The sequence below is a fragment of the Ylistrum balloti genome, unplaced genomic scaffold (genome assembly GCF_031769215.1).
Source record: "Ylistrum balloti isolate Yb309-2 unplaced genomic scaffold, AGI_CSIRO_Ybal_v1 Utg370372, whole genome shotgun sequence".
Taxonomy (NCBI): Eukaryota; Metazoa; Mollusca; class Bivalvia; order Pectinida; family Pectinidae; genus Ylistrum; species Ylistrum balloti.
Genome location: NW_026782261.1, coordinates 154,077 through 226,165, shown reverse-complemented (window position 1 = coordinate 226,165; position 72,089 = coordinate 154,077). Strand labels below are relative to the sequence as shown.

Here is a 72,089-nt window from a genome sequence, read left to right as displayed (position 1 = left end):
ATGATGATCTACTAGCAGAACTTTACACCTAAATATTATTACATCAGTGTCTACAAGCAGATTTTCACTCCTAAATATCATTACATCAGTGTCTATAGGCAGATTTTCATTTCTAAATATCATATCAGTGTCTACAGGCATATTTTCATTTCTAAATATCATTACATCAGTGTCTATAGACAGATTTTCATTTCTAAATATCATTACATCAGTGTCTTTATACAGATTTTCATTTCTAAATATCATATCAGTGTCTACAGGCAGATTTTCATTTCTGGATATCATTACATCAGTGTCTACCATCAAATTTTCATTTCTAAATATCACATCAGTGTCTAGAAACCGATATTCATTTCTAAATATCATTACATCAGTGACTATCAGCAGATTGTCATTTCTAGATATCATATCAGTGTCTACAGGCAGATTTTAACTTTTTAAATATCATATTACATCAGTGTCTAAAGACATATTTTCATTTCTAAATATCATAACAGCAGTGTCAACAGGCAGATTTTCATTTCTAAATATCATTACATCAGTATCTACAGGCATATTTTCATTTCTAAATATCATATCAGTGTCAACATGCAGATTTTTCTAAATATCATTTCAGTGTCTAAATATCATTTCTAATATCATCAGTGTCTACAGGCAGAATTTCATTCCTAAATATCATTACATTAGTGCCTACAGGCATATTTTCATTTCTAAATATCATTACATCAGTGTCTACAAGCATATTTTCATTTCAAAATATCACATTAGTTTCTACAGGCAGATTTTAATTTCTAGATATCGTTACATCATTTTCTATAGGCAGATTTTCATTTCTAAATATCATTTCAGTGTCTACAGGCAGATTTTCATTTCTAAATATCATATCATTGTCTGCTGGCAGATATTCATTTCTAAATATCAGATCATTGTCTACAGGCAGATTTTCATTTCTAAATATCATTACGTCAGTGTCTACAGGCAGATTTTCATTTCATTTCTAAATATCATTACATATCATTACATCAGTGTCTACAGGCAGATTTTCATTTCTAAATATCATTACATCAGTGTCTACAGGCAGATTTTCATTTCTAAATATCATATCAGTGTCCACATTCAGGTTTTCATTTCTAAATATAACATCTGTGTCTACAGGCAGATTTTCATTTCTAAATATCATTACAGCAGTGTCTACAGGCAGATTTTCAATCTCGATATCATTACATCATTGTCTATATGCAGATTTTAATTTCTTAATATCATTACATCAGTGTCTACAGGCAGATTTTCATTTCTAAATATCGTTACATCATTTTCTATAGGCAGATTTTCATTGATCAATATCATTATATCAGTGTTTATAGGCAGATTTTAATTTCTAAATATCATAACAGCAGTGTCAACAGGCAGATTTTTATTTCTAAATATCAGTACTTCAGTGTCTACAGGCAGATTTTCAATTCTCAATATCACATCAGTGTCTAAAGGCAGATCTTCATTTCAAAATATCATTAAAACAGTGACTATCAGCATATTTTCATTTCTAGATATCAGATCGGTGTCTACAGGCAGATTTTCACTTCTAAATATCATTGAGTCAGTGTCTACAGGCAGTTTTTCATTTCGCAATATCATTACACCAGTATCTATAAGCAGATTTTCAATTCTCAATATCACATCAGTGTCTACAGTCTGATTTTCATTTCTAAATATCATATCAGTGTCTACAGGCAGATTTTCATTTCTAAATATCACATGATGATATACAAGCAAAATTTCACTCCTCAATATTATTATATCAGTGTCTACAAGCAGATTTTTACTCCTAAATATCATTACATCAGTGTCTACAGGCAGATTTTCATTTCTAAATATCATTACATCAGTGTCTATCAGCAGATTTTCATTTCTAGATATCATATCAGTGTCTTCAGACAGATTTTCATTTTTGGATATTATTACATCAGTGTCTATCATCAAATTTCCATTTCTAAATATCATATCAGTGTCTACAGGCAGATTTTCATTTCTAAATATCATTACATCAGTGTCTAGAGGCAGATTTTCATTTCTAGATATTATTACATCAGTGTCTACAGGCATATTTTCATTTCTTAATATCACATCCGTGTCTACAGGCAGTTTTTCATTTCTAAATATAATTAAATCAGTATGTACAGGCAGATGTTCATTTCTAAATATCATTACGTCAGAATCTATCGGCAGATCTTCATTTCTAAATAGCATTACATCAGTGTCTAGAGGAAGATTTTCATTTCTAAATATATCATTGCCTACAGGCAGTTTTTCATTTATAAATATCATTACATTAGTGTCTCCAGGTAGATTTTCATTTCTAAATATCATTACATTAGTGTCTACAGGCAGATTTTCATTTCTAAATATCATTACATTAGTGTCTACAGGCAGATTTTCATTTCTAAATATCATTACATTAGTGTCTACAGGCATTTCTAAATATCATTTCAGTTTTTTTCATTTCTAAATATCATTACATCAGTGACTATCAGCAGATTTTCATTTCTAAATATCATATCAGTGTCTACATTCAGGTTTTCATTTCTAAATTGAACATCAATGTCTACAGGCAGTTTTTCATTTCTAAATATCATTACATCAGTGTCTATAGACAGATTTTCATTTCTAAATATCATATCAGTGTCTACTGGCAGATTTTCATTTCTAAATATCATTGCATCAGTGTCTATAAGGAGATTTTCATTTTTAAATATCATTGCATTAGTGTCAACAGGCATATTTTAAAATTTCAATATCACATCAGTGTTTACAGTCAGATTTTCATTTCTAAATATCATATCAGTGTCTAAAGGCAGATCTTCATTTCTAAATATCATATCATTGTCTATAGGCAGATTTTCATTTCTGGATATTATTACATCAGTGTCTACCGGCATATTTTCATTTCTAAATACCATTACATCAGAGTCTACAGGCAGATTTTGCATTCTCTAAATATTATTACATCAGTGTCTACAGCCAGATTTTCTTTGTTAAATATCATATCAGTGTCTAGAGGCAGATTTTCATTTCTAAATTGAACATCAGTGTCTACAGGCAATTTGTCATTTCTAAATATCATTACATCAGTGTCTAAAAGCAGATTTTCACTCCTAAATATCATTACAACAGTGTCTATATGCAGATTGTAATTTCTAGATATTATTACATCAGTGTCTACCGGCAAATTTTCATTTCTGAATATCACATCAGTGTATAGAAGCATATTTTCATTTCTAAATATCATTACATCAGTGTCTACAGACAGATTTTCATTTCAAAATATCACATGACATCAGTGTCTACAGGCAGGTTTTCATTTCTAAATATAGCATCAGTGTCTACAGTCAGTTTTTCATTTCTGAATATTACTTCAGTGTCTAGAGGCAGATTTTCATTTCTAACTATCATTACATCAGTGACTATCAGCAGATTTTCATTTCTAGATATCATATCAGTGTCTACAGGCAAATTTTCATTTCTCGATAACATTACATCAGTGACTATCAGCAGATTTTCATTTCTCAATATCATTACATCAGTATCTATAAGTGAATTTTCAATTCTCAATATCAATATCATTACATCAGTGCCTATCAGCAGATTTTCATTTCTAAATATCATATCAGTGTCTACAAGGAGATTTTCACTCCTAAATATCATATAAATCAGTGTCTACAGGCAGATTTTCATTTCTAAATATCATATCAGTGTCTACAAGCAGATTTTCACTCCTAAATATTATTACATCAGTGTCTACAAGCAGATTTTCACTCCTAAATATCATTACATCAGTGTCTACAGGCAGATTTTCATTTCTAAATATCATTACATCAGTGTCTACATTCAGCTTTCCATTTCTAAATTGAACATCAATGTCTACAGGCAATTTTTCATTTCTAAATATTACATCAGTGACTACAAGGAGATTTTCACTCCTAATTATTATTACATCAGTGTCTACAAGCAGAATTTCACTCCTAAATATCATTACATCAGTGTCTATATGCAGATTTTCATTTCTAAATATCATATCAGTGTCTACAGGCAGATTTTCATTTCTAAATATCACATGATGATTTACAAGCAGAATTTCACTTCTAAATATCATTACATCAGTGTCTACAGGCAGATTTTCATTTCAAACTATCACATTAGTGCCTACAGGCATATTTTCATTTCTAGATATCATTACATCAGTGACTATCAGCAGATTGTCATTTCTAGATATCATATCAATGTCTACAGGCAGATTTTCATTTCTAAATATCATTACATCAGTGTCTACACACAGATTTTCATTTCTCATTATCATTACATCAGTGTCAACAGGCAGATTTTCATTTCTAGATATCATCACGGATTATAACGAAGGAGTAAATAATAACGATGTTACATGAAATTGAGTGGATAACGGATTATAACCAAGTAATAACGGATTGACATAAAAGGGAGAGAATCACGGATTATAACAAAGAAGAAAATAATGACGTAGTCACATGAAGGAGATGGGATCACAGATTATGACGAAGTAATAACGGAATCACATGAAAGACAATGAATCAGTGATTATTGCGAAGAAGATAGTAATAACGGACCCAAATGAAGGAGAGGAGATCACGGATATTAATGAAGGAGAAAATAATGACGAAGATACATAAAGGAGAGGGAATCATAGTTGATGACGAATTAATAGAGGATTCACATGAAGGAGAGATGATCACGGATTAAAATGGAGTAATAACGGAGTCACATGAAGGAGAGTGGATCACGGTTTATAACAAAGTAATAACGGAGTCACAAGAAGGAGAGAGGATCACGGATTATAGCGATGTAATAACGGAGTCACATGAATGAGAGGGGATCACGGATTATAACAAAGTAATAACGGAGTCACAAGAAGGAGAGAGGATCACGGATTATAGCGATGTAATAACGGAGTCACATGAATGAGATTAAAATGATTACGGAGTCACATGAAGGAGATCACGAATTATAATGGAGTAATAATGGAGTCACATGAAGGGGAGTGGATCACGGATTATAACAAAGTAATAACGGAGTCACAAGAAGGAGAGAGGATCATGGATAATAATGAAGGAGAAAGGATATTGTAGTTATATGAAAGAGAGGAGATCACGGATTATAACGAAATAATAATGGAGTCACACGAAGGAGATTGGTTCACGGATTATAACAAAGAAATAAGGGAGTCAAATGAAGGCGAGGGGATCACCTATTATAATGAAGGAATAAAAGAGTCACATGAAGGAGAGAGGATCACGGATTATAACGAAAGAGAAAATAATGACGGAGTTACAAGTAAGATAGGGAATCACGGATTATAACGAAGAAATAAAGGAGTCACATCAAGGAGAGTGGATCACGGATGATAAAGAAATAATAACGGAGTCACTTGAATTAGAGAGGAACACGGATTATAACGAATGAGAAAATATCGACGGACCCACATGAAGGAGAGGAGATCACGGAATATAACGGATGAATAACGGTGTCACACGAAGGAGAGGAGATCACGAATTATAAGGATGTAATAACGGATGCACATGAAGTAGAGTGGATCACGGATTATAAAGGAGTAATAACGTAGTAAGAAGAAGGAGAGGGGATCACGGATTATAGCGATGTAATAATGGAGTCACATGAAGGAGAGGGGATCACGGATTATAGCGATGTAATAATGGGGTCACATGAAGTAGAGTGGATCACGGATTATAGCGATGTAATAATGGAGTCACATGAAGTAGAGTGGATCACGGATTATAAAGGAGTAATAACGTAGTAAGAAGAAGGAGAGGGGATCACGGATTATAGCGATGTAATAATGGAGTCACATGAAGGAGAGGGGATCACGGATTATAGCGATGTAATAATGGAGTCACATGAAGTAGAGTGGATCACGGATTATAAAGGAGTAATAACGTAGTAAGAAGAAGGAGAGGGGATCACGGATTATAGCGATGTAATAATGGAGTCACATGAAGGAGAGGGGATCACGGATTATAGCGATGTAATAATGGGGTCACATGAAGTAGAGTGGATCACGGATTATAACGAAGGAATAGCGAAGTCAAACGAAGGAGATTGGATCACGGATTATAGCGATGTAATAATGGAGTCACATGAAGTAGAGTGGATCACGGATTATAGCGATGTAATAATGGAGTCACATGAAGTAGAGTGGATCACGGATTATAGCGATGTAATAATGGAGTCACATGAAGTAGAGTGGATCACGGATTATAAAGGAGTAAGAACGGAGTCACATGAATAAGAGAGGATCACGGATTATAACGAAGTAATAACTGAGTAACATGAATGAGAGGGTATCACGGATTATAACGAAGGAATAGCGAAGTCACACGAAGGAGATGGATCACGGATTATAAAGAAGGAATAACGGAGTCCTATGAAGAAGAGAGTATTACGGATTATAACGACGGAGGAAATAACAACGGAGTCACATGGAGGAGAGGGGGTCGAGGATTATAACGAAGTAATAACGGAGCATCATGAAGGAAAGGGGATCACCAATTATAACGAAGGAGAAAATGATTACGGAGTCACATGAAGGAGAGGGAATCACGGATTATAAGGATTTAATAACGGATTCACATGAAGGAGAGTGGATCACGGATTATAACGAAGGAGAAAATAATGACGAAGTCACATGAAGGAGAGGGAATCACGAATTATGACCAATTAATAACGGATTCACATGTAGGAGAGGCGATCACGGATTATAGCGAAGTAATAACTGAGTCACATGAATGAGAGGGTATCACGGATTATAACGAAGGAATAACGAAGTCACACGAAGGAGAGTGGATCACGGATTATAAAGAAGTAATAACTGAGACATATGAAAGAGAGAGTATTACGGATTATAACGACGGAGAAAATAACAACGGAGTCACATGGAGGAGAGGGGATCACGGATTATAACGTAAGAGAAAATGATAACGGAGTCACATGAAGGAGAGGGGATCGAGGATTATAACGAAGTAATAACGAAGCATCATGAAGGAAAGGGGATCACGGATTATAGCGAAGGAGAAAATGATAACGGAGTCACACGAAGGAGAGGGGATCGAGTATTATAACGAAGTAATAACGAAGCATCATGAAGGAAAGGGGATCACCAATTATAACGAAGGAGAAAATGATTACGGAGTCACATGAAGGAGAGGGGATCACGGATTATAGCGAAGTAATAACGGAGTCACATGGAGGAGAGGGGATCAAGGATGATAACAAAGTAATAACGGCGTCACATGAAGGAGAGGAGATCACGGATTATAGCGAAGTAATAACGGAGTCACATGAAGGAAACGGAATCATGGATTATGCAAAGTAATAACGGAGTCAAATAGAGAGAGGCGGTCACGTATTATAGAGAAGTAATAGACGAGTCAAATGAAGGAGAGAGGATCACGGATTATAACGATGAATGAAATTATAACGGCGTCACATGAAGGAGAGGAGATCACGGATGATAACGACGTAATAACGGCGTCACATGAAGGAGAGGGTAACACGGATTATAAGAATGTAATAACGGATTCACATGAAGGAGAGAGGATCACGGATTATAACGACGGAGAAAATAACAACGGAGTCACATGAAGGAGAGAGGATCACGGATTATGACGATGAAAAAAATTAAAACGGGATCACATGAAGGAGAGAGGATCAAGGATGATAACAAAGTAATAACGGCGTCACATGAAGGAGAGGAGATCACGGATTATAACGATGTAATAACGGCGTCACATGAAGGAGAGGAGATCACGGATTATAACGATGTAATAACGGCGTCACATGAAGGAGAGGGGATCACGGATTATAGCGAAGTAATAACGGAGTCACATGAAGGAGAGAGGATCAAGGATGATAACAAAGTAATAACGGCGTCACATGAAGGAGAGGAGATCACGGATTATAACGATGTAATAACGGCGTCACATGAAGGAGAGGGGATCACGGATTATAGCGAAGTAATAACGGAGTCACATGAAGGAAACGGAATCATGGATTATGCAAAGTAATAACGGAGTCAAATAGAGAGAGGCGGTCACGTATTATAGAGAAGTAATAGACGAGTCAAATGAAGGAGAGAGGATCACGGATTATGACGATGAAAAAAATTAAAACGGGATCACATGAAGGAGAGAGGATCAAGGATGATAACAAAGTAATAACGGCGTCACATGAAGGAGAGGAGATCACGGATTATAACGATGTAATAACGGCGTCACATGAAGGAGAGGAGATCACGGATTATAACGATGTAATAACGGCGTCACATGAAGGAGAGGGGATCACGGATTATAGCGAAGTAATAACGGAGTCACATGAAGGAGAGAGGATCAAGGATGATAACAAAGTAATAACGGCGTCACATGAAGGAGAGGAGATCACGGATTATAACGATGTAATAACGGCGTCACATGAAGGAGAGGGGATCACGGATTATAGCGAAGTAATAACGGAGTCACATGAAGGAAACGGAATCATGGATTATGCAAAGTAATAACGGAGTCAAATAGAGAGAGGCGGTCACGTATTATAGAGAAGTAATAGACGAGTCAAATGAAGGAGAGAGGATCACGGATTATAACGATGAATGAAATTATAACGGCGTCACATGAAGGAGAGGAGATCACGGATTATAACGACGGAATAGCGAAGTCACACGAAGGAGATTGGATCACGGATTATAGCGAAGTAATAAACGAATCAAATGAAGGAGAGAGGATCACGGATTATAACGATGAAAAAAATTATAACGGGGTCACATGAAGGAGAGAGGATCAAGGATGATAACAAAGTAATAACAGAGTCAAATGAAGGAGGGCGGATCACGGATTATAACGATATAATAACGGCGTCACATAAGAAGAGGGGATCATGGATTATAACGGATTATAACGATATAAATAATATTGGAGTCACATGAAGGAGGGCGGATCACGGATTATAACGATATAATAACGGCGTCACATAAGAAGAGGGGATCATGGATTATAACGAAGTACAAAATAATGACGGAGTCACATGAAGGAGAGAGGATCACGGATTATAACGATTGCAATAACGGAGTCACATGAAGGAGAGGAGGATCACGGATTATAACGATGTAATAACGGATTCACATGAAGGAGAGGGGATCACGGATTATAACGATGTAATAACGGATTCACATGAAGGAGATGAGATCACGGATTACAACAATGTTATAACGGAGTCACATGAAGGAGAGGGGCTCACGGATTATAGCGAATTAATAACGGAGTGATATATAGGAGAGAGAGAGGATCACGGATTATAACGAAAGAAAATAATACGGAATCACATGACGGTGAGGGGATCACGGATTATAGCGAAGTAATAACGGAGTCACATGGAGGAGAGGGGATCAAGGATGATAACAAAGTAATAACGGCGTCACATGAAGGAGAGGAGATCACGGATTATAACGATGTAATAACGGCGTCACATGAAGGAGAGGGGATCACGGATTATAGCGAAATAATAACGGAGTCACATGAAGGAAACGGAATCTTGGATTATGCAAAGTAATAACGGAGTCAAATAGAGAGAGGCGGTCACGTATTATAGAGAAGTAATAGACGAGTCAAATGAAGGAGAGAGGATCACGGATTATAACGATGAATGAAATTATAACGGCGTCACATGAAGGAGAGGCGATCACGGATTATAGCGATGCAATAATGGAGTCACATGAAGTAGAGTGGATCACGGATTATAGCGATGTAATAATGGAGTCACATGAAGTAGAGTGGATCACGGATTATAACAGAAGGAGAGAGGAGGATCACGGATTATAACGAAGTAATAACTGAGTAACATGAATGAGAGGGTATCACGGATTATAACGAAGGAATAGCGAAGTCACACGAAGGAGATGGATCACGGATTATAAAGAAGGAATAACGGAGTCACATGAAGAAGAGAGGATCACGGATTATAACGACGGAGGAAATAACAACGGAGTCACATGAGGAGAGGGGATCACGGATTATAAAGTAATAACGGAGTCACATGAAGGAGAGGAGATCACGGATTATAACGGAGCAAAGGAGAGTAATCAGGGATTATAACGAAGGAGAAAATAATGTCGGAATCACCAGAAGGAGAGAGGATCATATAGCGAATTAATAACGAGTCACATAAAGTCACATGAAGGAGAGGGTATCACGGATTATAACGAAATAATAGCGGAGAGAAGGAGATTGGATCACGGATTATAACGAAGTAATAACAACGGAGTCACATGAAGGAGAGAGGATCACGGATTATAACGATGAAAAAAAATATAACGGGGTCACATGAAGGAGAGAGGATCAAGGATGATAACAAAGTAATAACAGAGTCAAATGAAGGAGGGCGGATCACGGATTATAACGATATAATAACGGCGTCACATAAGAAGAGGGGATCATGGATTATAACGAAGTAATAACGGAGTCTCATGAAGGAGAGGGGTTGATGGATTACAACGAAAGAGAAAATAATATTGGAGTCACATGAAGGAGGGCGGATCACGGATTATAACGAAGGATTATGAAGGAGAGAATCACGGATTATAACGATAATGACGGATTCACATGAAGGAGAGGGGATCACGGATTATTACGATGTAATAACGGATTCACATGAAGGAGAGGGGATCACGGATTATAACGATGTAATAACGGATTCACATGAAGGAGATGAGATCACGGATTACAACAATGTTATAACGGAGTCACATGGAGGAGAGGGGCTCACGGATTATAGCGAATTAATAACGGAGTGATATATAGGAGAGAGTATCACGGATTATAACGAAGGAGAAAATAATGACGGAATCACATGACGGTGAGGGGATCACGGATTATAGCGAAGTAATAACGGAGTCACATGGAGGAGAGGGGATCAAGGATGATAACAAAGTAATAACGGCGTCACATGAAGGAGAGGAGATCACGGATTATAACGATGTAATAACGGCGTCACATGAAGGAGAGGGGATCACGGATTATAGCGAAGTAATAACGGAGTCACATGAAGGAAACGGAATCATGGATTATGCAAAGTAATAACGGAGTCAAATAGAGAGAGGCGGTCACGTATTATAGAGAAGTAATAGACGAGTCAAATGAAGGAGAGAGGATCACGGATTATAACGATGAATGAAATTATAACGGCGTCACATGAAGGAGAGGAGATCACGGATGATAACGACGTAATAACGGCGTCACATGAAGGAGAGGGGATCACGGATTATAACGAAGGAGAAAATGATTACGGAGTGACATGAAGGAGACGGGATCACGGATTATAACAAAGCAATAACGGAGTCACATGAAGGAGAGGAGATCACGGATTATAGCGAATTAATAACTGAGTCACATGAATGAGAGGGTATCACGGATTATAACGAAGGAATAGCGAAGTCACACGAAGGAGATTGGATCACGGATTATAGCGAAGTAATAAACGAATCAAATGAAGGAGAGAGGATCACGGATTATAACGACGGAGAAAATAACAACGGAGTCACATGAAGGAGAGAGGATCACGGATTATAACGACGGAGAAAATAACAACGGAGTCACATGAAGGAGAGAGGATCACGGATTATAACGAGAGAGGATCAAGGATGATAACAAAGTAATAACGGCGTCACATGAAGGAGAGGAGATCACGGATTATAACGATGTAATAACGGCGTCACATGAAGGAGAGGGGATCACGGATTATAGCGAAGTAATAACGGAGTCACATGAAGGAAACGGAATCATGGATTATGCAAAGTAATAACGGAGTCAAATAGAGAGAGGCGGTCACGTATTATAGAGAAGTATTAGACGAGTCAAATGAAGGAGAGAGGATCACGGATTATAACGATGAATGAAATTATAACGGCGTCACATGAAGGAGAGGAGATAACGGATTATAACGAAGGAATAGCGAAGTCACACGAAGGAGATTGGATCACGGATTATAGCGAAGTAATAAACGAATCAAATGAAGGAGAGAGGATCACAGATTATAACGATGAAAATAATTATAACGGGGTCACATGAAGGAGAGAGGATCAAGGATGATTACAAAGTAATAACAGAGTCAAATGAAGGAGGGCGGATCACGGATTATAACGATATAATAACGGCGTCACATAAGAAGAGGGGATCATGGATTATAACGAAGTAATAACGGAGTCTCATGAAGGAGAGGGGTTGATGGATTACAACGAAAGAGAAAATAATATTGGAGTCACATGAAGGAGAGTGGATTACGGATTATAATGAAGGAGAAAATAATGACGGATTCACATGAAGGAGAGGGGATCACGGATTATAACGATGTAATAACGGATTCACATGAAGGAGAGGGGATCACGGATTATAACGATGTAATAACGGATTCACATGAAGGAGATGAGATCACGGATTACCACAATGTTATAACGGAGTCACATGGAGGAGAGGGGCTCACGGATTATAGCGAATTAATAACGGAGTGATATATAGGAGAGAGTATCACGGATTATAACGAAGGAGAAAATAATGACGGAATCAGATGACGGTGAGGGGATCACGGATTATAGCGAAGTAATAACGGAGTCACATGGAGGTGAGAGGATCACGGATTATAACGAAGGCGAGAGTAATAACGGAGCATCATGAAGGAGAGAATATCACGGATTACAACGAAGGAGAAAATGATAACGGAATCACATGAAGGAGAGGGGATCGAGGATTATAACAAAGTAATAACGGAGTCACATGAAGGAGAGGAGATCACGGATGATAACGAAATAATAATGGAGTCACATGAAGGAGATTGGTTCACGGATTATAACTAAGAAATAACGGAGTGACATGAAGGAGAGGGGATCTCGGATTATAATGAAGGAATAACGGAGTCACATGAAGCAGAGGGGATCGAGGATTATAACGAAGTAATAACGGAGTCCAATGAAGGAGAGGGGATCACGGATTATAACGGAGTAATAACGGAGTCAAATGAAGAAGAGGGGATCTCGGATTATAACGGAGTAATAACGGAGTCCAATGAAGGAGAGAGGATCACTGATTATAACAAATAAATAACGGATTTACATGAAGGAGAGTGGATCTCGGATTATAACGAAGGAGAAAAGAATGAGAGAGTTACATGTAAGATAGGGGATCACGGATTATAACGAAGTAATAACGGATTCACATGAAGGAGAGATGATCACGGATTCTAACGAATGAGAAAGTAATAACAGAGTCACATAAAGGAGAGGGATCTGGGATTATAACGAAGGAGAAAGTAATAACGGAGAACTACAAAAAAGAATGTAATCGGAAGGTCTCACGAAAGATAGGAAATCACGAGGCTTCTGAAGAACGTCATTAGGTTCTCCATTAGGTAAGCATTCCTATGGCTCTTGTGTCACTCGTTGTATTATTCTATTGAATGATATGATGTCTGTACACAACTAACATGTCTCAGAGATGCTATATTTTCTGTGCCTATATTACGGTTAGCATGTTGATTACCATACGTAACATGATATGCCCCTTTATGTTGTATCATGCCCTGCATGGCCCGTAACGATAATTGGTAATTTTTGTGTAAATTTCCTTTTTCAATAGAGTGTTTCTCTGAGATAATAGCAACTTATCTTTTTCAAATTTACAAGATTGTACTAAAGCTAAAACATCGTCAAAGCTCAGATTGTGTACACTTAGAATCTAAAGCTATGTCATAGACCTATTAGTATTGTCATACATGGTTCTATTTAGACGTAGGCACAATAATATCGTCCATTCACATGCTAAACCGTTTCTAAACGAGGAACGTCCCAACAGGCGCTCTGCCCTAACTTGAGCGCGTGGGACCCCTAGAGACACGATTCCGTGTGAGGGTAGCATACATTATATAACGAGACTGAGGGAGAGGACCAACACATGGACCAGCAATACCATCGTGATAATACCAAGCATTGATTCCCCTTTTCGGTATCGTCTTTGACACCAGATGGCGCGATATTAATATTTAAACTTATTACGATCTTGGGCGGTCGTGATTCGATCGCTGTCTGTCCTGTGTTACTCCCCTTCCGTCACAGAGCCTCCTACCAAGTCGATACTAATTAGTAACGGCAGCCAGGCAAAGTTGGGCAGGCGGGTCACAGTGATGGGACGAACACTTCTGCTGGGACGATAGTTTCTCTCATCCACGCGGGGCGAAAGTGAAAGAGTATCTTTATAGTGAAAATCGTTATATGTATTGGCAATACCTTGTCTCAAAAATACAGGAAAAATTGTGAGTTTTTAGTTACTGTTTGACTTCAGTCTCTCATCATCATGATAAGAAGTGTCATGTCCCCATAACTTAGTGGATTGGAAAAAGTGGTTTAACGATTCAACGGAGACAAAAACATCAATAAACAGAACTTAGTGTTACAGGTGCCACATCCAGAATCAGGACCTTGGGTCACAGGTGTCACATCCAGAACCAGGACCACTTACTTGTTCACTTCAGTTAACATCGGCAGCAAAATGCCGCGCTCGTTTATGGTGAAGAGTTCAAAAAGACGCCCGTCCCTTTCAAAGTCCGACCATGTCCTTCCTCAGCGTATATCCGCAGGTAAAATTTAATTATCTCTTTCTATTTTCCCGAATCCTCTTAGATCTCTTAAATATAAACACTTTGGACAACTAGCACCACGAGTCCTAGAAGGACGAAATAGCTGCTGAATGATGCAGTTTAATTCATTATCTGGCTCTAATGTAGCTAACTCTAAATTTGCATAGAAAGTTAATGGTTATTTCCATGTGTTTTATATAATGCATAGGTATATTTCCTTTATATTGAACTTTCTAATAAGCCTTTTCATATGGATACAGTTTGAGTCTTGTAGCCGACACCATTGAAAACTGTTGACACAGAGGTGTCATGTGATGTCTGTCACATACCTTGTGTTTTATTCAACCATAGGACATTAAATACCTGTAGTAATACTGGAGCTATCACATTCCAGATAACTGTGCGATCATTTTGTTTTAATTGTATCCAGGCCACAGAAACGGCAAATTAATTATCAAATTGGGGGATATGTGTGGAGTTAAGCGTTGAACACCAACTCCGTGTAATAATATAATTGACAGTTATATGGGTCGCTATGGACGCCTCAGTGTTTCATGTGAAACATTTTATGCTCAATATACCTCCAGACTCTATGCGTACAATTTGTTTAAGTTCAGATTTCATGAATTGAAATCAATTTGATATCGACTGAACTGAGATTTGAAATGCTGGATGTTAATATAACAGTCCGAAGTGAGGTGACTATTACAGATTGATAACATAAGGATATGATTCATTACGTTGTTAAAAACTCGTAAATAACGAATACCAGGTAGTTATTCTTCCCGCAAAAGTCTATATGGTGAAAAGTTATCTGAAATCTTTATCAATTAAATCAATTAATTGATTAATTTATTCTCCGTATTTTATATTTCTTGGTCTGCTATACAATTTTAAAATCTTTGATGAAATCTGGATTACCATTCTGCATTGAAGGATTGGACCGTTACACTGTTAAGGATTGGACCGTAACACTGTTTCACAACAGTACAAATGCAGTACACTTCAATAGTTATTTCAGGACTTACTATTTTTATCATGACTTTTCTGTTTAATATCATTTTATAATGTTTATTAACTTATTAACTAAGACACAACGGTACACAAATCTATAAGTTCTATCGTTATAACTAGGTAAGGATGTTATAAACAGGTTATCATGATATAAAAAGGTTAAGGTGTTATAAACAGTTTATGGTGTTATAAACAGTTTAGGGTGTTATAAACAGGTTAGGGTGTTATAAACAGATTAGGATGATATAAACATGTTAAGATGTTATAAACAGGTTAAGATTATAACGTGGCTAAGATCTATATAATACAATGTAGCTAACAGAACGTTGTTTCATGTTTAACGATATCTTTATTTAGTCATCAGCTATAAACTAACAGCAGTATTCAGTCACGATTCATTGTTAACATCATTAGTTCTACAAATCATGTTGATAAAGGTTGATGAATGAAGTTGATGAATTAGGTTGATAAATCAAGTCCAGTTAATAAATCAAGTTTTGTTGACGTCGAGGCGCCTTATTTTCAACATGACATCCTTGATTATATAGGTAGGTTGTTTCAATGTTATTACACTAAGACTTGTATGTACATCCAGATAATCTCACTTTCAAACGAAAATTGTCTATAATAAGTAGCTGGGGAGATAAGCGGCTTGGTAATCATTAATTACACGCATCCTTACACATAGTAACGGTGAACACTTGTCAACCATTTATAACAGGATTTGTATTAAAGTGATACCGTTTTATATTCTATTCACAATAAAAAATAGATTATAAAGACTCCGTTTTGGATACCTTAATGTCGATAGATCAATACGACACTGCTTACCATGTACATATATAATATACATTCCGTTCATAAACACACTGATATTTGGCGATAATCATTTAAACAGAAACATTATGGCATCAAAATCGTTCAACACGTCAATCAAACCATATGATACCGTTTTATATTTCACTAATAGATTCATAGATATATCTAATTATTATGGAAATAGATTTTTTAAAAGATGTATAATATATTTGATTCCCGAGGCCTTTTCGGCGAATGGCAGCAGAGCAAATTCTAAATTGTTATACTGTTAAATACACAATGATATTGTAGATAACAAATAGTTTTATTCCATAATATTATTCACAAATACACAGCGATATTGTCGATTACAAATTGTTATATTGTTAAATACACAATGATATTGTCGATTACAAATTGTTATATTGTTAAATACACAATGATATTGTCGATTACAAATTGTTATATTGTTAGATACACAATGATATTGTCGATTACAAATTGTTATACTGTTAAATACACAATGATATTGTAGATAACAAATAATTTTATTCCATAAAATTATTCTCAAATTCACAGCGATATTTTCGATTACAAATTGTTATATTGTTAAATACACAATGATATTGTCGATTACAAATTGTTATAATGTTAAATACACAATGATATTGATTGATACAGATAGTGTCCTTGACAAGTACACATAATATATTCAAATGTTGATACATGTGGACTGTGTTATATATATGAAATACTGTACAAAAGGGGATATCTTACACTTGTCAATTTTTTTACATTGTGAACAATGTTTTGTTTATTCAATGACAATGCTTGAACCTTATCAGAATGTGTTAGTTTTCATCCTTTTGGGATAAATTATTAATCTGGATGTCTAATTAGCGTCATAGATTTATTCGAAAATTGATATTTAGCAAATGATGAAGGTTGTAACACAATGTGATAAAGTTAGTTTAAGGAGTAACGCTCTAAATACAAAACGTAAGATAAAGTCACTGAATTTCGGGGTTAGTCCACCTCCCCATCTAGATTTTGGGTTAGTCCACCTCCCTATCTAGATTTTGGGTTAGTCCACCTCCCCATCTAGATTTTGGGTTAGTCCACCTCCCCATCTGGATTTTGGGTTAGTCCACCTCACCATCTAGATTTTGGGTTAGTCCATTTACCCCATCTAGGATTAGCGTAAATACACCTAACCTCCCGATTAGGGTTTTCATATATGTTTCGGCCAGTATTGGGTTTTTTAGTTGCCCGCTAGGTTTCTTGAATTTGGTCCCTTGATAATTCTAAAACAACGAAACATATGCGTAATGCAGTTTGTGTCCTATTCTTCTGGCATTGAACCTGATAATTACGTATCTGTCTATTGTACATTCTTAAAACAACTGACATTACGGACGCTGTATATTCAATATAAGTTACTTACCTTGTTTTGTCACTCTTAACAGGGTTAAAGGTAATTGACATTATAGGGTACTAATGAGGCAGGTTTACACATCACTGACCCTATTATATACAAGTGATCCACAGGGTCACACATCACTGACCCAATTATATAACAACAAGACACAGGGTCACACATTACTGACTCACATCACTGACAATATTATATACCAGTGACACTGGGTCACACATTACTGACCTTATTATATACAAGTGATACACAGGGTCACACATCACTGACCCTATTATATACCAATAAGACACATGGCCACACATCACTGACGCTATCATATACCAAGGAGACACAGCGTCACACATCACTGACCCTATCATATACAAGTGATACATAGGGTCACACATCACTGATGATATCATATACCAATGAAACACAGCGTCACACAACACTGACCATATTATATACCAGTGTGACTCCGGATTACACATCACTAACCATATTATATAGCAATGAGACACTGGGTCACATATTATTGACATACATCACTGACCCTATTATATACCAATGAGACACATCGTCACACATCACCGACCCTATTACATACCAATGAGACACAGCGTCACACATCACTGACCCTAATATATACCAATGAGACACAGCGTCACACAACACTGACCCAATTAAATACTAATGAGAAACAGGGTCACACATCACTAAACCTATTATATACTCTGGAGACACAGGGTCACACATCACTGACCCTATTATCTACCAATGAGACACATGGTCACACTTCACTGACCATATTATATACCAGTGAGGCAAAGGGTCACACATCACTGACCCTCTTATATACCAATGAGACACAGGGGCACACATCACTGACCCTGTTATATACCAGTGAGACACCGGATTAAACATCACTGGCCATATCATATAACAATGAGACACTGGGTCACATATTTCTGACACACATCACTGACCCTATCATATACCAATGAGACACAGCGTCATACATCACTGAACCTATTATATAGCACTGAGACACTGGTTCACACATCACTGACCCTATTATATATCATGAGACACAGGGGCACACATCACTTACCCTATTATATACCAATGAGACACAGCGTCATACATCACTGAACCTATTATATAGCACTGAGACACTGGTTCACACATCACTGACCCTATTATATATCATGAGACACAGGGGCACACATCACTTACCCTATTATATACCAATGAGACACAGCGTCATACATCACTGAACCTATTATATAGCACTGAGACACTGGTTCACACATCACTGACCCTATTATATATCATGAGACACAGGGGCACACATCACTGAACCTATTATATAGCACTGAGACACTGGTTCACACATCACTGACCCTATTATATATCATGAGACACAGGGGCACACATCACTTACCCTATTATATACCAATGAGACACAAGGTCACACATCACTGACCCTAATATATATCATGAGACACAGGGGCACACATCACTTACCCTTTCATATACCAACGAGACGCAGCGCCACACATCACTGACCCTATAATATACCATGAGACACAGGGTCACACATTACTTTCCCTATTATATACCAATGAGACACAGTGTCACACATCACTGACCCTATTATATACCAATGAGGCACAAGATCACACATTACTGACAATATTGTATAGCAATGAGACACATGGTCACATTTTACTAACACACATCACTGAACCTATTATATACTTGTGAGATACAGGGTCACACATCACTGACCCTATAATATACAAGTGATACACATGGTCACACATCACTGACCCTATAATATACAAGTGATACACAGGGTCACACATCACTGATAATATTATATAGCAATGAGACACTGGGTTACACATTACTAGCACACATCACTAAACCTATTATATACTATTGAGACACAGGGTCACACATCACTGACCATATTATATACCAGTGAGACAAAGGGTCACACATCACTGACCTTATTATATACCAATGAGACACAGGGGCACACATCACTGACCCTATTATATACCAGTGAGGCACCGGATTACACATTACGGCCATATTATATAACAATGAGACACTGTGTCACATATTACTGACACACAGGGTCACACATTACTTTCCCTATTAAATACCAATGAGACACAGCGTCACACATCACTGACCCTAATATATACCAATGAAACACAGCGTCACACAACACTGACCATATTATATACCAATGAGACAGCGTCACACATCACTGACCATATTATATACCAATGAGACACAGGGTCACACATCACTGACGCTATCATATACCATTGAGACACAGGATCACACATTACTGACAATATTGTATAGCAATGAGACACTGGGTCACATATTACTGACACACATCACTGAACCTATTATATACTTGTGAGATACAGGGTCACACATCACTGACCCTATAATATACAAGTGATACACATGGTCACATATTACTGACCCTATAATATACAAGTGATACACAGGGTCACACGTCACGGATAATATCATATAACAATGAGACACTTGGTTACACATTACTAACACACATCACTTTGAGACACAGGATCACACATCACTGACCCTATTATATACCAATGAGACACATGGTCACACATCACTGACAATATTATATACCAGTGAGACAAAGGGTCACACATCACTGACCCTATTATATACCAATGAGACACAGGGGCACACATCACTGACCCTATTATATACCAGTGAGACACCGGATTAAACATCACTGGCCATATCATATAACAATGAGACACATGGTTACACATCACTGACCCTATTATATACCAATGAGACACAACGTCACACATCACTGACCCTATTATATACCGATGAGACACAGCGTCACAAATCACTTACCCTATAATATACCATGAGACACAGGGGCACACATCACTGACACTATTATATACCAATGAGACACAAGGTCAAACATCACTGACCCTATCATATACCATTGAGACACTGGGTCACACATTACCGAGCCTATTATATACCAATGAGACACATGGTTACACATCACTGACCCTGTTATATACCAATGAGACACAGGGTTACACAATAGTGAACTGATCCTATCATGCAGTGGCTTTGACAAATTCCTATAACAACATATTTGATATTTGTGAAAATAATAACACATCGATAGTTTTCATGATGTGTTGGTTGGTAATTAGGAGCTGATCATACAAGTAAAATTTAATTTAATTAATTTGTCTGGTGTTAATGAACTAGTGGTAGTTTTATTTAACTGTTCTTAGTGCTAGTTAAGTGGTTGTGGTATTAATTATATGGTTGTAGTGCTTTGGGATACACCGCCTTATAATGTGCCCTACGTTCACACGACGTGCGGTCTTTTCCTCAAATCAGAAATTCATATTTCATGCGTTGCTGTTTTGGACATTAAATATGTATAAAGGATTTTCGTTCAGAACAGATGGCTACTAGGAATATATCCCCTCATTACAAGAGATCTGCGGTCTCTTCGGTTCCCACTACTGACACCTAAACGACATGAATCACTATCGAGCTCGAGTTTTAAAGGCGTTTTAGATAGAAATTTGTCAGATTGGTTTAATATATTTTACGCTGACAATTACTGGTAACGTCACCGCTACACAGAGCCTTAACGCAAATTAATTTGAATTTCATCTTTGTACATGTATGGTGTTTATAGATTCACCTTGTTACTTATCAACAATTCTAAACACCTTTGCTAAAGGTTTAGATACTTTTCGGTTGAAACGTATTCGAAATATGTTTGTGAAATAATTGACGTGCACCATTTGTAAAGTGAGTGAAAAAAGCGACAAATACTGACGATAAATGTAATAGATATTTAATTTCCCTCGGATTTTATCATAAGAATTGTTACTTTACCGTACATACCGTTGTAAACATCAGACACCCTGTAACCATTTTATATCATTTTGGTGTTTCAATGTTTTTTGCCTGAATAATATTGCTACGTTATGTGTTCGATGCAGTCATTTCTATAACAGGCTTCTTAAAAGGTTCATAAGACACAGTAGATACTATACCTTAGGAGCAAAGTAAAGCCGTCTGCTTGTTGGCGTCCAAATCTACTGATAACCATCAAAAAGGCTCAGAGTTATTTATTAATGATAAGCAATTCATTCAGTCGTATCTATCTTATTATTTATTATTTCAATATTGTGATGATATGGAATTGATATCTGTTAATATCTGTAAGGAAAGGGGTTCATTGGGTTTGTCTATTACTCTCTTTCTATTGTATATAAGACTTTAGCAATAACCTAACGTCTGTTTAATTCGTATTAATAGTTTGATTCTTCATAATTGATATTAACGCGTTCTCGCTGATTATGCGATTAACTATACAATTATAACAGATATCTTCTTAGTTAATTATAAGTAAGCAGATATCTAGCTAAATAATTATATATTACCACATATCTATTTAAATAATTATAAATTAACATATATCTAGTTAAATAATTATATATTAACACATATCAAGTTAAATAATTATATATTAACACATATCTAGTTAAATAATTATATATTAACATATATCTTGTTAAATCATTATATATTAACACATATCAAGTTAAATAATTATATATTAACACATATCTTGTTAGTTAAATAATTATATATTAACACATATCTAGTTAAATAATTATATATTAACACATATATTAAATAATCTATATTATAAATCATAACATATATCTTGTTAAATAATTATATATTAACATATATATATTATATATTAACACATATCAAGTTAAATAATTATATATTAACACATATCTTGTTAAATGATTATATATTAACACATATCAAGTTAAATAATTATATATTAACACATATCTAGTTAAATAATCATATATTAACATATATCTTGATAAATCATTATATATTAACACATATCAAGTTAAATAATTATATATTAACACATATCTAGTTAAATAATTATATATTAACATATATCTTGTTAAATCATTATATATTAACACATATCAAGTTAAATAATTATATATTAACACATATCAAGTTAAATAATTATATATTAACACATATCTAGTTAAATCATTGTATATCAAAATATATCTGGTTAAATCATTATACATTAATATTTATCTAGTTCAGTTGTTATTGATTTATAATTATAGACTAAGAAAAGCAGTATATTCAAATGCGTTGCAAATCATTAAACACTTTTCAGCAAGGATCTCGAATTCTATTTAGTTTGATGAATATTTCTGCTTTTGCTAAAGCAGCGATTTTGATATTTAATGATAATAATTGTATATCTCTTGATTTAGGAACATATGAAATGACCTTTCCTTTATTATACAAAGAACATGTTGTCAGGGGTCTCAAGCTTCATTTTCAACAAACATAGAGAATGCACGGTCAGTCTCTTAAAGTTAAGCTGTATTTTGGCGAGGGTGAAGAAAGGGCAAAAGTGGCGAGCCTTTGAGGAGCCACTTTTTGTCTTTCTGTACCGAGCCTAATTACACCATATATTTAAGACATTGATTATGTATTTTATTTATCCTGCAACATGGATTGAAAATCAGACAATTGAAACGTAAACAGTTTTGTTGTTCAATTTGTGTTTTCCTGACGTTGACGTACGCCAAAATAATTGCTCCGCATGGAAACAGTTCCAACTTCAACGGATATAACAGCGATTTTATGAATTTTCACAAACCAATTTATTCATTACAACACTTAAAATTGCTTATTTAAATAAATATTTATATTTCTAAACGTAATCAGTCGTGCTAAAATACAGCTGTTTTCCGTCATTACCGAATAGAGCAAAAATATATGTGGTAAGTGTATTCCGACAAGGGCAGCGCCAGTTGTGGGATAAATATAGAATACATGGTCAGTTTCTTACATTGAAGCTGCATTTTGGCGAGGGAAAAGACAAAAGTGGTGAGCCTCTGACGAGCAACTTTTATCTTTCTGTCTCGAGGCAAAATGCGACTTGTATTTGAAGGTATTTGATACGTTTTTCCATTAAAACTTCAACCGATTTTTTGTTCATTCTGTGTTAACGTTGACGTACGCTGATTTTTGCCCTATGACGTATGCCAAAATAATTACTCCGCGCAGAAAGGTAGTTTCAAACTTCAACGGATATGACAACGATTGTATGAATTTTAATAAATCAACCTGTTCATTACAACATGTAAAATCGCTTATTTCAACGATTATCTATATTTTTAAAAGTAATCTGTCGAATTATGGCACGTGCTAAAATACAGCTGCATTCCGTCATTGCCAAATACATCAAAAGTAAGAGTGGCAGGTGTATTCCTACAATGGCAGGTGTATTCCTACAGTGGCAGGTGTATTCCTACAATGGCAGGCGTATTCCTACAGTGGCAGGTGTATTGGCAGGTGTATTCCTACAGTGGCAGCGCCAGTTGCAGGGTAAAAAGTATATAATCGAGTTAATAGTTTGAAAATGAGATGCTATTTAAAATCAGTATCTCACAGATTGGGAATGGCATTACTTTTGTAATTGGCCAACGGAGATCGTGTTTTGGTGTTGTTGATGTTGTTGTTGTTAAAAGTACCTTAAGTTTCTATTCTTATAAAACCAATTCAGGAAAATCTTTGTGAAATCGTACATTATTTAAGCTACTGTTTTACAAATCAAATCCACGCATGTGTTGATAAAATGTATGGGGTGGGCAGGGCCGTCCAGTCCGGGGCCCTGGGGATCTCATTTGGCACTTGGTCCTACGGACCTTGCCAAGTTAGATCTCGTCAAACTGCACACGCGAGCTTTTTACCGCCGGATTTGATTCTGGTCCAGATTCCGTCCGTTATATGTCACATCAACATCCCTGATTGCATGCGGGTAGTGTTTTATATGCCAGTGAATTAAATATAAATGATCTGTGTACCGTGTCCCAGGCAGGACATGACACATACGCGGAGTCAAGTGCAAGAGGGAGAAGTTTTATAACTTATAGGATTTCAAATGTGAATTAAATATGAATGATTTATGCCAGGAACTATTTCATAGGGAACATTTATTATACTGCTGATACAATGCTGTTGGTACACTGCCGTCCCGCTGTAACGCTCATCTGCTTACAGAATCAGATATAAAGGTGAGCGCCCTCCATCGTCAGGTGAGGCGCTGCTCGTAATCAGTGATATCGAGGTTCTGTGATCGTACCTGTATCGCGTGTAAACTTAAAACACCCGAAGTGTGAAAACCCTTTAGCCTATCCGTCTAGCAGGAGACAGCGGACAGATTTGCACTCGCTGCCTACAGCAAAAATGTTCTTCAAAGGACATTTGCAGCATTAAAAAACAACAAGTAAATACCAACACGTCATCATAATCATTATTTAATGAATACCAAAATGGAGACTATACATCACGTGATACATCTTATCAGTATTAATACAGTCTATACAACACATGATACGTCATATCAGTATAAATACAGACTATACAACACGTGTTACTTCATATCAGTATTAGTACAGTCTATAACAACACGTGATACGTCATATCAGTATAAATACAGTTGATAACAACACGTGATACGTCATATCAGTATAAATACACTCTTCTACATCACGTGATACATCAAATCAGTATAAATACAGTTTATAACAACACGTGGTACGTCATATCAGTATAAATACAGTCTAGACATCACGTGATACATCATATCAGTATAAATACAGTTTATAACAACACGTGATACGTCATATCAGTATAAAAACAGTCTATATAACACGTGTTTGATCATATAGATATAGATTCAGTCTATGCATCACGTGATCCATTATATCAGCATAAATACAGTCTTTACAACACGTGATACATCATATTAGTATAAATATAGTCTATATAACACATGATCCATCATATAAGTATAAATACAATCTATACATCACGTGATCCATCATATCAGTATAACTGCAGTCTATACAACATTTGAGATATCATTTCAGTATAAACACAGTCTGTATAACACGTGATACATTATATCAGTATAAATACAGTCTATATAAGACGTGCTACATTACATCAGTATAAACACAGTCTGTATAACACGCTTTACATGAAATCATTATAAGTACTTATAAGTAATTACATTATAAATGCCTTGTATAAAACACAAATTGTACCACAACCAAATGGTTTATTGTACGTAACAAACATTATACAGCTTAATACTCCCTAGTCTTTGAAAACAACGAGGGATAAATTATTGAGATAGGTTTATATATCAACAAAATGGAATTCATTTCTAAAATAGTTACTGTTTAACTATAAATTCAATCACGTTCAAACTAGCGACAACAGATTGCGTTTTGTTTCTATCGCCATTCCTCTGTATTGTTAATAATTGATGAACTTATCAAGGGAATATTTAGAAATAAATCGAGAGATAGGTTTTACATGTACCAGTATATAACCATCAGGTGGTGACATGGTGAGCAGTGGGCCTTGGTCATGGGGCCGCCACTGTCGATACTAACATAATAACAGCAGGTTAATAAAGCCTTTTTTACGTCAGTAGTCTCCTGTTAGCGTCAAGTATAAGCGCATTTTTTAATGTTTGTGAAATACCTTGTGCAGGTGATTGTTTACGGCGTGACTTTAATTGATTGAGTAATATCATGTAACCATCCACTTACATATCAGTATTGTTACATTGGTAGATAATAGTTTTAACAACGTGAAACAGAAAATACTCTCGTCACCCGATCTTCAATAACTACCCATACTGAATCAAATTCATCAGAAATTGTATCAAATCAGTGTTTCTAGAATAAGTTAGAATATCCAAACACAAGTGCTGTTACAACTTTATACGACATGGAAATAAAAACACCATCGAACTTATATTTGTACGATTACTCAAATCTAGATACTCATTTTTTTGTTACTACAATCGTGATATTAACTATCATATTCATGTTGGCACACGTCCACCGAAAGGCCGTAATATTGGACGTAAAATCCGTTGATTGAATTGTATATAGGTATGTTTTAATTCTCTAGACACCACATTTGATTTCTCTACACAACAATTTCGATTGATCAATTCTTTATTACTCAGCCAAAGCAAACTGATATTAAAATTTCCTACTTCAAGTTGCAATTCTTTAATTTTCTTGTGCCAAATATCTATCAGGAAAAAGAAACGCCAATTATTTCTGTAGTAAACAAATATTTGGAGAGACGAACAGTTTTACAGCTTGGGGTCGACCTGTACTACAATACAAATAATAGGTTCAGGGTCTCATACCTATTCATTTCTAACTTTGTAGATATATATATATATTATCCTTACTTACAGAATTCTAAAGTACGCTAAGGTATTACTTTGGCAAGAAAATGTACTTCATTTTTAACTTGCTTTATCCGAGTTCATTACAGATGTGATATTTAAGGATAAATTGTTACTGATTGAACAGAGCTATTTTTCTGTACCTAATACTCTCAATTTTAATATTTATTAATGAAAATCTTTTTCATTATTATTGATAAATATTTCCATATATGGTCACATAACATCGTTTGTAATGAAAATCTATACAATAATTTTCAAGACACTTTAAGTAGTTTTCTTAGTTTGATTTCGATGCATAGTTGTAGTGATTGATATAAGTAATGTGTTACTGTAAGAAATGCTTAATTTCATAAAAAATAACACGAAATGTCACGTTTATCAGATGCTGGGTACAATTCTAAATTCTATTCCGCTGTATAACATATGACACAGTTCTGATTTAGGATACCGTCTAATAGAGAGAAACGGAGAAGGTGGTCGGGTGGCGCAGTGGTAACGCACTCGTCTTTCGCTTAGGCGTCCGGAGCTCGATTCCTGGAATAGGTATAACAGGGTCAGTCACCCGCGCTCATCCATCCGCGCCGAAAAGAATGATTAGTATAAACTGATCGATTGTTTTACAATTGTTGTAAAATAAATAAAGTTTATATTTTATATGGAGAAACAATGAAATAATTCGTTACTATATTGTACCTAATTTTTTGTGGATTTTTTTTCTTTGTTTTTGGCGAATTAGCATCAACTGTCACTGCATTATTACGCTAGTGAAAAGCCGAGACATAATAGTGTCTTCTTCAACTCTCAACTGAAAACAATAATTAGCGGTGAGAAATATGCCGATTAAAACAGACCGACTTAACTTTTTTATTTGACACTGATGTTATGGTGTTCTCGTAATACGACATTAACAAATATTTATGAAGTCATAAAAGAAAATGAGTTCTGAACGTTTAATGCTTAGTGTTATACTTATCGTTCAGCAGGTGATACTAATTAGTTTACAGACATATGTCTGTCGTCTCACATCCATCGAAATGTGTTATCATCAACGAGATTGTTAGACGATACAATGTTCCTAATACTACTGACAGATGGCGGAGTGTCAACTCTACATACATGATATATAATTTGTCTTCAGTTTGTCTTAAACCCACTTGCCTGGCGACATTCTCGACAAAGAGACATTAAATATATACGTAAAGTCAAGTTTTTATCTTTTATTTTGTCATTTAGTTGTTTTTAATGTGATATATACATGTTGTCTATATTTGGTGTACCATGTGTTAAGGATATAATGTCGAATTCAGAAACAGTTTTCGTACTAAAAGTAAAAAAATAAAAAAAATAAAAACATGAAACAAAAAACAAAACACAAAAAAATGGCATTAAATTTGTCTGGCGTAAACCGATAACTATATCTGTTGAAACGGTCTGTTCTCGAACCGCGTGTAAATCTCGGGAGTTTCGCTAAAACTTTCGGGACAAGTTAAAGAGCAATTCGCACCTCACATCAGCGTGTAAAAGAGGGAGTTGTTGCTTTCATCACCCGACAGGCGTCCAAGGTGATACCGCGCAACGAATCGTGGCTTTTACTTTTGAGTGACGAAGTGTACGCATTAACTATTCCAAGATAGTGAGTAATATTGTCTCTGAATTCCAATTTAGCTAAGAATGTATACAACAGAATAGCCACTAAGTGACTTAAGGGGTTGGAAATGAAGTTCTGACTCGAGGGCTGTACGACAGCTAGGGCCGGTCGTGGACTGTACTGCAATTGGTTAACTGGTAGTAATATCTGTCAGCTTCAAGGCGACTCATTCAATCACCACTCGCACAGACAGACAGACTGACCACAGAACAGCAGTGCTGCTCACGTGGGTGATGGTCAGGGTAGACATTGACCGCGGGCCGACATCGTACCTAGGGTATTGTTAGGATACTCTCGGTCCGTGTATTATCCTTCAGCACAGCTCGGCACTTCACAGCTTCAGGTACAACAAACAATCTACATGTATTATGTATCACCATTCTGTCATAATTCCTAGCAAATGGCAGATTCACTTGCCACATGAATGACACAATCGGGAAATCAAACCTACTGATTTTTTTCCTTAAGAAAATATTTCGTTTCGTCAACAAGTACAAATAGCGAAAGCGGATTTATTGTATTACAAACATATCACGGGTTTTTTTATCTGTAGTGATAATGCAGTCAGCAGTGACAAATCGTAAAACTATAACACACAGGTCTTCACACGCTCATTTAACATTAAAATATTTATATAGTGTCTGTTAAAGACTAGAAAACGACACCATGGTTAGGCCAACAGAGTTCGGTAAGGAATGACTTAATCTAAAGATTGCACTTTTTTCTTTCAAAAAGAAATAATGAAATTTATTTGGTCATAACAACAGAAAACCTACACAAAAGGAATCGTTTCGGTAGAACTATGGAGATCTCCGTGAAGATTTTAACATGTTTTCTTTCTCGTTTTGGGGGGGTTTCGCTTCAGATGGTGTAGCTTCAGTCCCAGTTGTACTTTGTTGTATGTTTCAGTCATCTTTCACGCCTCTTTTCTATTTCACCCTAACTTTTAGCATTTGATGGTTTTTATGTTTAGAAATATTTCAGGTCGTTTCTTCCTGTTAAAACTTTTGAGTTCCACTTTCGTATCTATGTATAGGCGAAGCAAGACCTCAGATTCTAACGTGTTTTAACGTAATTAAATGGTGTCATACATTTACTGGTAACGTCCTCTGTATAACTCAGGATCTTTTTGTAAGGTTTTTGTGTATTAATGCTATTAAAAGTTAAGACCGCCGTTATAGAAAGTGTGATGTTTCATAGGTTTTTTGTGTGTATCAATATTGTTAGAAGATGGGATACAACCCCTATAATGATGTTTGTTATAGAAAGAGTTTGGGCTGTAAACATATACAAATGATATATCCGGTATAGCCTTCTAAGACAGTGGACTTAAGCGATAGCCTTCTAGGACATTGAACTACCGCGATAGCCTTATAAGAAATAGAACTACGGCGATAGCCTTCTAGGACAGTGAACTACCGCGATAGCCCTCTAGAACAGTGAACTACCAGGATGGCCTTCTAGGAGAGTGGACCTCGGCGATAGCCTTCTAGGACAGTGAACTACCTCGATAGCCTTCTAGGACAGTGAACTACCTCGATAGCCTTCTAGAACAGTGAACTACCAGGATAGCCTTCTAAGAAAGAGAGCTACCTCGATAGCCTTCTAGGACAGTGAACTACCGCGATAGCCTGCTAGAACAGTGAACTACCAGGATAGCCTTCTAGGAAAGTGGACCTCGGCGATAGCCTTCTAGGAAAGTGAACTTCAGCGATAGCCTTCTAGAACAGTAAACTACCTCGATAGCCTTCTAGAACAGTGAACTACCAGGATAGCCTTCTAGGAGAGTGGACCTCGGCGATAGCCTTCTAGGAAAGTGAAATTCAGCGATAGCCTTCTAGAACAGTGAACTACCTCGATAGCCTTCTAGAACAGTGAACTACCTCGATAGCCTTCTAGGACAGTGAACTACCTGGATAGCCTTCTAGGACAGTGAACTTCAGCGATAGCCTTCTAGGACAGTGAACTTCAACGATGGGAAGATGTTGAACTAATCCAGTACTTAAAACACTCAAATGCTTTGATAAATACTGAATGTGAAATTTAGGAGTACAATTAGAACGTATCATGTAAGGTTATCAAATACCTTGTGTTCTGGTTTATTCATTATTTGGCTACATTGCCTCCTATTCAAAATTTGCATTTAAAGGTGTTATTCACTTGTGTGTCTTTTGTAAAATATTTAATTTTGAAAGGTACTATTCAATGTTCTTTCGTAGAATATTTTATTTTGAAAGGTCCATGTATATTTTGTACATTTCTTCGGAATCTGTGGACATTATTTCAGCATTCAAAAGCGAGAAATTGCTGTCAGTAAAACTGTGGTAGATAACGTATATGACGAACAATATATATATTAAAACACCCTGGTTCTTTAGTTCATGTTCAACGCTCCTTGGAATGAAATATGTTTGAAGTGACGTCCACTTCTACATGTTACCTTTTTATTGACCTTGTTTTTGCTTCACGTTTGTGTTATTTCTTATGTTTGTGTGTGTTTTTTGTATGTTATTTCGTTTTTGTTTAGCTGTTACATGTATTTAAAGCAAAATGAATATAGGAATGTATATTTCTCAGTTGAGAATAAATCTAATTATTGTCCGATGTACCTATCGATTGTCTTCTGTGGTTGTATCAGCAGATCCAGGTAGTGACATCACATATTGAAGTAAATCTACATTTGGGTGTAATACATTACTGCTGTTTTTATATGCTGTTCCAACACATTTGATGGTATATAATATACTGTTTATCCCTGTTTTCGGATGTATATTCATTCTCTTTGGATGCTATTGAATACAAAAATCTGTGTTGTTCGGCTGGGATATCTTCGGACGTCGGCAGAAATATCTACGATTTTGGCTGATATCAAATTAATTTTTAACAGGTATTAAACTGGTTTCATCATCAGAAATATTTATATAAAGTGAATTTTCGATTGAATTATTTGTATTTATAATGATATATGTGCACATTTTTTTTATTTGTTAATAAAGTGTAAACATACAAAGTAGTTGTGGTGAATACTGGAGACTATCAGTTTCAGCTAAATCTACCTGTACATCATCGCTATAGTTGATTGTAAAGCGGTTTGTTAGCCGAGATAAACACATCAAGTATTCATGTCGGTGTTAGCAAGCTCCAGCAGGCAAGATCGGTCTTGCCATGATTGACTGGAGGTATTGATGACTGGGTCCTTTAAAAATACATAGGATCAGTGACGTCCTTTATAGGAAGACAACAGAGAAATTAGAAGGTGAAAAGTTACGAAAATCTACTAATGTGATAGAAGCACGGCATACAGAGCTATTGGACTGTATCATTGCACTTTTATAGCTATCCGTTTGTCTTTTAACCCGACGTAATGGCAGACCTGCCTCCCAGCAAGTCTTCCACAGTCAGCTCGGCGCTCCGAGGGACAACACTCTCACAACGTGGGGGTCATACAAAATATTTAACGGAACACGTATAGTATTACGTTTAATAATATCGTTTCCTTTATATCTTGATAATAAAATTCTATCAAGCTCTACGCTATGGAATTGTTTTGAAGATGAATTTAGCAAGCTAACCGTCGACGACGCAGTCGAGTGAGAAGGATCGTGTGCATAGCAACAGACACAATGCATATTGTACGATAGAGAAATCACTAGCACCAACAACACGAACTGATTGCCTGTAATTTGTCTTATAAATATTTGATAAGAGAATTATAGCCATTCCATGGACAAATTCACTTAAGCGGAAAGATTGCTTCGTGTCACAACGGTATAGGGTGATAAATATTCATATGACAGCAAATATACTGCATTTATTCTTCCAATCCCAATTGTATTGTTAAAATAATTATATTTCACAATGGGAAAATAGAAAACGCTTTTGTGAATATAGAATGTAGTAATAACAAAGGGCGAGTACAGTCTAAATCGTGTTTTATAGTGATTGAATAGTATCAGTGTGTACACGTGTAAATCCAGCAGATTGTCGGAGTGAGATCAGAAAGGGACACGGTTCTATATCCATGGTTAAACACGCGTTGTATTAAGAGATTGTTAGTGTATAATGTAGTGTCTTGTAGTTTATACAGATTTCCCGAGATATAAAACAAAAAATGTAGATTACCCGAGATATGAAACAAAACAAAAAATGTAGATTACCTGGGATATAAAAAAATATATATTTCAGTATACAGAATACCCATGATGTAAAACAATATTTCTGTATACAGAATACCTGTGATGTAAAACAATATTTCTGTATACAGAATACCTGTGATGTAAAACAATATTTCAGTATACATATTACCTGTGATGTAAAACAATATTTCTGTATACAGAATACCTGTGATGTAAAACAATATTTCTGTATACAGAATACCTGTGATGTAAAACAATATTTCAGTATACATATTACCTGTGATGTAAAACAATATTTCTGTATACAGAATACCTGTGATGTAAAACAATATTTCAGTATACATATTACCTGTGATGTAAAACGAAATTCATCATATAGTTTATCCGTGGTGCAAAAAGTGTTTATTTCCTCTCAGAACGTGCTGAAGAATTCGTTGACTTAAGAAAGGACTGCTATCGCACAAGATGAAATCAAAACCAGCGATGGTTACTAGGGGGTTTTCTTTGTTAACTTTGACGGTTACTAGGAGATTTTCTTTGTTAACTTTGATGGTTACTAGGGGATTTTCTTTGTTAACTTTGATGGTTACTAGGAGATTTTCTTTGTTAACTTTGATGGTTACTAGGAGATTTTCTTTGTTAACTTTGACGGTTACTAGGGGGTTTTCTTTGTTAACTTTGATGGTTACAAGGAGATTTTCTTTGTTAACTTTGACGGTTACTAGGAGATTTTCTTTGTTAACTTTGACGGTTACTAGGGGATTTTCTTTGTTAACTTTGATGGTTACTAGGAGATTTTCTTTGTTAACTTTGATGGTTACTAGGAGATTTTCTTTGTTAACTTTGATGGTTACTAGGGGATTTTCTTTGTTAACTTTGATGGTTACTAGGAGATTTTCTTTGTTAACTTTGATGGTTACTAGGGGATTTTCTTTGTTAACTTTGATGGTTACTAGGGGATTTTCTTTGTTAACTTTGATGGTTACTAGGGGATTTTCTTTGTTAACTTTGATGGTTACTTTGAGGTTACTAGGATTTTCTTTGTTAACTTTGATGGTTACTAGGAGATTTTCTTTGTTAACTTTGACTAGGAGATTTTCTTTGTTAACTTTGTTTACTAGGAGATTTTCTTTGTTAACTTTGATGGTTACTAGGGGATTTTCTTTGTTAACTTTGATGGTTACTAGGAGATTTTCTTTGTTAACTTTGATGGTTACTAGGAGATTTTCTTTGTTAACTTTGACGGTTACTAGGAGATTTTCTTTGTTAACTTTGATGGTTACTAGGAGATTTTCGTTGTTAACTTTGATGGTTACTAGGAGATTTTCTTTGTTAACTTTGATGGTTACTAGGGGATTTTCTTTGTTAACTTTGATGGTTACTTTGACGGTTACTAGGGGGTTTTCTTTGTTAACTTTGATGGTTACTAGGAGATTTTCTTTGTTATCTTTGACGGTTACTAGGGGGTTTTCTTTGTTAACTTTGATGGTTACTAGGAGATTTTCTTTGTTAACTTTGATGGTTACTAGGAGATTTTCTTTGTTAACTTTGATGGTTACTAGGAGATTTTCTTTGTTAACTTTGATGGTTACTAGGAGATTTTCTTTGTTAACTTTGAAGGTTACTAGGAGATTTTCTTTGTTAACTTTGATGGTTACTAGGAGATTTTCTTTGTTAACTTTGATGGTTACTAGGAGATTTTCTTTGTTAACTTTGATGGTTACTAGGAGATTTTCTTTGTTAACTTTGATGGTTACTAGGAGATTTTCTTTGTTAACTTTGATGGTTACTAGGAGATTTTCTTTGTTAACTTTGATGGTTACTAGGAGATTTTCTTTGTTAACTTTGATGGTTACTAGGAGATTTTCTTTGTTAACTTTGATTTACTAGGAGATTTTCTTTGTTAACTTTGATGGTTACTAGGAGATTTTCTTTGTTAACTTTGATGGTTACTAGGAGATTTTCGTTGTTAACTTTGATGGTTACTAGGAGATTTTCTTTGTTAACTTTGATGGTTACTAGGAGATTTTCTTTGTTAACTTTGATGGTTACTAGGAGATTTTCGTTGTTAACTTTGATGGTTACTAGGAGATTTTCTTTGTTAACTTTGATGGTTACTAGGGGATTTTCTTTGTTATCTTTGACGGTTACTAGGGGGTTTTCTTTGTTAACTTTGATGGTTACTAGGAGATTTTTGATTTACTAGGGAGATTTTCTTTGTTAACTTTGGTTAACTTTGACTAGGGGGTTTTCTTTGTTAACTTTGACGGTTACTAGGGGGTTTTCTTTGTTAACTTTGATGGTTACTAGGAGATTTTCTTTGTTAACTTTGATGGTTACTAGGAGATTTTCTTTGTTAACTTTGATGGTTACTAGGAGATTTTCTTTGTTAACTTTGATGGTTACTAGGAGATTTTCGTTGTTAACTTTGATGGTTACTAGGAGATTAACTGTGATGGTTACTAGGAAATTTTCGTTGTTATCTTTGACGGTTACTAGGGGATTTTCTTTGTTAACTTTGATGGTTACTAGGAGATTTTCGTTGTTAACTTTGATGGTTACTAAGGAATTTTCTTTGTTAACTTTGATGGTTACTAGGGGGTTTTCTTTGTTAACTTTGATGGTTACTAGGAGATTTTCTTTGTTAACTTTGATGGTTACTAGGAGATTTTCTTTGTTAACTTTGATGGTTACTAGGAGATTTTCTTTGTTAACTTTGAGGGTTACTAGGAGATGTTATATGATAACTAAGACGGTTACTAGGGGATTTTCTTTGTTAACTTTGATGGTTACTAGGAGATTTTCTTTGTTAACTTTGACGGTTACTAGGGGGTTTTCTTTGTTAACTTTGACGGTTACTAGGGGATTTTCTTTGTTAACTTTGATGGTTACTAATGGATTTTCTTTGTTAACTTTGATGGTTACTAGGAGATTTTCTTTGTTAACTTTGATGGTTACTAGGGGATTTTCTTTGTTAACTTTGATGGTTACTAGGAGATTTTCTTTGTTAACTTTGATGGTTACTAGGAGATTTTCTTTGTTAACTTTGATGGTTACTAGGAGATTTTCTTTGTTAACTTTGACGGTTACTAGGAGATTTTCGTAGTTAACTATGATGGTTACGAGGAGATTTTCTTTGTTAACTTTGATGGGAGATTTTCTTTGTTACTTTGACGGTTACTAGGAGATTTTCTTTGTTAACTTTGATGGTTACTAGGAGTTATTTTTACTAGGAGATTGTTAACTTTGATGGTTACTAGGAGATTTTCTTTGTTAACTTTGATGGTTACTAGGAGATTTTCTTTGTTAACTTTGATGGTTACTAGGTTACTAGGAGATTTTCTTTGTTAACTTTGATGGTTACTAGGAGATTTTCTTTGTTAACTTTGATGGTTACTAGGAGATTTTCGTTGTTAACTTTGATGGTTACTAGGAGATTTTCTTTGTTAACTTTGATGGTTACTAGGAGATTTTCTTTGTTAACTTTGACGGTTACTAGGAGATTTTCTTTGTTAACTTTGATGGTTACTAGGAGATTTTCTTTGTTAACTTTGATGGTTACTAGGAGATTTTCTTTGTTAACTTTGATGGTTACTAGGAGATTTTCTTTGTTAACTTTGACGGTTACTAGGGGATTTTCTTTGTTAACTTTGACGGTTACTAGGAGATTTTATTTGTTATCTTTGACGGTTACTAGGAGATTTTTTTTGTTAACTTTGATGGTTACTAGGGGGTTTTCTTTGTTAACTTTGATGGTTACTAGGAGATTTTCTTTGTTAACTTTGATGGTTACTAGGAGATTTTCTTTGTTAACTTTGATGGTTACTAGGAGATTTTCGTTGTTAACTTTGATGGTTACTAGGAGATTTTCTTTGTTACTATGGTTAGATTTTCTTTGTTAACTTTGACGGTTACTAGGGGGTTTTCTTTGTTAACTTTGACGGTTACTAGGGGATTTTCTTTGTTAACTGTGATGGTTACTAAGGAATTTTCTTTGTTAACTTTGATGGTTACTAGGGGATTTTCTTTGTTAACTTTGATGGTTACTAGGAGATTTTCTTTGTTAACTTTGACGGTTACTAGGGGGTTTTCTTTGTTAACTTTGATGGTTACTAGGAGATTTTCTTTGTTAACTTTGATGGTTACTAGGAGATTTTCTTTGTTAACTTTGATGGTTACTAGGAGATTTTCTTTGTTAACTTTGACGGTTACTAGGAGATTTTCTTTGTTAACTTTGACGGTTACTAGGGGGTTTTCTTTGTTAACTTTGATGGTTACTAGGAGATTTTCTTTGTTAACTTTGATGGTTACTAGGGGATTTTCTTTGTTATCTTTGACGGTTACTAGGGGATTTTCTTTGTTAACTTTGATGGTTACTAGGAGATTTTCTTTGTTAACTTTGACGGTTACTAGGGGATTTTCTTTGTTAACTGTGATGGTTACTAGGGAATTTTCTTTGTTAACTTTGATGGTTACTAAGGAATTTTCTTTGTTAACTTTGATGGTTACTAGGAGATTTTCTTTGTTAACTTTGATGGTTACTAGGGGATTTTCTTTGTTAACTTTGATGGTTACTAGGGGATTTTCTTTGTTAACTTTGATGGTTACTAGGAGATTTTCTTTGTTAACTTTGATGGTTACTAGGGGATTTTCTTTGTTAACTTTGATGGTTACTAAGGAATTTTCTTTGTTAACTTTGATGGTTACTAAGGAATTTTCTTTGTTAACTTTGATGGCTACTAGGGGGTTTTCTTTTGTTTAGCTTGATTTTTATTTCAAATTTGATCAATTTATTGCTTTGATGATAACAAACGCATTTATTACTCTGATTCCCGATGAATAGGGAAATTTCGCATTTCTGAAATTGTTAAAAACATACGTTGTGTTACGTGTTAATTAACGGCAATTCATTTCCGGAAACAATAACATTAAGCCCCTACTGTTGTAAACTAAACGCACGCTGGTACAGAACAGGCCAAATCATTCTCAAAATACGTGGTATACTGTAACAGAAACATGGCACACACACTCGTGCTAGTTATAACAAGTATTTCTGTAACTTTCTTTACTTATTTTTCAAAGTTTAGCAAAGACAGTGACTCGTATTTTTTTTTTTAATTTTTATTTTTTGTTTAAAAATTAACTCGAATTAACGTAACATCAAACAAAAATGGACATTCCAGAGTTATGTTACTTGTAGGTATTATCTTCATAGGACGCCTGGATTATCTGAAGGGGAAAACAGTGTCATTTAAGTAGATTTTCTTGAGTGTAAAATGATGTACATTATATAGATTTTCTGGAGTGTAAAACGGTGTTTATTAGATGTCGTGTTTCATAAATAATTGACCTTGCCTCAATACCAGTTAATGTAACAGGTCTTCTTCTAACCGGGTGTGATAGAGAGACTGGAGGGCGCGCCTTTGTTAGGATTTGAAATCCGAGCCCCGCCGAGATAGTTCGCTCTGACAGATACCAAACATTCAAGGCTCCTTTCATTTTCTTTTGACTCAATAAGCGAGGCGATATTCTTTCCGGAAAGAAACTGACTCAATAAAGGAAGCAATTATTTTTTTTTAATTTTACTTTGATTCCCTAGTTCATATCAATTCAATTTTGTTTGAATCTAAGTTTGAATAAACAACTCAATGTAAAGTGGTTTATTTAATATTGTGATATCATTCATACATTAAAGAATGCTTGATATAGCTTAAATGGGAGGAAAATATCACTATAACATCACATAGGAGTATACTACTTCTCCAGTACCTCTCCTACGGAACACTGGGGAGGATATAACAGTACCTCTCCAATGGAACACTGGGGAGGATATAACAGTACCTCTCCCACGGAACACTATTGAGGATATAACAGTACCTCTCCCACGGAAAACTGGGGAGGATATAACAGTACCTTTATCACGGAACACTGGGAAGGATATAACAGTACCTCTCCCACGGAACACTGGGGATGATATAACAGTACCTCTCCAACGGAACACTGGGGAGGATATAACAGTACCTCTATCACGGAACACTATTGAGGATATAACAGTACCTCTCCCACGGAACACTATTGAGGATATAACAGTACCTCTCCCACGAAACACTACTGAGGATATAACAGTACCTCTCCAACGGAACACTGGGGAGGACATAACAGTGCCTCTATCACGGAACACTATTGAGGATATAACAGTACCTCTCCCACGGAACACTGGGGAGGATATAACAGTACCTCTATCACGGAACACTCTTGAGGATATAACAGTACCTCTCCAACGGAACACTGGGGAGGATATGACAGTACCTCTCCAACGGAACACTGGGGAGGATATAACAGTACCTCTCCCACGGTACACATTGGAAGATATGACAGCACCTCTCCCACGGAACACAGTAGAGGATATAACAGTACCTCTCCCACGAAACACTGAGGAGGATATAACAGTACCTCTCCCACGGAACACTGGGGAGGATATAACAGTACCTCTCCAACGGAACACTGGGGAGGATATAACAGTACCTCTCCCAAGGAACACTGGGGAGGATATAACAGTACCTCTATCACGGAACACTGGGGAGGATATAACAGTACCTCTCCAACGGAACACTTGGGAGGATATAACAGTACCTCTCCAACGGAACACTATTGAGGATATAACAGTACCTCTCCCATGAAGCACATTAGAGGATATAACAGTTCCTCACCCACGTAACACAGGGGAGGATATAACAGTACCTCCCCCACGGAACACTGGAGAGGATATAACAGTACCTCTCCCACGGAACACTGGGGAGGATATAACAGTACCTCTCCCACGGAACACTGGGGAGGATATAACAGTACCTCTCCCACGGAACACTGGGGAGGATATAACAGTACCTCTATCACGGAACACTATTGAGGATATAACAGTACCTCTCCCACGGAACACTGGGGAGGATATAACAGTACCTCTCCCACGGAACACTGGGGAGGATATAACAGTACCTCTCCCACGGAACACTGGGGAGGATATAACAGTACCTCTATCACGGAACACTATTGAGGATATAACAGTACCTCTCCCACGGAACACTGGGGAGGATATAACAGTACCTCTCCCACGGAAAACTGGGGAGGATATAACAGTACCTCTCCCACGGAACACTGGGGAGGATATAACAGTACCTCTATCACGGAACACTATTGAGGATATAATAATACCTCTCCCATAGAGCACATTAGAGGATATAACAGTTCCTCTCCCACGGAACACTTGGGAGGATATAACAGTACCTCTCCCACGGAATACTATTGAGGATATAACAGTACCTCTCCCACGGAACACTGGGAGGATATAACAGTACCTCTCCCACGGAACACTGGGGAGGATATAACAGTACCTCTCCCACGGAACACTGGGGAGGATATAACAGTACCTCTATCACGGAACACTATTGAGGATATAACAGTACCTCTTCCATAGAGCACATTAGAGGATATAACAGTACCTCTCCCACGGAACACTGTGCAGGATATAACAGTTCCTCACCCGCGCCTCAACAACACAGTTGAGGGTAAGACTGTACTTCCCCCACAACATGATAGATGTTTAGACAGTCTCACTCCTACAACGCAGTTGAGGACGGAACAGTATCATCACAAACATTGTGGAGTATGAGACAGTACCACCCCTACAACACAGTTGTGGAATGGACAGTAACATCAACACAGCATGGTAGAGGATGAGACAGTGCTACCACTTCAACACATTTGACGACAGGACAGTACTATCCCCACAACATGGTAGAGGATAAGATACCACCTCTTCAACACAGTTGACAACAGGACAGTACTATCCCCACAACATGGTAGAGGATGAGATGCCACCTCTTCAAAACAGGTGTAGAAGGGACAGTAATATCCCCACAACATGGTAGAAGATGAGATGCCAACCTCTTCAACACAGTTGAGGACAAGACAGTACTATCCCTACCACACAGTTACACCCCCAAAACACAGGGGAGTGCATTTGTTTTCAACTCCAACGGCATATTGCTGACACAGTATCACAATGCACAAGATCAGTACATGTAGTCAGACATCAACATATATCAGTATTTAAAGCCAGACCTTCAAATATATCAGTATTTGTAATTAGGCATCAACATTTAACAGTATTTGTATTCAGACATCAACATATATCGGTATTTGTAGTCAGACATCAACATATATCAGTATTTGTAGTCAGGCATCAACATATATCGGTATGTGTAGTCAGACATCAACATATATCGGTATTTGTAGTCAGACATCAACATATATCAGTATTTGTAGTCAAGCATTAACATATATCAGTATGTGTAGTCAGACATCAACATATATCAGTATGTGTAGTCAGACATCAACTTATATCGGTATTTGTAGTCAGACATCAACATATATCGGTATTTGTAGTCAGACATCAACATATATCGGTATGTGTAGTCAGACATCAACATATATCGGTATTTGTAGTCAGACATCAACATATATCAGTATGTGTAGTCAGACATCAACATATATCGGTATGTGTAGTCAGACATCAACATATATCAGTATGTGTAGTCAGATATCAACTTGTATCGGTATTTGTAGTCAGACATCAACATATATCGGTATGTGTAGTCAGACATCAACATATATCGGTATTTGTAGTCAGACATCAACATATATCAGTATGTGTAGCCAGACATCAACATATATCGGTATTTGTAGTCAGACATCCTGATATATCAGTATTTGTAGTCAGACATCAACATATATCGGTATTTGTAGTCAGACATCAACATATATCGGTATTTGTAGTCAGACATCAACATATATTGGTATGTGTAGTCAGACATCAACATATATCATTATGTGTAGTCAGATATCAACATATATCGGTATTTGTAGTCAGACATCAACATATATCGGTATGTGTAGTCAGACATCAACATATATCGGTATTTGTAGTCAGACATCAACATATATCAGTATGTGTAGTCAGACATCAACATATATCGGTATTTGTAGTCAGACATCAACATATATCGGTATTTGTAGTCAGACATCAACATATATCAGTATGTGTAGTCAGACATCAACATATATCGGTATTTGTAGTCAGACATCAACATATATCGGTATTTGTAGTCAGACATCAACATATATCGGTTTTTGTAGTCAGACATCAACATATATCGGTATGTGTAGTCAGACATCAACATATATCGGTATTTGTAGTCAGACATCAACATATATCGGTATGTGTAGTCAGACATCAACATATATCGGTATTTGTAGTCAGACATCAACATATATCGGTATTTGTAGTCAGACATCAACATATATCGGTATGTGTAGTCAGACATCAACATATATCAGTATGTGTAGTCAGACATCAACTTGTATCGGTATTTGTAGTCAGACATCAACATATATCGGTATTTGTAGTCAGACATGAACATATATCAGTATGTGTAGTCAGACATCCTGATATATCAGTATTTGTAGTCAGACATCAACATATATCGGTATTTGTAGTCAGACATCAACATATATCGGTATGTGTAGTCAGACATCAACATATATTGGTATTTGTAGTCAGACATCAACATATATCGGTATTTGTAGTCAGACATCAACATATATCGGTATTTGTAGTCAGACATCAACATATATCGGTATGTGTAGTCAGACATCAACATATATCGGTATTTGTAGTCAGACATCAACATATATCGGTATGTGTAGTCAGACATCAACATATATCGGTATTTGTAGTCAGACATCAACATATATCGGTATTTGTAGTCAGACATCAACATATATCGGTATGTGTAGTCAGACATCAACATATATCAGTATGTGTAGTCAGACATCAACATATATCGGTATTTGTAGTCAGACATCAACATATATCGGTATGTGTAGTCAGACATCAACATATATCGGTATTTGTAGTCAGACATCAACATATATCAGTATGTGTAGCCAGACATCAACATATATCGGTATTTGTAGTCAGACATCCTGATATATCAGTATTTGTAGTCAGACATCAACATATATCGGTATTTGTAGTCAGACATCAACATATATCGGTATTTGTAGTCAGACATCAACATATATTGGTATATGTAGTCAGACATCAACATATATCATTATGTGTAGTCAGATATCAACATATATCGGTATTTGTAGTCAGACATCAACATATATCGGTATGTGTAGTCAGACATCAACATATATCGGTATTTGTAGTCAGACATCAACATATATCAGTATGTGTAGTCAGACATCAACATATATCGGTATTTGTAGTCAGACATCAACATATATCGGTATTTGTAGTCAGACATCAACATATATCAGTATGTGTAGTCAGACATCAACATATATCGGTATGTGTAGTCAGACATCAACATATATCGGTATTTGTAGTCAGACATCAACATATATCGGTATTTGTAGTCAGAAATGAACATAGATCAGTATGTGTAGTCAGACATGAACATATATCAGTATGTGTAGTCAGACATCAACATATATCGGTATGTGTAGTCAGACATCAACATATATCGGTATTTGTAGTCAGACATCAACATATATCGGTATTTGTAGTCAGACATCAACATATATCGGTATTTGTAGTCAGACATCAACATATATCGGTATGTGTAGTCAGACATCAACATATATCGGTATTTGTAGTCAGACATCAACATATATCGATATTTGTAGTCAGACATCAACATATATCAGTATTTGTAGTCAGACATCCAGATATATCTAGTTCTATAAGATCGTTTTAATAATAGCCAGGACAATAGCATCGTTTAACTTAAAGGAGAAAACTATTTCTATGAAACACTACATATAGAGTCCACGTAAAACGACCAGAACCGAAGTCCTATTGTGATACGGAAGTATAAATTGAGACCTATTCATTTGGAAGGATAAAATATATTGTAGGATTTGGTCTAATTAGACTGGTTTTAGACAACCGAACTTTTGGAGAGAAAACATATATCTATACTGTAAACATGAGATCCTCAAGATTGGGTAGATTTTATTTTAGCCTACTGAAAGCCGCTGTGCCATTTCCTCCTGTTTGATCATTCTTTACCGTGTTTTGTTTTCCCACAGAACCTGATGACGTTGACAGAGGTTGTTACTCGCATTCGTCCAGTCCCTCGGTTGAGTCTGAAAATATTGATGACGTGAGCAACCAATCAAAAACCAGCACGATTGAACCAATCACCGGTACCACCAATGGTAAGTATTTGCATAAGATCCGCTATGTAGAATGCCATGTGTATCGTAGGAGTGTGTCAAAATTTTCACCAATGCCGCAATGTTAATGCAGAAATATCGATGTATTCTGACACACTGGTGTTCAACAACACGCCATTCTGTCATATTGATAGAACTGTACCGTTGGTGTTGTCTTTGTTCTCAGTTGAGAACGTGGCATTACTTACTTGGATTGACCAAGCTTACATGGCGGGTGTCGTTAATAAAGAAAATGGCGTTTGCCCTTTCGGAACAGTGGTCTTATCCTACTTAGGAAACCTCTCCATCAGGTTGTGTTTAACGTAAAGAGGAAGCAATCGGGTTCTGGGCTTTCGATTCTTATTATCTAAGACAAGGCATCATCAATGTATTTAAACGCGAAATGGGATGACATGACAATGTCTCTGCTACCTGTTTTGATAAGATCTTGAATTAAGTCAGTCTTGATTGGATACCAAAAGCAAGTCAGGGAAGAGAGAGGCTCAGAGAAGAGAGAGGCTTGGAGAACAGAGAGGCTCGGAGAACAGAGAGGCTCGAAGAACAGAGAGGCTCAAATAACAGAGAGGCTCGAAGAACAGAGAGGCTCAAATAACAGAGAGGCTCGAAGAACAAGGAGGCTCAAATAACAGAGAGGCTCGAAGAACAGGGAGGCAAAAATAACAGAGAGGCTCGGAGAACAGAGAGGCTTAGAGAAGAGAGAGGCTGGAAGAACAGAGAGGCTCGAAGAACAGAGAGGCTCAAATAACAGAGAGGCTCGAAGAACAGAGAGGCTCAAATAACAGTGAGGCTCGAAGAACAGGGAGGCTCAAATAACAGAGAGGCTCGGAGAACAGAGAGGCTTGGAGAAGAGAGAGGCTGGAAGAACAGAGAGGCTCGAAGAACAGAGAGGCTCGGAGAACAGAGAGGCTCAGAGAAGATAGAGGCTGGAAGAACAGAGAGGCTCGAAGAACAGGGAGGCTCAAATAACAGAGAGGCTCGAAGAACAGGGAGGCTCAAATAACAGAGAGGCTCAGAGAACAGAGAGGCTTGGAGAAGAGAGAGGCTGGAAGAACAGAGAGGCTCGAAGAACAGATAGGCTCGAAGAACAGAGAGGCTCGGAGAACAGAGAGGCTCAGAGAAGATAGAGGCTGGAAGAACAGAGAGGCTCGAAGAACAGAGAGGCTCGGAGAACAGAGAGGCTCAGAGAACAGAGAGGCTGGAAGAACAGAGAGGCTCGAAGAACAGAGAGGCTCGGAGAACAGAGAGGCTCAGAGAAGTGAAAAGACGCAGTTCATTTTTGTGGTTACTTAGTAGAAATTGTCAACCAGGAATTAAAACATTCGCACGATTGTTATAACAACAACCCTATACATGAACTTAAACGTTCTAATTAATAGGGTTTTTTTTTTCAGGAGCGTACAGTGTGTTAAATATTGGGATACACTCTATATAGAGTCAAGTTCCACATTCCATCAAATTCTCTCATGTATTATATGATTTCTGATTACAATATCATAGAATTAGCGATCACCTATTTTTGTTTTCGTAAACATTTGAAATCTACATATCACGTCTTCTGTCGCAGCTTGCTATACTAGATTTTTTATCTACAAAGCTTTAATAATAATCAAACGTAAGAAATCTGCATATACAAGTAGAAAGAAATCTTACATTGATTGGAATTACTCAATGAGATGTTCTCTGATAAAATCAATGACTGGGTGTCATCAAACTTAAGTCTTATCTAGCTGTCCTAAGGTGATTATATCCGACTTACCATGTGATCGGTAGCTGACCAGTGCGTGACTCCGCACCACAATGAAGTTCGTAAACGAATGAGGTAATTGTGGTAATTCAGAGATCTGTTCTGGTCGTCTTTATCCAAAACACATGGCTGAAACTTTTAGCATCAGATTACTGGAATTCCTACTCCGTATTCTGTAGGGAACGTGTGAAGTAGTCTAGTGGGAAGAAGGTGAAAGTTATGGATCTAAGTCAGTCAATGAGTTGTCGGTCAGACGGTAGGGTTCCACACGAGACAGTGTTAAATGTGACACTTTGGTTGTATCTTTAGTGCGAGCTGAAGAAGTGCCGATAATGACCATTGTCAAAGTGAAAAGTCCTAGACTAACGGCAGACATCTGTTTAGAAACTGCAGCTGCTTGAATAGAAATGCATTCAACATGTCATCACATATAAAATGATTTCAACGAGCCCATCCTGCCAAACCAGAGGGAAGTCCCTAAATCCACTGTGATAAAGAACAAGTTAAAACTACTGAACTTATTTAATCACCATAATTTGCTGAAAACTAAACAGAGCATTTGAATTCTAACCTACAGAATATGTGACGAAGCAAATATCACAGCAAACGTAGTTTTCTAAATCACGCACTTTTTTTTTTGTCTTCGAGATATTGCCTTATCTTGTCAAGTACAGATTCTGATCAGTTGCTATGACGCCAAAATAGTCGGTGTCACGCAGAAGTTTGGTCCAATCTGTGATACACCTGTCATATTAGGAAGATGTAAAGAGGATAAGGATCCAAAGGGAATCTTTAACGAATACAACAAGTTTGGATCGCTTCGGTGATAGGTTGGTTTGGATGTAAATGGCCGAGCAGGGAATCGGCTGGGTCGAAGTAACCATTCTTCCTATCTATATAGGGGAATAACTGGTATCGCTGGATCCATAGAGACCGTTAAGTTACCTCATTTCCGTAATGTCTATCTGCTTTTCGTGTGGATTCGAGATACTAACTATGAATCAAGATCAATCAAGTCTAATATTGACCAATGAAAATCATTGGTGTGATTTAGCGCGGTCGTCCGCACTGAGCTTTATGAGCGTATCAAGACATTTATGCAGCAGTAAAAGGTGCGCGTGCTCGGCAGACTGGCAGGGCGCGCCCCCTTGTGACGAGTGATTGGCCAGGCGCGTGTGCAGTCCCAATCTTACTGTACAATTCATTTTTAATGAAGTAACAACACACACATTCCATCTACAACAAATCCTCAGCGTCTGAAATTTGATTAAATTAGGGCTCTAATGTTGATGGCATCTTGATGCCAGGAGAAGCCTCGTGCGTAAGCTACAAGGATCTATAAATCTATCGATGGAGGCTAATTTTGGCAAACCGGGACCTTAGTCCACACGCAAGATGATAGTTTACCAGAATTAAAAGATAAACATTGCTATTTAATGCCGCCTCGAAGCCTACCATTTATAGACGTGAGTTCATAACCCTCGTCTCCGACCCGGTCCAAGTCTCTTGTCGTCTGCCACATCCAATTCGACACAGCGCTATCATTAGAAAGTTCTCGCTTTTATCAGGACTGATCACTCTGATTCCTCCAATCATGGCCACAAAATAACGCACTCCGTCATTCAAAACGGAAGCACAGATAAAAAAAATCACCGAAATCTGTAGTATTTACTTATTTTCTACTGAAATTGTAGTGATATACATTCCATACTTAAATGGGAGAATCTGAGCGGCCATTTTGAGACAAAAACACGGGTTTACTTTTTACTTGTTAAGAACTGAAGACAATGGCAGTTTGAAAACTCTAAGTACTGTAAAGTATTTGATATAAAAACATGAATATATGATGAGGTGGTACTGCTCTACTCACTCTCGAGGCTCGGAGAGAAAAGGACATTTATAAGTATGCATTATTGAAATATGTTGGTTCGCCACGATCTCGCAATTTATGTGACTCTTTCAATAATGCAGAGATTTCGTCAAGAAATACTGACATGGAAGTGATTTTGATGTCGAAATATCCGATCTCACCAGGCTTTTATGACGCGTTCCTTAGCAACAGGGAATCCTTATTATTTTTGCAGTGGCATTTAACCGTAAGCAACAATATGGGCATCTAAAATTCTGTCACGAGTCGATGAACGTCACTGAAGTTCACGGGTGGTTACGGATGGTTGGTTGACACAGCGGATACAACACACGCCTTTCTTTCGTCCAGGCAGTCGGAATGAGTAGTCGACCATCCGCCCGATTATTCGGGTTTCTTTGGGTTTTCCCATTTCGACCATATTTAGACACTTGTAACTCCAATCCAGGCTAACGAGAATGATTTATAAATGGTGATGCTGCTTGTTATGTATCTTGTATAGTGTGGCGTTATTAGAGGGATTCAGGGTTGAGATAAAATAACCTGTCTTACACGCTCGAGGTGTCGCGACGATCTTTTTACGCTTATGTTGTATATGTACGTTGCGTGCTCCAGCAATCAAGTAGGTACACTTGATGTTTGTTCTACCAAAAACGTTTGTTTTCGAGTTTCTGTAACGTAGCACGCCAACCAGGCTATATACGACCCGATTTGAATATCATGACATTAGGCAATTATACAAAATTAAATAACCACTTGTATAAATTAAGGGTACAAGTAAAAATGGCGAGCAAATTTGGTAGAATTAAACAACATACATATACATTTATATAATATGAAGCTCCGTGTAGGGTTAAAGCAACAAGTTTTAAATTAAGTTTGAAATAAACAATTTATTTGTTTATTTTTCTATATAATTTTACCCTCTCCACATAGAAGTATTATTTTGTAACTATGTGCACGTGCAAATTGATCTCATCATCATCAGATTGCATTGATATATGGTATACCTCAGTCAGGCAGTACACTTGATAGAAAGTGATAAAAACACCAGTCATTAATTCTTTAGCTAATTACACGTAGGATCATTTAGGCGTGCTGTCATTAGTATTGATATTGATTGGGGACAGTCAGGCGTGTCCAAACAGGAACTTCATCAAAGTGTCTACAAACTGATAATTTTAAAGTCATTGGAATTCATTAATTTACCATACAAGCTAGAAATCAAAACAAATAAAACATCCAGCCGTTTCTCAATCTGCCATGTACATTACCTAGTGTCACAATCTACCATGTACATTATCTAGTGTCACAATCTATCATCTACATTATCTAGTGTCACAATCTACCATGTACATTATCTAGTGTCACAATCTATCATCTACATTACCTAGTGTCACAATCTACCATGTACATTACCTAGTGTCACAATCTACTATGTACATTACCTAGTGTCACAATCTACCATGTACATTATCTAGTGTCACAATCTATCATCTACATTATCTAGTGTCACAATATAACATGTACATTATCTAGTGTCACAATCTACCATGTACATTATCTAGTGTCACAATATAACATGTACATTACCTAGTGTCACAATCTACCATGTACATTATCTAGTGTCACAATCTACCATGTACATTATCTAGTGTCACAATCTACCATGTACATTATCTAGTGTTATGATCTATCATCTACATTATCTAGTGTTACAAATCTTCCATCTACATTATGGACGTCACAATCCCTGTATGAACAGACACAATTCCTCAATCAACCACCTCATTCGGAAAACCTCCTTAACTTTAGCAGTCACAATCTCTCATTCGGACGTCACAATCCCTGTATCCCTGTCATGAGCAATCCTGTAGCAGCCATACTTCCTCAATCAACCACCAAACCCCCTTAACTAGCAGTCACAATCTCTCATTCGGACGTCACAATCCCTATATGAGCTGCCACAATTCCTCAATCAACCACCAAAACCCCCTTAACTAGCAGTCACAATCTCTCATTCGGACGTCACAATCCCTGTATGAACAGACACAATTCCTCAATCAACCACCAAACGCCCTTATTTAGCAGTCACAATCTATCATTCGGACGTCACAGTCCCTGTATGAGCAGCCATAATTCCTCAATTAACCACCAAACCCCCTTAACTAGCAGTCACAATCTCTCATTCGGACGTCACAATCCCTATATGAGCTGCCACAATTCCTCAATCAACCACCAAAATAACTTAACTAGCAGTCACAATCTCTCATTCGGACGTCACAATCCCTGTATGAACAGACACAATTCCTCAATCAACCACCAAAACCCCTTAACTAGCAGTCACAATCTCTCATTCGGACGTCACAATCCCTGTATGAACAGACACAATTCCTCAATCAACCACCAACACCCTTAACTAGCAGTCACAATCTCTCATTCGGACGTCACAATCCCTGTATGAGCAGCCATAATTCCTCAATTAACCACCAAACCCCCTTAACTAGCAGTCACAATCTCTCATTAGGACGTCAAAATCCCTGTATGAACAGACAAAATTCCTCAATCAACCACCAAACCCCCTTAACTAGCAGTCACAATCTCTCATTCGGACGTCACAATCCGTGTATGAGCAGCCACAGTTACTCAATCAACCACCAAAATCCCTTAACTAGCAGTCACAATCTCTCATTCGGACGTCACAATCCGTGTATGAGCAGCCATACTTCCTCAATTAACCACCAAACCCCCTTAACTAGCAGTCACAATCTCTCATTCGGACGTCACAATCCGTGTATGAACAGACACAATTCCTCAATCAACCACCAAAACCCCCTTAACTAGCAGTCACAATCTCTCATTCGGACGTCACAATCCGTGTATGAGCAGCCACACTTCCTCAATTAACCACCAAACCCCCTTAACTAGCAGTCACAATCTCTCATTCGGACGTCACAATCCCTGTATGAGCAGCCACAATTCCTCAATCAACCACCAAAACCCCTTAACTAGCAGTCACAATCTCTCATTCGGACGTCAAAATCCCTGTATGAACAGACACAATTCCTCAATCAACCACCAACACCCTTAACTAGCAGTCACAATCTCTCATTCGGATGTCACAATCCCTGTATGAGCAGCCATTCCTCAATTCCTCAATCCTTACCAAAATCCCTTAACTAGCAGCCACAATATCTCATTCGGACGTCACAATCCCTGTATGAGCAGCCATACTTCCTCAATCAACCACCAAACCCCCTTAACTAGCAGTCACAATCTCTCATTCGGACGTCACAATCCGTGTATGAGCAGCCATACTTCCTCAATCAACCACCAAACACCCTTAACTAGCAGTCACAATCTCTCATTCGGACGTCACAATCTCTGTTTGAACAGACACAATTCCTCAATCAACCACCAAAATCCCTCAACTAGCAATCACAATCTCTCGTTCGGACGTCACAAACCCTGTATGAGCAGCCATAATTCCTCAATCAACCACCAAACCCCCTTAACTAGCAGTCACAATCTCTCATTCGGACGTCACAATCCCTATATGAGCTGCCACAATTCCTCAATCAACCACCAAAACCCCTTAACTAGCAGTCACAATCTCTCATTCGGACGTCAAAATCCCTGTATGAACAGACACAATTCCTCAATCAACCACCAAACCCCTTAACTAGCAATCACAATCTCTCGTTCGGACGTCACAATCCCTGTATGAGCAGCCATAATTCCTCAATCAACCACCAAACCCCCTTATTTAGCAGTCACAATCTATCATTTGGACGTCACAGTCCCTGTATGAGCAGTCACAGTTACTCAATAAACCACCAAAATCCCTTAACTAGCAGTCACATTACCTCATTCGGATGTCACAATCCCTATATCAGACACATTCCTCAATATTAACTAGCAGTCACAATCTCTCATTCCTCAATGAACCACCAAAATCCCAAAATCCCTTAACTAGCAGTCACAATCTCTCATTCGGACGTCACAATCCGTGTATGATTCGCAGTCACAATCCGTGTATGAGCAGCCACTCCTCAATCAACCACCAAAATTCTCTCTCCTCAATCAACCACCAAACTCCCTTAACTAGCAGTCACAATCTCTCATTCGGACGTCACAATCCCTGTATGAACAGACACAATTCCTCAATCAACCATAAAACGCCCTTATTTAGCAGTCACAATCTATCATTCGGACGTCACAGTCCCTGTATGAGCAGCCATAATTCCTCAATTAACCACCAAACCCCCTTAACTAGCAGTCACAATCTCTCATTCGGACGTCACAATCCCTGTATGAGCTGCCACAATTCCTCAATCAACCACCAAAACCCCCTTAACTAGCAGTCACAATCTCTCATTCGGACGTCACAATCCCTGTATGAGTCACAGGACACATGAGCAGCCACATTCCTCAATCAACCACCAAACCCCCTTATTTAGCAGTCACAATCTATCATTTGGACGTCACAGTCCCTGTATGAGCAGTCACAGTTACTCAATAAACCACCAAAATCCCTTAACTAGCAGTCACAATCTCTCATTCGGACGTCACAATCTGTGTATGAACAGACACAATTCCTCAATCAACCACCAAACCCCCTTAACTAGCAGTCACAATCTCTCATTCGGACGTCACAATCCCTATATGAGCTGCCACAATTCCTCAATCAACCACCAAAACCCCTTAACTAGCAGTCACAATCTCTCATTCGGACGTCACAATCCGTGTATGAACAGACACAATTCCTCAATCAACCACCAAAATCCCTCAACTAGCAATCACAATCTCTCGTTTGGACGTCACAATCCCTGTATGAACAGACACAATTCCTCAATCAACCACCAACACCCTTAACTAGCAGTCACAATATCTCATTCGGACGTCACAATCCCTGTATGAACAGACACAATTCCTCAATCAACCACCAAACCCCCTTAACTAGCAGTCACAATCTCTCATTCGGACGTCACAATCCCTGTATGAGCAGCCACAATTCCTCAATCAACCACCAAAATCCCTTAACTAGCAGTCACAATCTCTCATTCGGACGTCACAATCCGTGTATGAGCAGCCATACTTCCTCAATCAACCACCAAACCCCCTTAACTAGCAGTCACAATCTCTCATTCGGACGTCACAATCCGTGTATGAGCAGCCACAATTCCTCAATCAACCACCAAAACCCCTTAACTAGCAGTCACAATTTCTCATTCGGACGTCACAATCCCTGTATGAGCAGCCATAATTCCTCAATCAACCACCAAAACCCCTTAACTAGCAGTCACAATCTCTCATTCGGACGTCACAATCCCTGTATGAACAGACACAATTCCTCAATCAACCACCAAAACCCCTTAACTAGCAGTCACAATCTCTCATTCGGACGTCACAATCCGTGTATGAGCAGACATACTTCCTCAATTAACCACCAAAACCCCTTAACTAGCAGTCACAATTTCTCATTCGGATGTCACAATCCCTATACTAGCTGCCACAATTCCTCAATCAACCACCAAAACCCCTTAACTAGCAGTCACAATCTCTCATTCGGACGTCACAATCCCTATATGAGCTGCCACAATTCCTCAATCAACCACCAAAACCCCTTAACTAGCAGTCACAATCTCTCATTCGGACGTCACAATCCTGTATGAGCAGCCACAATTCCTCAATCAACCACCAAACCCCCTTAACTAGCAGTCACAATCTCTCATTCGGACGTCACAATCCCTCCCACATTCCTCATCAACCACCAAACAGTCACAATCTCTCATTCGGACGTCACAATCCGTGTATGAGCAGCCATACTTCCTCAATCAATCACCAAACCCCCTTAACTAGCAGTCACAATCTCTCATTCGGAGGTCACAATCCGTGTATGATCAGACACAATTCCTCAATCAACCACCAAAACCCCCTTAACTAGCAGTCACAATCTCTCATTCGGACGTCACAATCCGTGTATGAGCAGCCACAATTCCTCAATCAACCACCAAAACCCCTTAACTAGCAGTCACAATCTCTCATTCGGACGTCACAATCCGTGTATGAACAGACACAATTCCTCAATCAACCACCAAACCCCCCTTAACTAGCACTCACAATCTCTCATTCGGACGTCACAATCCCTGTATGAACAAACAATTCCTCAATCAACCACCAAACCCCCTTAACTAGCAGTCACAATCTCTCCTTCGGACGTCAATATCCTGTAATCAACCACCAAACCCCCTTAACTAGCAGTCAAAATCTCTCATTCGGACGTCACAATCCGTGTATGAATAGACACAATTCCTCAATCAACCACCAAAATCCCTTAACTAGCAGTCACAATATCTCATTCGGACGTCACAATCCGTGTATGAGCAGCCATACTTCCTCAATCAACCACCAAAATCACTTAACTAGCAGTCACAATCTCTCATTCGGACGTCACAATCCGTGTATGAACAGACACAATTCCTCAATCAACCACCAAAACCCCTTAACTAGCAGTCACAATCTCTCATTCGGACGTCACAATCCCTGTATGAGCAGCCATAATTCCTCAATTAACCACCAAACCCCCTTAACTAGCAGTCACAATCTCTCATCCCTGTATGGACGTCAATCAATCCTTAACTAGCAGTATGATTCGGACGTCACAATCCGTGTATGAACTCCTTCAATCAACCACCAAAACCCCTTAACTAGCAGTCACAATCTCTCATTCGGACGTCACAATCCCTGTATCTCAATTCCTCAATCAACCACCAAACCTCCTTCTCATTCATGTCACAATCCGTCACAACCACCAAAATCCCTCCTAGCAGTCACAATCTATTCGGACGTCACAATCCCTGTATGAGCAGCACACAATTCCCTCAATCAACCACCAAAACCCCTTAACTAGCAGTCACAATCTATCATTCGGACGTCACAATCCGTGTATGAGCAGCCATACTTCCTCAATCAACCACCAAACTCCCTTAACTAGCAGTCACAATCTCTCATTCGGACGTCACAATCCCTGTATGAACAGCACAATTCCTCAATCAACCTAAAACCCCCTTAACTCAATCTCTCATTCGGACGTCACAATCCCTGTATGAGCAGCCAATTCCTCAATCAACCACCAAACCCCTTAACTAGCAGTCACAATCTCTCATTCGGACGTCACAATCCCTGTATGAGCAGTTCCTCACAACCACCAAAACCCCCTTAACTAGCAGTCACAATCTCTCATTCGGACGTCAAAATCCTGTATGAGCAGCCACAATTCCTCAATCAACCACCAAAACCCCTTAACTAGCAGTCACAATCTCTCATTCGGACGTCAAAATCCCTGTATGAACAGACACAATTCCTCAATCAACCACCAAACCTCCTGAACTAGCAGTCACACTAGCTCATTCGCATGTCACAATCCTTATACTAGCTGCCATTATTCCTCAATCAACCACCAAACCCCCTTAACTAGCAGTCACAATCTCTCATTCGGACGTCACAATCCGTGTATGAGCAGCTATAATTCCTCAATCAACCACCAAACCCCCTTAACTAGCAGTCACAATCTCTCATTCGGACGTCACAATCCCTGTATGAACAGACACAATTCCTCAATCAACCACCAAACCCCCTTAACTAGCAGTCACAATCTCTCATTCGGACGTCACAATCCGTGTATGAACAGACACAATTCCTCAATCAACCACCAAACCCCCTTAACTAGCAGTCACAATCTCTCATTCGGACGTCACAATCCCTGTATGAGCAGCCATAATTCCTCAATCAACCACCAAACCCCCTTAACTAGCAGTCACAATCTATCATTTGGACGTTACAGTCCCTGTATGAGCAGCCATACTTCCTCAATCAACCACCAATCCCCCTTAACTAGCAGTCACAATCTCTCATTCGGACGTCACAATCCCTGTATGAGCTGCCACAATTCCTCAATCAACCACCAAACCCCCTTAACTAGCAGACACAATCTCTCATTCGGACGTCACAATCCGTGTATGAGCAGCCATAATATCAACCAAACCAACTAGCAGTCACAATCTCTCATTCGGACGTCACAATCCCTATGACCAGTACATTCCTCAATCATCCCTTATTTAGCAGTCACAATCTATCATTCGGACGTCGCGGTCCCTGTATGAGCAGCCATAATTCCTCAATTAACCACCAAACCCCCTTAACTAGCAGTCACAATCTATCATTCGGACGTCACAATCCAGTATGAGCAGCCACAATTCCTCAATCAACCACCAAACGCCCTTAACTAGCAGTCACAATCTCTCATTCGGACGTCACAATCCCTGTATGAGCTGCCACAATTCCTCAATCAACCACCAAAATCCCTCAACTAGCAATCACACTCACTAATATCAAACTAAAAATCGCGGTAAGAACAGAGACAAATCCTCAGTCAACCACCAAACCCCTTAACTAGCAGTCACAATCTCTCATTCGGACGTCACAATCCGTGTATGAACAGACACAATTCCTCAATCAACCACCAAAACCCCCTTAACTAGCAGTCACAATCTCTCATTCGGACGTCACAATCCGTGTATGAGCAGCCATACTTCCTCAATCAACCACCAAACTCCCTTAACTAGCAGTCACAATCTCTCATTCGGACGTCACAATCCCTGTATGAACAGACACAATTCCTCAATCAACCACCAAAACCCCTTAACTAGCAGTCACAATCTATCATTCGGACGTCACAATCCAGTATGAGCAGCACAATTCCACCAAACCCCCTTAACTAGCAGTCACAATCTCTCATTCGGACGTCACAATCCCACATTATCCTCAATCAACCACCAAACCCCCTCTACAACATCTCTCATTCGGACGTCACAATCCATTATGAGCTGCCACAATTCCTCAATCAACCACCAAAATCCCTTAACTAGCATCACAATCTACATTCGGACGTCACAATCCTAATGAGCAGCACATTCCTCAATCAACCACCAAACCACCCCTTAACTAGCAGTCACAATCTATCATTCGGACGTCAAAATCCCTGTATGAACAGACATTATTCATCAATCAACCACCAAAACCCCTTATTAGCAGTCACAATCTATCTTCGGACGTCACAATCCCATGAGCAGCCATTATCAATAGTGTCCACCAAAATCCCTTAACTAGCAGTCACATTACCTCATGCGGATGTCACAATCCCTATACTAGCTGCCATTATTCCTCAATTAACCACCAAAATCCCTTAACTAGCAGCCACAATATCTCATTCGGACGTCACAATCCGTGTATGAGCAGACACAATTCCTCAATCAACCACCAAACCTCCTGAACTAGCAGTCACACTAGCTCATTCGCATGTCACAATCCTTATACTAGCTGCCATTATTCCTCAATTAACCACCAAAATCCCTTAACTAGCAGCCACAATATCTCATTCGGACGTCACAATCCGTGTATGAGCAGCCATACTTCCTCAATCAACCACCAAACTCCCTTAACTAGCAGTCACAATCTCTCATTCGGACTAGCAGTGTCACAATCTATCATGTACAATCTATCATTCGGACGTCACAATCCTGTATCACAATCACCTCAATACCACCAAACCCCCTGTCACTAGCAGTCATCTCTACATTATCACAATCCGTGTATGAACACAATCTACTCAATCAACCACCATTATCTAGCAGTCACAATCTACTCATGTACATTATCTAGTGTACAATCTACATGTACATTATTCCTCAATCAACCACCAAAACCCCCTTAACTAGCAGTCACAATCTATCATTCGGACGTCACAGTCCCTGTATGAGCAGCCATAATTCCTCAATTAACCACCAAACCCCCTTAACTAGCAGTCACAATCTCTCATTCGGACGTCACAATCCCTATATGAGCTGCCACCATTCATCAATCAACCAACAAAACCCCTTAACTAGCAGTCACAATCTCTCATTCGTGTCACAATCCTCAATCAACCACAATCTACCCACAATATATCTTAACTGTCACAATCTATCATGTACATTATCTAACATACATTATCCCGTGTCACAATCTACCATGTACATTATCTAGTGTCACAATCTACCATGTACATTATCTAGTATAACAATCTACCATATACATTATCCCTTGTCACAATCTACCATGTACATTATCTAGTGTCACAATCTACCATGTACATTATCTAGTGTCACAATCTACCATGTACATTACCTAATGTCACAAATCTATCATCTACATTATCTAGTTTCACAATCTACCATGTACATTATCCAGTGTCACAATCTACCATGTACATTATCTAGTGTCACAATCTACCTTGTACATTATCTAGTATAATAATCTACCATGTACATTATCTCGTGTCATAATCTACCATGTACATTATCTAGTGTCACATTCTACCATATACATTAAATAATGTCACAAATCTTCCATGTACATTATCTTGTGTCACAATCTACCATCTACATTATCTCGTGTCACAATTTACCATGTAGATTACCTAATGTCACAATCTACCATGTACATTATCTAGTGTCACAATCTAACATGTACATTATCTAGTGTCACAATCTACCATGTACATTATCTAGTGTCACAATCTACCATGTACATTATCTAGTGTCACAATCTACCATGTACATTATCTCTTGTCACAATCTTCCATGTACATTATCTAATGTCACAATCTACCATCTACATTATCTCGTGTCACAATCTACCATGTACATTATCTAGTGTCACAATCTACCATGTACATTATATCTAGTGTCACAATCTACCATATTATCAGTGTACATTATCATGTACATTATCTAGTGTCACAATCTAACATGTACATTATCTAGTGTCACAATCTACCATGTACATTATCTAGTGTCACAATCTACCATGTACATTATCTCGTGTCACAATCTACCATGTACATTATCTCTTGTCACAATCTACCATGTACATTATCTCACAATCTACCATAAAGTTATCACACAATCTACCATATACTTTATCTAGTGTCACAATCTACCATGTACATTATCTCTACAATGTACATTATCCTGTGTCACAATCTACCATATACCATGTACATTATCTACATTATCCCGTCACAATCTATCATGTACATTATCTAGTGTCACAATCTACCATGTACATTATCTAGTGTCACAATCTACCATGTACATTATCTAGTGTCACAATCTACCATGTACATATCATTATCATTATCCTGTCACAATCTACCATGTACATTATCTAGTGTCACAATCTACCATTACCTAGTGTCACAAACCTTCCATGTACATTATCTAGTGTCACAATCTACCATGTACATTATCTAGTGTCACAATCTACCATGTACATTATCCCTTGTCACAATCTACCATGTACATTATCTAGTGTCACTATCTACCATGTACATTATCTAGTGTCACAATCTATCTATTATCTACACAATGTCACAATCTACCATGTACATTATCTAGTGTCACAATCTACCATGTACATTATCTAGTGTCACAATCTACCATGTACATTATCTAGTGTCACAATCTACCATGTACATTATCTAGTGTCACAATCTACCATCTACATTATCTAGTGTCACAATCTACATTATCATGTACATTATCTTAGTGTCACAATCTACCATGTACATTATCTAGTGTAACAATCTACCATGTACATTATCTAGTGTCACAATCTATCATGACATTATCTAGTGTCACAATCTACCATGTACATTATCTAGTGTCACAATCTACCATGTACATTACCTAGTGTCACAAATCTTCCATGTACATTATCTAATGTCACAATCTACCATGTACATTATCTTATCTCCTGTCACAATCTACCATGTACATTATCATGTCACATTATGTACATTATCTAGTGTCACAATCTACCATGTACATTATCTAGTGTCACAATCTACCATGTACATTATCTAGTGTCACAATCTACCATGTACATTATCTAGTGTCACAATCTACCATGTACATTATCTAGTGTCACAATCTACCATGTACATTATCTAGTGTCACAATCTATCATGTACATTATATCGTGTCACAATCTACCATGTACATTATTTCGTGTTACAATCTACCATGTACATTATCTATTGTCACAATCTATCAACTACATTATCCCGTGTCACAATCTACCATGTACATTATCTAGTGTCACAATCTACCATGTACATTATCTAGTATAACAATCTACCATATACATTATCCCTTGTCACAATCTACCATATACATTATCCCTTGTCACAATCTATCATGTACATTATCTAGTGTCACAATCTACCATGTACATTATCTAGTGTCACAATCTACCTTGTACATTACCTAATGTCACAAATCTATCATCTACATTATCTAGTTTCACAATCTACCATGCACATTATCTAGTGTCACAATCTCCTCATGCACATTATCTAGTGTCACAATCTACCATGTATATTATCTCGTGTCACAATCTACCATGTACATTATCTCTTGTCACAATCTACCATGTACATTATCTATTGTCACAATCTATCATCTACATTATCTAGTGTCACAATCTACCATGTACATTATAGTGTCACAATTTACTATGTACATTACCTAGTGTCACAAATCCATGTACATTATCTATACATGTACATTATCTACATTATCTATGTCACAATTACCATCTACATTATCTATGTCACAATCTACCATGTACATTATCTAGTGTCACAATCTACCTTGTACATTATCTAGTATAATAATCTATCATGTACATTATCTAGTGTCACAATCTACCATGTACATTATCTCGTGTCACAATCTACCATGTACATTATCTAGTGTCACAATCTACCATGTACATTATCTATTGTCACAATCTACATTATCATGTACATTATCTAGTGTCACAATCTACCATGTACATTATCCCGTGTCACAATCTACCATGTACATTATCTAGTGTCACAATCAATGTACATTATCTAGTATAACAATCTACCATTACATTATCTAGTGTCACAATCTACCATGTACATTATCTAGTGTCACAATCTACCATGTACATTATCTAGTGTCACAATCTACCATGTACATTATCTAGTGTCACAATCTACCATGTACATTATCCCTACAATCTACCATGTACATTATCTAGTGTCACCTACCATGTACATTATCTAGTGTCACAATCTACCATGTACATTATCTAGTGTCACAATCTACCATGTACATTATCTAGTGTCACAATCTACCATGTACATTATCTAGTGTCACAATCTACCATGTACATTATCTAGTGTACATTACCATGTACATTATCTAGTGTCACAATCTATCATGTACATTATCTAGTGTCACAATCTACCATGTACATTATCTAGTGTCACAATCTACCATGTACATTATCTAGTGTCACAATCTACCATGTACATTATCTAGTGTCACAATCTACCATGTACATTATCTAGTGTCACAATCTACCATGTACATTATCTAGTGTCACAATCTACCATGTACATTATCTAGTGTCACAATCTACCATGTACATTATCTAGTGTCACAATCTACATTATCTATGTACATTATCTAGTGTCACAATCTACCATGTACATTATCTAGTGTCACAATCTACCATGTACATTATCCTATGTCACAATCTACCATGTACATTATCTAGTGTCACAATCTACCATGTACATTATCTAGTGTCACAATCTACCATGTACATTATCTAGTGTCACAATCTACCATGTACATTATCTAGTGTCACAATCTACATGTACATTATCTAGTGTCACATTCTACCCTGTACATTATCTAGTGTTACAAATCTTCCATCTACATTATCTCGTGTAACAATCTACCATGTACATTATCTAGTGTCACAATCTACCTTGTACATTATCTAGTATAATAATCTATCATGTACATTATCTAGTGTCACAATATGCCATGAACATTATTTAGTGTCACAATCTACCATGTACATTATCTCGTGTCATAATCTACCATGTACATTATCTAGTGTCACATTCTACCATATACATTAAATAATGTCACAAATCTTCCATGTACATTATCTAGTGTCACAATCTACCATGTACATTATCTAGTGTCACAATCTACCATGTACATTATCTCCTGTCACAATCTACCATGTACATTATCTTGTGTCACAATCTACCATCTACATTATCTCGTGTCACAATTTACCATGTAGATTACCTAATGTCACAATCTACCATGTACATTATCTCGTGTCACAATCTATCATATACATTATCCCGTGTCACAATCTACCATATACATTATCCCTTGTCACAATCTATCATGTACATTATCTAGTGTCACAATCTACCTTGTACATTACCTAATGTCACAAATCTATCATCTACATTATCTAGTTTCACAATCTACCATGCACATTATCTAGTGTCACAATCTCTCATGCACATTATCTAGTGTCACAATCTACCATGTATATTATCTCGTGTCACAATCTACCTTGTACATTATCTCTTGACACAATCTACCATGTACATTATCTATTGTCACAATCTATCATCTACATTATCTAGTGTCACAATCTACCATGTACACTCTATAGTGTCCCAATTTACTATGTACATTACCTAGTGTTACAAATCTTCCATCTACATTATCTAGTGTCACAATCTACCTTGTACATTATCTATCGTCACAATCTACCATGTACATTATCTAGTGTCACAATCTACAATGTACATTACCTAGTGACACAAACCTTCCATGTACATTATCTAATGTCACAATCTACCATCTACATTATCTCGTGTCACAATCTACCATGTACATTATCTCCTGTCAAAATATACCATGTACATTATCTGGTGTCACAAGTCACAATATATCATGTACATTATCTAGTGTCACAATCTATCATCTATATTATCTAGTGTCACAATCTAACATGTACATTATCCCGTGTCACAATCTACCATGTACATTATCTAGTGTCACAATCTACCATGTACATTATCTAGTATAACAATCTACCATATACATTATCCCTTGTCACAATCTACCATGTACATTATCTAGTGTCACAATCTACCATGTACATTATCTATTGTCAGAATCTATCAACTACATTATCTAGTGTGACAATCTACCATGTACATTATCTAGTGTAACAATCTACCATATATCATTATCCCTTGTCACAATCTACCATGTACATTATCTAGTGTAACGATCTACCATGTACATTATCTCGTGTCACAAAATACCATGTTCTTTTACTACTGTCGAAAATCTATCATATACATTATCTAGTGTCACAATCTACCATGTATATTACCTCGTGTCACAATCTACCTTGTACATTATCTCGTGTCACAATCTACCATGTACATTATCTATTGTCACAATCTATCATCTACATTATCTAGTGTCACAATCACCATGTACACTATATAGTGTCCAATCTATCATGTACATTATCTAATGTCACAATCTACCATCTACATTATCTCGTGTCACAATCTACCATGTACATTATCTAGTGTCACAATCTACCATGTACATTATCTAGTATAACAATCTACCATATACATTATCCCTTGTCACAATCTACCATGTACATTATCTAGTGTCACAATCTACCATGTACACTATATAGTGTCCCAATCTATCATGTACATTACCTAGTGTCACAAATCTTCCATCTACATTATCTCGTGTCACAATCTACCATGTACATTATCTAGTGTCACAATCTACCATGTACATTATCTAGTATAACAATCTACCATGTACATTATCTAGTATAACAATCTATCATGAACATTATCTAGTGTCACAATCTACCATGTACATTACCTAGTGTCACAAATCTTCCATGTACATTATCTAATGTCACAATCTACCATCTACATTATCTCGTGTCACAATCTACCATGTACATTATCTCCTGTAACAATATACCATGTACATTATCTAGTGTCACATTCTAACATGTACATTATCTAGTGTCACAATCTACCATGTACATTATCTAGTGTCACAATCTACCATGTCCATTATCTCGTGTCACAATCTACCATGTACATTATCTCTTGTCACAATCTTCCATGTACATTATCTATTGTCACAATCTATCATCTACATTATCTAGTGTCACAATATACCATGCACATTATCTAGTGTCACAATCTATCATGTACATTATATCGTGTCACAATCTACCATGTACATTATTTCGTGTTACAATCTACCATGTACATTATCTATTGTCACAATCTATCAACTACATTATCTAGTGTCACAATCTACCCTGTACATTATCTAGTGTCACAATCTACCATGTACATTATCTCGTGTCACAATCTACCATGTACATTATCTCTTGTCACAATCTACCATGTACATTATCTCGTGTCGCAATCTACCATAAAGATTATCTAGTGTCACAATCTACCATATACTTTATCTAGTGTCACAATCTATCATGTACATTAACTCGTTTCACAATCTATCATGTACATTATCCTGTGTCACAATCTACCATATACATTATCCCGTGTCACAATCTATCATTTACATTATCCCGTGTCACAATCTACCATGTATATTATCTAGTGTCACAATCTACCATGTACATTATCTCCTGTCACAATCTACCATGTACATTATCTCGTGTCACAACCTAACATGTACATTATCTCGTGTCACAATCTATTATGTACATTATCCTGTGTCACAATCTATCATGTACATTATCCTGTGTCACAATCTACAATGTACATTACCTAGTGACACAAACCTTCCATGTACATTATCTAATGTCACAATCTACCATCTACATTATCTCGTGTCACAATCTACCATGTACATTATCTCGTGTCACAACCTAACATGTACATTATCTCGTGTCAAAATATACCATGTACATTATCTGGTGTCACAAGTCACAATATATCATGTACATTATCTAGTGTCACAATCTATCATCTATATTATCTAGTGTCACAATCTAACATACATTATCCCGTGTCACAATCTACCATGTACATTATCTAGTGTCACAATCTACCATGTACATTATCTAGTATAACAATCTACCATATACATTATCCCTTGTCACAATCTACCATGTACATTATCTAGTGTCACAATCTACCATGTACACTATATAGTGTCCCAATCTACAATGTACATTACCTAGTGTCACAAATCTTCCATCTACATTATCTCGTGTCACAATCTACCATGTACATTATCTAGTGTCACAATCTACCATGTACATTATCTAGTATAACAATCTACCATGTACATTATCTAGTATAACAATCTATCATGAACATTATCTAGTGTCACAATCTACCATGTACATTATCTAGTGTCACAATCTACAATGTACATTACCTAGTGTCACAAATCTTCCATGTACATTATCTAATGTCACAATCTACCATCTACATTATCTCGTGTCACAATCTACCATGTACATTATCTCCTGTAACAATATACCATGTACATTATCTAGTGTCACATTCTAACATGTACATTATCTAGTGTCACAATCTACCATGTACATTATCTAGTGTCACAATCTACCATGTCCATTATCTCGTGTCACAATCTACCATGTACATTATCTCTTGTCACAATCTTCCATGTACATTATCTATTGTCACAATCTATCATCTACATTATCTAGTGTCACAATATACCATGCACATTATCTAGTGTCACAATCTATCATGTACATTATATCGTGTCACAATCTACCATGTACATTATTTCGTGTTACAATCTACCATGTACATTATCTATTGTCACAATCTATCAACTACATTATCTAGTGTCACAATCTACCCTGTACATTATCTAGTGTCACAATCTACCATGTACATTATCTCGTGTCACAATCTACCATGTACATTATCTCTTGTCACAATCTACCATGTACATTATCTCGTGTCGCAATCTACCATAAAGATTATCTAGTGTCACAATCTACCATATACTTTATCTAGTGTCACAATCTATCATGTACATTAACTCGTTTCACAATCTATCATGTACATTATCCTGTGTCACAATCTACCATATACATTATCCCGTGTCACAATCTATCATTTACATTATCCCGTGTCACAATCTACCATGTATATTATCTAGTGTCACAATCTACCATGTACATTATCTCCTGTCACAATCTACCATGTACATTATCTCGTGTCACAACCTAACATGTACATTATCTCGTGTCACAATCTATTATGTACATTATCCTGTGTCACAATCTATCATGTACATTATCCTGTGTCACAATCTACAATGTACATTACCTAGTGACACAAACCTTCCATGTACATTATCTAATGTCACAATCTACCATCTACATTATCTCGTGTCACAATCTACCATGTACATTATCTCCTGTCAAAATATACCATGTACATTATCTGGTGTCACAAGTCACAATATATCATGTACATTATCTAGTGTCACAATCTATCATCTATATTATCTAGTGTCACAATCTAACATACATTATCCCGTGTCACAATCTACCATGTACATTATCTAGTGTCACAATCTACCATGTACATTATCTAGTATAACAATCTACCATATACATTATCCCTTGTCACAATCTACCATGTACATTATCTAGTGTCACAATCTACCATGTACATTATCTATTGTCAGAATCTATCAACTACATTATCTAGTGTGACAATCTACCATGTACATTATCTAGTATAACAATCTACCATATACATTATCCCTTGTCACAATCTACCATGTACATTATCTAGTGTCACGATCTACCATGTACATTATCTAGTGTCACAAAATACCTTGTACATTTCCTAATGTCGCAAATCTATCATATACATTATCTAGTGTCACAATCTACCATGTATATTACCTCGTGTCACAATCTACCTTGTACATTATCTCGTGTCACAATCTACCATGTACATTATCTATTGTCACAATCTATCATCTACATTATCTAGTGTCACAATCTACCATGTACACTATATAGTGTCCCAATCTATCATGTACATTACCTAGTGTCACAAATCTTCCATCTACATTATCTCGTGTCACAATCTACCATGTACATTATCTAGTGTCACAATCTACCATGTACATTATCTAGTATAACAATCTACCATGTACATTATCTAGTATAACAATTTATCATGAACATTATCTAGTGTCACAATCTACCATGTACATTATCTCGTGTCACAATCTACCATGTACATTATCTCTTGTCACAATCTACCATGTACATTATCTCGTGTCGCAATCTACCATAAAGATTATCTAGTGTCACAATCTACCATATACTTTATCTAGTGTCACAATCTATCATGTACATTAACTCGTTTCACAATCTATCATGTACATTATCCTGTGTCACAATCTACCATATACATTATCCCGTGTCACAATCTACCATGTATATTATCTAGTGTCACAATCTATCATGTACATTATATCGTGTCACAATCTACCATGTACATTATTTCGTGTTACAATCTACCATGTACATTATCTATTGTCACAATCTATCAACTACATTATCTCGTGTCGCAATCTACCATAAAGATTATCTAGTGTCACAATCTACCATATACTTTATCTAGTGTCACAATCTATCATGTACATTAACTCGTTTCACAATCTATCATGTACATTATCCTGTGTCACAATCTACCATATACATTATCCCGTGTCACAATCTATCATTTACATTATCCCGTGTCACAATCTACCATGTATATTATCTAGTGTCACAATCTACCATATACATTATCTCCTGTCACAATCTACCATGTACATTATCTCGTGTCACAACCTAACATGTACATTATCTCGTGTCACAATCTATTATGTACATTATCCTTTGTCACAATCTATCATGTACATTATCCTGTGTCACAATCTACCATGTACATTATCTAGTGTCACAATCTACCAGGTACGTTATATAGCGTTACAATCTACTGGTAAAAACCCCCTTTTCTCATTTCAGATTTACACATCACAGTTCATCAACAGAGAATCAAGGAGCTGTTCCAACAGTATCTACGCTGGATGGACATCACTTCCGATCATGTGATCAGTCGGGGAGCCAATGACGAAAGCCTATTCAATAGTCTTTTTAAAGACACGGAAGTAAAAACACTGGGTAATCGGGAGTGTACTCTCGTATCTGAAGGCAAGTGTGACTGTCTGAGGACCAAATTTTGTTGTGGTCCGTTCGGATTGCCCTCCCCGACAGATTCCACAGATTCATTCAAAGGGTTCCGAGATGATGGCGACCATGTGGCACACTCGATGAACTTTCGAGATTCTCAGTTTTTCGGTAACGGCGAGGAGGAGTTTGCACCCCACAGAACCTTCCGTTGTAAGGAGTGCGGTAAGGGCTTCAAGCGTTCGTCCACCCTCAACACACACATGCTAATCCACAGTGATACCCGCCCTTATCCTTGTCAATACTGCGGCAAACGGTTCCACCAGAAGTCGGACATGAAGAAACACACGTATATCCACACAGGTAAGGCACGGAATGTCACAAACATTTTTTTTTTTATCGCAGATTGGATTCAAGAGTGAAAACCTGATTTTAAAATAAATAAACGAATAAAAACGCAATAGGAAGTCACCGGCAACAAAAATCAATTTGAATCCTCGTCTTTTTGTCTGGGTCTTCGTCATTTTAAGGAGAAAGATTTTTTTCTGTCGAGTTGTTACATTATTGTACCACATTTACCATCTTATCAAGATATATGTATATTTTTTAAAATACATTGTATAGGGTTGACAGAACACACGCCGATGAATAGCAGTTTTGAACATATCATTTTTTTGGTGTAGATGTTGACATATCAATAGTATCCCCGTCTTTTATCGACTTGTCTCTGCTATGCGCTACAATAAAATTTTCTTTTCATTGTTTTACAGGTGAAAAACCCCATAAATGCTCTGTTTGTGGAAAGGCTTTCAGTCAGTCATCTAACCTTATCACTCACACGCGTAAACATACGGGCTTTAAACCCTTCACGTGCGAACGGTGTGGGCGGAGCTTTCAGCGAAAGGTTGACATGAGGCGCCATCTGGAAACAAGCCATCGCCTGATTTAGGACAGTAAAGATGATGGTTTGTTTAAATGACCGCTAAAATACTATTGTGATTAAAATTTCAACGATACAGAGCATTTACACCACAACGATATCTGGTATGACAGAGCATCACGTGACCTGATTGAGGCGAATCACCATGAAAGTTAAATGATGTGATGAAGTGAGTTGAGAACTGTATCTATACGCTGACAGATGGTGAGGCATAGACCCTTGGGGTTCAGCGTCCATGAGTGAGTGACCACCATCAACATTCACGAGATTTTCACGAGCGAAAGTCATGCTTCTGCGGTGTGGAAAGTGACCCAAAATAAAACACGTTCTTTCACTGTTTTTTATTTTCTTCGTAAACACAGTCCGTTGTATAGGATAAGGAACTATCACTTGTTTGTACAAGATCAGTACCCGTTCACATTCACATTCCCGATGTATGGTTTATGGATGTATGATGTCCGGGTGTCAATACATGATGTATGATGTCCGGGTGTCAATACGTGATGTATGATGTCCGGGTGTCAATACATGATGTATGATGTCCGGGTGTCAATACGTGATGTATGATGTCCGCGTGTCAATACATGATGTATGATGTCCGGGTGTCAATACATGATGTATGATGTCCGTGTGTCAATACATGATGTATGATGTCCGGGTGTCAATACTTGATGTATGATGTCCGGGTGTCAATACCCGGGTGTCAATACATGATGTATGATGTCCGGGTGTCAATACATAATGTATGATGTACGTGTGTCAATACATGATGTATGATGTCCGGATGTAATCATTTACGTTATCCGTTTGTCTATAGACATTATGCGGTGCATGTTAATGCACCATGTACATTGTCCTGATGTCAATACCTAATCGGATACATTCGATGTATGATATCTGGATGTCAATACACGATGTCACACTATTTATCTAATCTGATGGTCAACACTCTATATAGTGTCCGGATGTCACACTATTTATCTAATCTGATGGTCAACACTCTATATAGTGTCCGGATGTCACACTATTTATCTAATATGATGGTCAACACTCTATATAGTGTCCGGATGTCACACTATTTATCTAATCTGATGGTCAACACTCTGTATATAGTGTCCGGATGTCACACTATTTATCTAATCTGATGGTCAACACTCTATATAGTGTCCGGATGTCACACTATTTATCTAATCTGATGGTCAACACTCTATATAGTGTCCGGATGTCACACTATTTATCTAATCTGATGGTCAACACTCTGTATATAGTGTCCGGATGTCACACTATTTATCTAATATGATGGTCCACACTCTATATAGTGTCCGGATGTCACACTATTTATCTAATCTGATGGTCAACAATCTGTATACAGTGTCCGAATGCCAATACGCATTTTACTGCGCCAGGGTATGATGGACGTGTGTCAACCCGCCGTGATTGACTAAGACACATGATGGTTAATATGTTTAACATGGTGACAGGACTCTGTGACGTACGAATCACTTGTATGACGTGATTCTATACAGATAGTGTAATATATTTCCCAGGCTATTTATTGTTTGTTGTGTGAAAATCAAATCAGCTGCTTCTACAATGTGAAACGATGACATTAATTATTTATTTCGTTTGTATTTAAACTAGCATATAGAAACAGTACGGTAATGTAGATAGATGGGGACTTACAATGTACATGAAATAGACACAATGTAGACATTCAATTACAATTATGCAGAAAAAATATACACGTCCAGATTACAGTGAGACATACAATGTAGAGTAGTAAAGTTATAATGTAGACATACAATGTGTACTAATACAGTTACGATGTACACATACAATGTACAGTAATGCAGTTACAATGTAGACATACAAAGTGTACTAATACAGTTACGATGTACACATACAATGTACAGTAATACAGTTACAATGTAGACATACAATGTACAGTAATACAGTTACAATGTACACATACAAAGTGTACTAATACAGTTACGATGTACACATACAATGTACAGTTATACAGTTACAATGTAGACATACAATGTACAGTAATGCTGTTACAAAGTAGACATACAAAGTGTACTAATACAGTTACGATGTACACATACAATGTACATTAATACAGTTACAATGTACACATACAATGTGTACTAATACAGTAGCAATACAGACATACAATGTACAGTAATACAGTAACAATGTTGTAGACATGCAATGTGTACTAATACAGTAACAATACAGACATATAATGTACAGTAATACAGTAACAATATAGACATATAATGTACAGTAATACAGTAGCAATACAGACATACAATGTACAGTAATACAGTAATAATGTAGACATATAATGTGTACTAATACAGTAGCAATACAGACATACAATGTACAGTAATACAGTAACAATATAGACATACAATGTACAGTAATACAGTAACAATATAGACATACAATGTACAGTAATACAGTAGCAATACAGACATACAATGTACAGTAATACAGTTACAATGTAGACATACAATGTACAGTAATACAGTAGCAATACAGACATACAATGTACAGTAATACAGTAACAATGTAGACATACCATGTACAGTAATACAGTAACAATGTAGACAAACAATGTACAGTAATACAGTAACAATGTAGACATACAGTGTACAGTAATACAGTAGCAATACAGACATACAACATAAAATAATACTGTTACAATGTAGACATACAATGTACAGTAATACAGTTACAATGTAGATATACAATATGTACTAGTACAGTTACATTTTAGACAATGTGCATTTGTATAGATGCATGGTAGTCTTTCAATGTATGATAATAGTAATACAATGTAGACATAGTATTAACAGTAGCATAGATACTCTGTAACTTTATAGTATA

General features: G+C 37.0%; 1 protein-coding gene across 1 annotated transcript; it reads left to right on the top strand.

Moving 5' to 3' along the window:
• The first annotated feature begins 14,624 nt into the window (after positions 1-14,624).
• LOC132554034 (zinc finger and SCAN domain-containing protein 2-like) lies at positions 14,625-69,203 on the top strand. Its single transcript, XM_060218332.1, has 4 exons — positions 14,625-14,712; positions 44,277-44,405; positions 68,093-68,617; positions 69,025-69,203. Exons 1-4 carry the CDS (start codon positions 14,625-14,627, stop codon positions 69,201-69,203), a joined length of 921 nt encoding a protein of 306 aa, XP_060074315.1.
• The last annotated feature ends 2,886 nt before the right edge of the window (positions 69,204-72,089 follow it).

Coding starts and splice junctions, on each gene's coding strand:
- LOC132554034 (XM_060218332.1), top strand. CDS start 14,625: ATGCCGCGCTCGTTTATGGTGAAGAGTTCAAAAAGACGCCCGTCCCTT. Junction 14,713..44,276: donor TCCTCAGCGTATATCCGCAG/GTAAAATTTAAT, acceptor GTTTTCCCACAG/AACCTGATGACGTTGACAGA. Junction 68,618..69,024: donor ACACACGTATATCCACACAG/GTAAGGCACGGA, acceptor ATTGTTTTACAG/GTGAAAAACCCCATAAATGC.